Source organism: Neomonachus schauinslandi, chromosome 15 (assembly GCF_002201575.2).
Source record: "Neomonachus schauinslandi chromosome 15, ASM220157v2, whole genome shotgun sequence".
In the NCBI taxonomy this organism is placed as follows: domain Eukaryota; kingdom Metazoa; phylum Chordata; class Mammalia; order Carnivora; family Phocidae; genus Neomonachus; species Neomonachus schauinslandi.
The window spans coordinates 16,197,507-16,251,600 of record NC_058417.1 but is presented as its reverse complement, the minus strand read 5'-3'; the positions used below and the strand labels follow the sequence as shown (position 1 = coordinate 16,251,600).

At 41.9% G+C, this 54,094-nt stretch overlaps 1 protein-coding gene and 1 pseudogene across 1 annotated transcript; both read right to left on the bottom strand.

Annotated features, from left to right (window-relative positions):
• Positions 1–13,019: 13,019 nt before the first annotated feature.
• On the bottom strand, positions 13,020–23,955 carry TMIGD1 (transmembrane and immunoglobulin domain containing 1). The gene is made up of 5 exons (XM_021704479.1): positions 23,874–23,955; positions 21,559–21,837; positions 18,330–18,605; positions 14,086–14,189; positions 13,020–13,064 (listed from the first exon to the last, which is right to left on the bottom strand). The coding sequence occupies exons 1-5, from the start codon at positions 23,953–23,955 to the stop codon at positions 13,020–13,022; spliced, it is 786 nt and encodes a 261-aa protein (XP_021560154.1).
• A 20,306-nt stretch (positions 23,956–44,261) lies between these two features.
• Positions 44,262–44,737, bottom strand: LOC110593274 (annotated as a pseudogene).
• Between the last annotated feature and the right edge of the window lie 9,357 nt (positions 44,738–54,094).

Genomic DNA, 54,094 nt, shown 5'->3' with positions numbered 1-54,094 from the left:
CGGGACTAAGGAGTGTGTGCATTTTCACATTTGCTTGGTGTTGCCTCATTGCCCTATTTATGCTCCCACAACAATGCACGAGGGTGCCTATCTCCCTACACCCTCATGAGCACTGAGTATCCTCAAACTCTAAGAATTTGCCAGCCTGATGTGAAATTTTATTTTCATTTTCTAAATTAAGAATGAGGGTGTCCACCCTTTCATAAATGTATTGGCTGTTCATGTTTCTTTTCTGCGAAATGCCTGCTCATGTCCTTTACCCATTTCTCTATTGGGTTATTTACCTTTTTAAAATTGGTTTGGCTAGGGGCGCCTGGGTGGCTCAGTTGGTTAAGTGACTGACTCTTGGGGCACCTGGGTGGCTCAGTCGTTAAGCGTCTGCCTTCAGCTCAGGTCATGATCCCGGGGTCCTGGGATCGAGCCCCGCATCGGGCTCCCTGCTCCGCGGGAGGCCTGCTTCTCCCTCTCCCACTCCCCCTGCTTGTGTTCCCTCTCTCGCTGTGTCTCTCTCTGTCAAATAAGTAAATAAAATCTTAAAAAAAAAAAAAGTGACTGACTCTTGATTTCGGTTCAGGTCATGATCTCAGGGTTGTGAAATCGAGCCCCTCCCCGCCCCCCAAGCCCTGCGTGGAACCTCCTGTCAAGCCTCGAATGGAGCCCCATGTGGGGCTCCGTGCTGGGTGTGGAGCCTGCTTAAGATTCTCTCTCTCCCTCTCCCTCTGCTCCTCCCCCCACCCTCTCTCTTTCCCTCTCTTTAAAAAAAAAGACAAAATAGGCATTTCACAAAAAAAGAAGCATGACTAGCAAAGAAACAGTCATGATGGAAATGGAAAATAAAATTGTGATAAGATGCCACTTAATATGTAGACAGGTAAAAATTTTAAAGGCAGACATTAAAAATTACTGTTGATAATTCTTACATAGTGTTTGTGAAAGTATAAACTAATATTGCCACTTTGGAAGACATTTGTTGATATTTATAAAGTTGAAGTCACACGTACTCTATAACCCAGCAACTTTATTCTCGGGTGTATATTGTAATGCTACTCCATCCAGTATGGTAGCCACTAGCCACTTGTGGCTGTTTAATTTTAAGTTAACTACAATTAAATTAAATTTAAAATCTACTTTCTCAATTGTAGTAGTCACATTCCGAGTGGTCAGTAACTACACAAGCAATCATATTGGACAGTATAGATACAGGACATTTTCATCATCACAGTAAGTTGTATTGGACAGCCCTGCCCTGGAGAAATTCTTGCCTACATGCGCTAGAAGTCATAGTCAAGACCATTTATCTGAACATTGTTGGTGATTGCATAGCACCTGGAAGAATTCCAATCGTTCATCAACAGGAATTTGCACGAATTGTGACACATTCATAAAATGGAACACTGTGACACAGAAGTGAAAATCAACGTGGATGAATTTCAGAAACATAATGTTGAGTGCAAAAAGCAAATTGCAAAGCAAATGGCATGTAAATCTAAAGATTCAAAAACAAACAAATTTAAATAATGTATTGTTTAGAGATGCCTACATGGTAAAAACATTAAAAAACAAAACAAAACAAAGGAAGGGGCACCTGGCTGGCTCAGGTGGTAAAGCATGGGACTCTTTTTTTTTTTTTTAAGATTTATTTATCTATTTGACAGAGAGAGAGAGACACAGCGAGAGAGGGAACACAAGCAGAGAGAGTGGGAGAGGGAGAAGCAGGCTTCCCGCGGAGCAGGGAGCCGGATGCGGGGCTCGATGCGGGGCTCGATGCGGGGCTCGATGCGGGGCTCGATGCGGGGCTCGATCCCAGGACCCTGGGATCATGACCTGAGCCGAAGGCAGACGCTTAACGACTGAGCCACCCAGGCACCCCTAGCATGGGACTCTTGATCTTGGGGTTGTGAGTTTGTTGGGTGTAGAGATTACTTAAAATAAAATCTTTAAAAAAAAAAATGTAAAAACCCCAAGGGAAAATTAAACACCATATTCAGGATAGAGTTTACCTTTTGGAAAGAGACACAGTCTGCTTCAACGGTATAGGCAGTATTTTATTTCTTAACTGGTGGCTGCTCACTTTATTCGATATACTTAAGTTTATACATTAGCTTTATTTTTATATATATGAAATATTTCTTCTTAAAAAGATTATTCTAGATTATATATATATATATACATAATTTGCAATAATGTGGATGGAGCTAGAGTGTTTTATGTTAAGCAAAATAAGTCAGTCAGAGAAAGACAAATACCATATGATTTCTTTTTTTTTTTAAGTGATCTCCACACCCAATGTGGGGCTCAAACTCATGACCCTGAGATCAAGAGTCTCACACTCCACTGAGTCAGCCAGGTGCCCCCATATGATTTCACTCATGTGGAATTTAAAAAATAAAACAGGGGCGCTTGGGTGGCTCAGTCAGTTAAGCATCTGACTCTTGATCTCAGGGTTATGAGTTCAAGCCCCGTGTTGGGTGTGGAGCCTACTTAAAAAAAAAAAAAAAAAAGAAGCAAAACAGATGAACAAAGGGGGGAGAAAGAGAGAGAGAGGCAAACTGTAAAACAGACTCTTAACTGTAGAGAACAAACTGAGGGTTGCTGGAGGGAGGTGTGCAGAGGTGGGGTGGGGATATGTTAATGGGGATTAAGGAGGCCACTTGTGGTGATGGGTACTGGGTGTTCTATGTACATGATGAATCACTAAATTCTACTCCTGAAACCAATATTACACTGTATGTTAACTAACTAGAATTTAAATAAATACTTGAAACAAACAAAATTGATGTTAAAAAAATAATAAATACATAAATACCACTGAAGACCATAGATCCTTGTTTCCATTTAAGAATGTTGTTATGGGGCGCCTGGGTGGCTCAGTTGGTTAAGCGACTGCCTTCGGCTCAGGTCATGATCCTGGAGTCCCGGGATCGAGTCCCGCATCGGGCTCCCTGCTCGGCAGGGAGTCTGCTTCTCCCTCTGACCCTCCTCCCTCTCATGCTCTCTGTCTCTCATTCTCTCTCTCTCAAATAAATAAATAAAATCTTAAAAAAAAAAAAAAAGAATGTTGTTAGACTGGTTTCCCTTAAACCTGTGAAGAATAAAAAACCAGAGCTTTCTGTAATTCTTCTTTTGTTCGTGAACTGCATTCTTCACTGTCTGAAGGAAATACTGAAGTGTAACAATTATGGCATTTTTGGCCTCTTTTAAGAGGCCCTTCTTGAGATGCATAAAAAGCATCAAATGAAAAGCATTAAAAATCTCAGAAATAAAGTTAACATGTAGGAGTTGATGACCCAAAAGCACCCTTTCCAATGTGTATCCTTTATAATATTTTTTCATTCAATTTTCATTTTTGCACTTCATCTTTTTTTTCCATTTAATTTTCTTTCTTCCTTAAATCCAAGAAGAATAATTCATCAGATAAGAATAAAACTGAACACATTCACAGGGCAAATGAAAAGCTAAAAAAAGACAACATGCCTCTCACCCTGAAAGTGGGTGAAAAAAATTGGTCTCATTTTTAGGATTAAAAAAAATATATATTTCGGGATGCCTGGGTGGCTCAGTCGTTAAGCGTCTGCCTTCGGCTCAGGTCATGATCCCAGGGTCCTGGGATCGAATCCCACATCGGGCTCCTTGCTCGGCAGGAAGCCTGCTTCTCCCTCTCCCACTCCCCCTGCTTGTGTTCCTGCTCTCGCTATCTCTCTCTCTGTCAAAAAAATAAATAAAAATCTTAAAAAAAAAAAATTGTTGTGTGTTGTACGTCATTTTTCAATTTGTAACAAAGCAACCATTGTGGATATTCCATTTGTGGATGGTTTAGGTTTATGGGTGCTTTTATTCTAGGCTTTGACAGATGGGATATAATCAGGAAGTTTGTCTTAGGCACTTACATATGCAGCTGTTACGTTTTCACATTGGCCCATTTTAATTTGTCTGCTATAGGTAGAAAATCATGATAACCACACAAGACAAAAAAAGATCAATGACAGAAGCCTTAGTTAGATGATCTTTTTTTAAAGATTTTATTTATTTATTTGACAGAGACACAGTGAGAGAAGGAATACAAGCAGGGGGAGTGGGAGACGGAGAAGCAGGCTTCCCGCAGAGCAGGGAGCCTGACGCGGGGCTCGATCCCAGGACCCTGGGATCATGACCTGAGCCGAAGGCAGATGCTTAACGACTGAGCCACCCAGGCGCCCCTAGTTAGATGATTAATAGCATTGTGGAATCATAAAATGCATTATACCTGCATTTAGAGTAATCAAAAGAGATTGTACAGAAATCTTTAGCCGAAATCCGAACTTGTTAATAAATCAGTAAATATTTTCTTAAAAACAAATATGATACACAACTCAAATCGGGGCAAAGTCTTTTAGACTGGTGATTGCCAAGTGAGCCAAGTTTGTTATTAAACACTTTTATGAGTCCCATAACTATAAAATTCAGGATTCAAGGCTATGTTGCTTTAGCAGAAGCAAAGTTTATATCCTCTTTGGTGGAATGTTTTAAATTATGCCCTTGAGCAGCCTATAAAGCCTACAAGTGATAGCTAGAGTGAAAAATGACCTGTTTGGGGCTGAGAATCTGTTGCAAAAGAAACATACAGTTTGCAAAATGCCGTACAAAATGCCGTACAAGGCCATACAATAGTAAGGCCTCCCAAGAGGTGTTTCATTATCGGTCATTTTAATATGAGGACTCACAGGATCTTAAAGATTATCTTTTGGTCTAAAACCTCAGTTTGAAACCTCTGGAAGATTATGGGACATCCTGGAGCTGAGCAGCTCATTAGCGGCTGAGCCAAGAAGGGAGGCCTGTTTTCTGAAGGAAATGTTCATACATCTGGTAGCTTCATCTACATCTGGTGGCTCAAGCTTTCCCATGAGCAACGTTGAATATACACAGCAGAGTTGCATTACAAACTACAGGAATGCAATTACCTCCTTTAGCACCAATCAGGTTGGATGATACAAGTGGGTTGTGGCTTTAAGACTCACGGATTAAGGGGCGCCTGGGTGGCTCAGTTGGTTAAGCGACTGCCTTCGGCTCAGGTCATGATCCTGGAGTCCCGGGATCAAGTCCCACATAGGGCTCCCTGCTCGGCAGGGAGTCTGCTTCTCCCTCTGACCCTCCTCCCTCTCATGCTCTCTGTCTCTCATTCTCTCTCTCTCAAATAAATAAATAAAATCTTTAAAATGATTTTAAAAAAAAGAAAAGACGCACGGATTAAGTTCCAAAGTCATGCAGACATTGATTATAATCAACATCCTTGGAAATTCGCTGGGGAAGTGTTGCCTCAGAGACTCAAACAGCTCCTCTTAATAAGCACAGCAGAGCAGGCTTTCATTCCAGAATTGGGAAGAGATTGCTGTTTCTTTGGTTGAGAACCAAATTAAGTAGTTGGCTTGCATTTAGGAGCCACATTGTAAGAAAAGTGCACATCCTTGAACACTAGACTCATCCTCCGCTCATGAGATGCTCATGCTTTAAGAACCATAAGGGAACGAGCTGATTCTCCTCCTCATCTTCTGCTCTCATCAGGGCACGTGTTCTTTGAGTTGAATGGCCGTCCTCTCACAGTACTTTTACTTTGTTCTCTCTCCCTCTCTCCCATCCTCTCTCCCTTCTTCCTCACCCCTGCCCTTTTTTGCCCATTCTCCCCTCCCTCCCTAGCTCTCTGCATCTACCTTCAACTTGAATTCAAAGGTTAAGTGTGTCGCTAATAGGGATTAAATCAGTCTATAGATGTTTGTTCCTGCCATGTAGGAAGTACCGTGTAAGTCAGTTGTTAATGTAAAGGTAATTTTCCCTGGTGGTTAAAAACTCAGAAACCATACTCCCTGGGTCCAAATCTGGTTCAGCCCCTAATAAGCTGTGTGACTCAGGACACACATGACTTAAATTCTCTGAGTCCTGGTTTTCCTCTCCTATAAAATGGGTATGATAAAGATAGGATCCTTGTTGTGTGATTGTTGAGGACTCAGTGAATTGTAATATATTTCAGGTGCTTAAGCCAGAACAAGGCAAGTACTTATAGGAGCGCAACTATAGTTATGTGACGTCCCTGTCCTTCAGGTCGCTCAGAGAAGTCAATTCTGACAGTTCCGAATGATTGTGTGCGCTAGTTTAATTTCTCACCTTCTGTCTCCCTTCTTCCTGGCATATAATGATCACTTCTGAGGCAAAAGGGCTGCATGAGTGTCACTTACATAGAGCCCAAAGGCAGGGTGATAGGAGGGGTGACTCTTCTTACTAGCTGTGTGGCCTCGGACAGATCACTTCAACCTTCGGAACTTGAGTATTTCCGGTTGCAAATCGTACAGGAAGACAGCACCACCTGTGTCACGGGCTGGCTGTGAGGATCAAACAAGGTATACGTAAAAACGTTTCCTAAACTGTAAGGTAGCTGGAAAGTGTAAGAAATTGTTACTAATAACCATAATTTATTTAAGATTTTATTTATTTATTTGACAGAGAGACACAGCGAGAGAGGGAACACAAGCAGAGGGAGTGGGAGAGGGAGAAGCAGGCTTCCCGCCGAGCAGGGAGCCCGATGTGGGGCTCGATCCCAGGACCCTCGGACCATGACCTGAGCCGAAGGCAGAGGAGGCTTAACGACTGAGCCACCCAGGCGCCCCATAACCATAATTTAAACTGAAGCTATTGTTGTGGCTATCAAGAGCATCTGAAGAGACAAAGATAGGTATTTCCTGAGTTTCCACAGCAATACTTTACTGTAGGAATCTGTCGGTAAGGATGCCAGATTCCCGATTTTTTTCTTTACATGTGCACAGTTCTCTGAGAACTCAGGTTTTTGGGAATTTGCAATAGTGTCCTCCATGTTTTCCAGTATTCTGTCAGGGAAAGCTACCCATGCTCTAAGTTGTTTGCTCTAGAATAACCTTGGTGTTGCAGAGATAGGCTCTTGAGGAAAGATTACCTGAGTGTTAAAGAATTTGTGATTCATTATGGGTTTTGTTCTATAGTCATTGGCATGAGGTTAAATATTATTTGGATTTTTTAATGAGACAAGTTAATTTTTTTGTCTGGCTTGCACTACTGCTGCCCTATTTCTTTAAAGATGTGAGTTTACTCGAAGGGGAAAACGTGATTTTATTGCAGGTTTTTCAGCATTTAAAAATGACTCAGGATCCCTGGTGGGAGGGGATGGGGATTATGATGAATTTGTGCTTGAAATTAAGCCTCACTTCATTAAACTAGATTAAACCTTTTCCTGATTTCTTATTGTAATGAAATACCTGTATTAATCAGGATAGACTAAGTTATGCTGCAGTAGCAAATTAATCCTAAAATCCAGTGGTTTAGGGGCACCTGGGTGGCTCAGTCGTTAAGCATCTGCCTTCAGCTCAGGTCATGATTCCAGCGTCCTGGGATCGAGTCCCCGCATCGGGCTCCCTGCTCCGCGGGAAGCCTGCTTCTCGCTCTCCCACTCCCCCTGCTTGTGTTCCTGCTCTCACTGTGTCTCTCTCTGTCAAATAAATAAACAAAATCTTTAAAATAAATAAATAAATAAATAAAATCTTAAAAAAAAAAATCCGGTGGTTTAACACAAGGGTCTATTTCTCACTTACCTGCGAGCAGGTAGCTCTGTTCCACATTGTTACTCAGAATCCCAGGCTGACAGATGCTCTTAACATCGCTCCACAGTGGCCATATTGGGGGGGGGGGGAAGGGAGGAACCTAAAGAACATGCACCCATTCTGCTTTGCTTTGCCCAGAAGTGACACTGTTAATTCTATCCATCGCCCCTTGACTAGGACTAGTTACACGCACCATCTAATGGCAAAGGGGGCAGGGAAGTGTGAAGAGGACAAGGATATTCAGTTAACGCTAAATATCTCTGCCACAACCCCCAAGCCTCCAGTCAGTAAGATGCTGTCAGTCACATTCCAGTATCTTTACCTCTGTCCCCCTGCCCCAGGAGGGTGCAGTGTAGGGAAGGAGCATGGATTGTGAGGTCATGCGAGATCAGTGAATCCCAGCTCCACCCCATGCCAATTGTGGGAGTCGGAGCAAGTTATTTTGTTTCTCTAATCCTCAGTTTCCTCATCTATAAAATGAGGATTCCAACACCTACCTTTTAGGGTTGCTGCAATATTAAGAAATTATCTAGGCGAAGCCTTTGGCAAAGAGTAATACTTGTTGATTATGATCGTCAGAAGGACAAGCAAATATCTAGGACAGCAATTCTCAGCTCCCATACTGCAACATTGCAGGACATCTCGAATGATATCAGGGAGTGTTGTAACATCTTCAAAGATTGTTGTAAATCTTAGAGCACCCGTGCTCTAAGTTGTTTGCTCTGGAATAACCTTGATGTTGCAGAGATAGGCTCTTGAGGTAAGACTACCTGAGTGTTAAAGAATTTGTGATTCATTATGGGTTTTGTTCTATAGTCACTGGTATGAGGTTAAATATTATTTGGATTTTTTTAATGAGACAAGTTAATTTTTTTTATGATCTCAAAATAAATGATCTATAGGTCACTAAAGTAGGATTGGACATCTTTCTTGGCAATATATGAGAGAAGTGAAGTTTGTCTTTATTATTCAACCTTTGCCCCTTCTGTGATATCCTCTCCCCTGCTCCAGGCCCCAGGCTTTGGATCAGGCCAATATGAATCCCAGCTTAGTCACTCTCTATAAGTGAGTGAAGCATTCTGAGCCCAAGTGTCCCCATCATCAAAGTTGTGACAGTCATGAGTACTTCATAAGGGTTGTTGATAGGATTGAATAACACAGGTAAAGTCCTCAGCACAATATAACTGCCCTCTGACTTACTTCTTCATGATCATGCCTAAGCTTTGGAGGAGAGGAGGACAGGGGTGAAAATTACAAGAGCTGTTCATAAAAATCTCCACGAGATAATGAAAGCCCAAGACAATGCTGGGTTGTAACTTAACTAACAGATTAGCAGGTATTGGGGTGAGAGGATTCATCTACTTCTAGACATCAGGATTAAAAAATTTTTTTTTTAAGATTTTATTTATTTATTTAAGAGAGAGCGAGAGAGGGAGCAAGAGTGGGGAGGGAGCTGAGGGAGAGGGACAAGCAGACTACCCGCTGAGTGCAGAGCCAGACATGAGGCTTGATCCCACAACCATAAGATCATGACCTGAGCCAAAACCAAGAATCGGATGCTTAACTGACTGAGTCACCCAGGCGCCCCCCCCAAGTTTTTTTAATTAAGAAAATTACACATAAAAATTCAGAGTTCTGACTTCTCTTAAAGAATCAGAAGATCTGTCCCCAATGGCAGCTATTCACCCTCTTATAGACAAAGCTGTGTTCTCTATTTGCCTCTGTCCCCACCGCTCCCTATTGTTTAACAGCTTGCCTTTTTCACTGATCTGCTTGACCCCTGTAAGAATTTGACTTTATGACCCATGGCCAGTAGGTTCAGGTGATGGTGGTGATAACAGGGGTAAAATTGGTGAGCAAAGGAGTTTGTAAGCTATTTTCAGTGATTCAAAAAACCTAACAGCAGTGATTATATTGTTAACCTATAAAAGATTGCCCAGGTTAAGTAAAGCACCAGATTTCTTTGCTCTGAAATGGAATTTCATCAACTGGGTAATTGCACCATCATGAAAGAAGTTCAGATTGGCAAGTAGAAATCACTGATGTTTTATTTATTTATGTATTTATTTATTAATTTATTTTTGTTTAAGTAGGCTCCATACCCCATGTGGAGCCCAGTGCAGGAATTGAACTCACCACCCTGAGATCAAGACCTGAGCTGAGATTAAGAGTTGAATGCTTAACTCACTGAGCCACCCAGGTGCCCCAGTATCACTGATGTTTTGAAAATTGGGAAAGCAGATTATTATTACTTAATAAATACAGGTTTCTTGATAGACCAGAGTTTGTTTTTTTTGTTCAAAAAATGGGGCCCAAAAAGGAGAAAAATGATAATTACAAAAGGTGTTCCTATTGGTAGAAAGGTTGAGAAGATAGCAACTGGCTTTGTCTGTCACTTCTTCACTGGTATTTGCAGTCCAAAGTGTCAAAAACAGACTATTAATGTTGGAATTTCAAGTATCTCATAGTAGATAGAGAAGATATTTAGGGAAAGGCCATGGGGGCTTCTTTTAAGTTCTGGAATTTTGTCCTTGTAAGTCAGGTTCTAGGCTGAACTTCTAATTTTTAAATAAGAGACACTGTTTTGGAGAGATTGGGTGGCTCAGTCGGTTAAGCATCCAGCTCTTGATTTCGGCTCAGGTCATGATCTCAGGGTTGTAAGATCCAGTCCCACCTTGGGCTCTGTGCTGGTCATGGAGCCTGCTTAAGATTCTGTCTCTTCCTCTCCTTCTCCCTCTGCCCCTCCCCCCTAAAAAAAATAATAACAGACACAGTTTTTAATAAAGGCTCTGTTTTTTTTCCAAAACTAAGGCAAAATGAAATGCTGTGACCATTTGTGATATTGCTATGCTCTGTTAAAACTAATGTTCCTTGTCTGTGCTAATGTACAAGGTCACTGGAGTTTGTAAGGGTGAAGAAATTCCCTACTGATGACCCGTAATACTCAAGGATTGCTATATGTCCTAGAACAAAGCTGATTCATAATTCTGCTAGGTAGGGCAAAGGTATTAAGTGCTCAGTTTTTCTTGCCAACTCCTTCCAGCATTTAACTAAACTATTTGGGAATCTTTTGAGAACCACATGAGTTAACATGAAATTTAACATGAAAATTAGTTCTTCCTCCAATCCAACCTCGTCGTATTCCAAAGGCCCAAGAGAGCTTAAAGGACTTGCCCAAGGTAACACAGCCAAGACTGGAATTCGGGTCTCCCGATTCCAAGTCCAATTAGATAGGTAAGTTTTTCCCATTTTCCCTTCTACTTTAAACTATCCCAACCCCCCATTGCCTGAGGTGTGTGTGTTTTTTTCCATAGAGTCTCCAGGCTTCTCCTTCATTGTCTAAACTTCCAGATTTTCACAGTCCTCCTACCTTGTCCTTACACTGTTTCACAGGGCTTCCAAATTCTACTTTGAGAAATCCTGAATGAGGAACAAGATTTGAAGGCTTCCCCACACAATCCTGCTGGGGCCTCCAAGAAGACAAAGAAATCTGAAAATCACAGTCTTTAATGGTCTCTTTCTGCATTCCATGCAGAAGTTTCCAAGGAAGCAGAGAGAAGCCTCACAGGAGGATGTACCTGGGTCCCTTTTACACACAAGACCGTTGGGATTTCTTACAATCTGTTCGTTTCTTCTCTTTGCCTCCATTATCAGTAAGAAGCTTTGAACCACCAGGCTGATAGTCGATCTCTCTTTCTTGCTGTGACACCTTCAGCTACTGCAATATTAAGCCAAAAAATTGTTGTTGTTGTTGTTTTCTAAGAGGGTGAGCAGAGCAGAGACATCAAAGGTGATTCTGGCCAGGACGACCTCTCTCCCTAACCCATCCCACCTGTGTGGGGCAGCAAAGCAGAGACTCTCAGGGGAAAAAATGAAGAAAGAATTGAAGTGGGGAAAGGTCGATAAATCACAAGAGCCAAAATTTAAAATGAAGGTATATGAGAAGAGTACAGGCTGATTCATAATAAATGGAGAAGGGTGAAGGTTGCCTGTGAGCAGAGCCACTGGCTAGCCCGTGCCCCCTGCAGTTTTCATCTCCAACCCCACGTAAATCTCATAAAGTCTGCAACTGTGTCACCAAACCAGGATGAGATGAGAAAAATAAGGACATATGCTGACTTTTTCACAATGCTAAATTTATTCTGTTGAAAGGAATGCCTTATATTCTGAGATTATATCCGTCCTTTTTTTAGTCCAAAAACACTTCTTTTATGAGACAACAGTGAATATGGATGATAATTGACATTATTTATATGCTTCCTTGGCAACTTAGAAATTGATCACTCTAGGTTCAGCTCCCCTTTTCATTTTGGTATGGCACTGATTCGTGAAACCCAAATATCTGTTCATCTCCTACCTAGAAAAAGACTCAATGGTGAATCGTGACCAACCTTTTTGGAGCAAACCTCCATTAATTAACATACCCTTCAAGGAGAAGACTTAACAGAATCTTACTTTTCCTTCTTAATAGTGTTCTCCATAAAAATGTTCTGCAAGGATATCAAATTAGTCATAACAACTACTGTTCAGTGCTTAATGAAACACTTCTTCATAACCTCTGACAACTTGACAGGAGTGAATTTAATAATAGCAATAAATACAGATGGGACTACATAAATCAAGGAAGTCCTGATGCAAAACTCTTGGTGTGTGAGATGGCATCTCAGCTTGCTCATCTGAAATGAACCAAGAAATCAATTATAAGGACGATCATGGCAATAAGAAAAAAAAAATCAAAACAAAATTCACGCTCTTGGAAAGAACACCTTTGCTCTTTTTACCCACTGCTTACTTCTCTGAGGCTGGAGCCAACAGACTAAAGGAAGCTCCACAGAGAAGGCAGTGTTCAGAATGAGGGCTGGGGCTACAGACCCCATTGTGAAGGAGAAAGGAGAAGGCAACGTGGCTCCCCACCCCACCCCACCCCCCGGGGTAAGCCCTCTCAGCCATTTACGAATGTGGCAATACAATGCAGGCAATTTAGCATTTAGCCCAAAACTTCCTAAGTGGAGAGCAGGCTTAAGACCAACGATAGTGGGACGCCTGGGTGGTTCAGTCAGTTGAGCGTCTGCCTTTGGCTCAGGTCATGATCCCAGGGTCCTTGCTCCGCAGGGAGTCTCCTTCTCCCTCTGCCTGCCACTCCCCCCTGCTTGTGTGCACTCTCTCTCTCTCTGACAAATAAGTAAATAAAACCTTAAAAAAAAAAAAAACCAACGGTAGTATTCTCAGTCCTAGGCAACCTTCCAACCTAGCCTCACCTGTCTTCCTCTAAAGTGGAGGCAGATTCTCCGCCACCCTCCATTCTTGCCTGAACCTCTTCACCTCCCAGCACCTCCCACCTCAGGAGGAGTTTGCCCAGTATGACACACACCACAGCTACCCATCTGCTTCTGGGAAATCACTGGCCCCAGCCCGGAGTACTTACAAAGCTGTGTCTCTTTGAGGATCTTCATCCTTTATGCACAGCTAAAAGCAAACACAAGGGCAATGAGTTTGCCTGCTTTTCTAAGGCTGTAGATAAACATTTTGAATGCACCAATGTGGCTCAAGGGATAGGAAACCCAAATGTCTGTTAATCTCCTACCGAGAAAAATACTCATCAATACAGAGGTGGCTGGAAATACAGACACTTCTGCGCTAGTGTCTGTCTTTGGCCATATTAATTATTTCTATTGAACCTACAGAGATATAATTCTTAAATCAAAATGCTTCCAGGATTCTTAGGTAGTTGAATATTTCTTTTTACTTTCCTTTTCTTTCTTTCTTCCTTTTTTTTCCCCAGGCAAAAATTTGCTTTGGGTTGGCACTAGGGGGTGGGTGAATTTCTTCTTGGGAGACGTTGTTGCCCTGAATCATACCCAGGTACCATATGTTTCAAGAAGATGCCTCTTGCTGCATAAATAACAAGCCTAGACCATACTGGCCTTTTCTTAGAGGCTTCCTGCCACATTTGCCTCCCTTTGGCACTGGAATAACCGGCGAAGCCAAATGCATGGCATTAACAGAGGCACACACACTCTGCACCAAGCTAACCACCAAGGTGAGCCATTCAACAGTTCAAACTCCAGCCCACGGCTACCAGGGCCTGGGGCTGTACTCACAAGGTGAGCAGCAAGGGCCACTTTTTTTTCATGCAGATCTCTGAACCCATAGCAGATGTTTCTCTGTATATTTATTTATTGTCCCGAAGGTACCATAGCAACAATAAAGGGCAATTTAAAAGGAAGAAAAATCAGCCCCCAATCCCCTACTCCTAACACCACAGCTATTTTCACCCAGGTTTTGTCCCGATGCCTTCCCAGTCTTTGTTAAAGGGGTACTCATAGTATTTGTACGATTTTTATTTCTTTGAGCAACTTCCATTTTAGATCTTTAGAGAGACCAGAGTGTCCAAGTGTGGTTCCCAACTCCAGAGTCACTTAGACAGCCAGTTCTCTGCCTGTATTTAGGTGACTTTTTACCTAAATAGCTTAGAATACTTAGATACCTTCATTATTCTTTTTCTTCTAGCAATCAGGCCAAAGCACACCGTCAGAAAGACCACAATACACGCAGCAATAATGGGTTCTATTGGTAGAGCCACAGTTCTATCTGTTGGAAATGCAAACACAAGGAGCAAGAGCTAACATTTATACGAGTCTTGTTTATATACTTCTACTAGATCATTCTCTTAATTAAAGCCCCCAAACAACCCAAGAAGATAGGAATTATTCCCTCATTTTACAGGTGAGGAACCACTGATCCAAAGTCACAGAACTAGTAACTAGCAGAGCTAGGCTTTGGATCCATTCCTTTGTGGAAGGATAATTTATTGTAATATGAATAACTCTCCCAAAGCAGGTAGTCAGACCATTTTGTGCTTTCTCCATCCAAAATTTTTGCCACACAGAAAGCAGAAATAGGCTGAAATCAATGTTTTTTTTCTGCACTTTGAAAAGCCCCAAAGATATTCGGAGGTATCTCCAAGGGAGAAAAAAGAGGAAGGACTTAAAGGCAAGAAGAAAAAAATTAGGGGTGTCTGGCTGGCTCAGTCGGAAGAGCATGCAACTCTCGATCTCAGGGTTGTGAGTTCGAGCCCCACGTTGGGTATAGAGACTGCTTAAAAATAAAATCTTAAAAAAAAAAAAAAAGAAGAAGAAGAGAAAAGTGGAAGAGCCTGCTGGACTAAGGGGAGAGAGGCCTCTGGGCCCGAGGAGTAGCACTGTGATAGTGCCCCAAGCAGGTGACAAGACATTATACAAGGTGGCTGTGTGGTCCCCCTAGGGAAGCAGGACAAAGCACCAGCCTTCCCAACCTTGGCAAAGATGTTCATACCTTTCTAAATGACATGGAAGAACAAGGTCTACTTCTAATTTGGGCTAGAAAGAGATCAGCAGGGGTGCCTGGGTGGCTCAGTCGTTTTAAGCGTCTGCCTTCGGCTCAGGTCATGATCCCAGGGTCCTGGGATCGAGCCCCGCATCGGGCTCCCTGCTCCCTGGGAAGCCTGTTTCTCCCTCTCCCACTCCCCCTGCTTGTGTTCCCTCTCTTGCTGTGTGTCTCTCTCTCTCAAATAAATAAATAAAATCTTTAAAAAAATATATATATATAGGTTCCAAAATATGAAAATAAAGTGGCAAAATTAATAAATGTTCAAACATCTATAAAATGTAACTTTGTGTCAACTGTAACCCAACTGTTACATAATAATAATAATATTTAAACTTTAAGAACCAAATTAATAACTTATTTATAATAAAAATCCAAAATGTATGCAAGTTACAAACATCCTTTCAAAATTTTTACAGCAAAAAAGTATACTTAATGTGCTTCATTTTAATGTTTGATATGATATGGGATGAAACTTTTTTTAAAAACATTTTATTTGTTTATTCATGAGAGACAGAGAGAGAGAGGCAGAGGCAGAGGGAGAAGCAGACTCCCCGCTGAGCAGGGAGCCCGATGCAGGACTCGATCCCAGGACCCTGGGATCATGACCTGAGCCGAAGGCAGACGCCTAACCAAATGAGCCACCCAGGTGCCCGGGATGAAACTTTCAAAAGTAAGAGTGCTTAATTAAGATCAACAAAGACATTTAAATGACCCAGTGTAAGCCCCTGAATTCAGCCTAGAAAAGGGGCAGGGCTCCAATCTTGGATAAGATAATATTTAAGGAATTTATAGGAAATAAAAAGTGTGCTGCATCTCTCCTGCTGTCCTGTTTTACTCTCTTATTTGTAACCAGACTTGGTTATTTTTTCCCCTCCGTATTTATTAGGCAAGATAATCCCAACACACAGGCTATACTCTTGTGTGCTCAAGATCCATGCTTTCACTTCTAGCTTTGCATGGCCTCATTTAGAAACTACCCCACTGAGGGGCGAAGCCGGGAGAGACTCACGGCAAACATATTTAGCCTGAGCACCAGCAGCAGAGCACTTAATGCTGTGAAGGCAGCCCACAGCCAAGGAAATAATAGAGCAGGAAGAAATCAGAAAAACAAGTTGGTTTGGAAGAGCTCCACCCAAAACAGGATCCTGCCCACCTAAGAGCCAAGTTGCCAAGCTAGCATTCTGCTTGCCACACGAGTTGTATGTTTTATTTTGTTTTGTTTTGTCTTTTTTATGGCACAGAGCACTCGTGATTCCTTCTTAACCAACAGGGATGATATAATTCCCTAATCTCTGCGCATAATTTTCACAGCCGATTGTAATGGCGTGGCTGGAGGTCCCCACCACCCATGCTTCGGAGAGGAGGTAAATAGGCAGGGCTTCAATAGGGTGCCTCCTCCACCACTTCTAGATCCCATGAGTACTTGGATTATTTGTGGGTTTGGTTTTGAAAGCAAGCAGCCCCGGGCGCCTGGGTGGCTCAGTCGTTAAGCGTCTGCCTTCGGCTCAGTTCATGATCCCGGAGTCCCAGGATCGAGTCCCACATCGGGCTCCCTGCTCGGCGGGAAGCCTGCTTCTCCCTCTCCCACTCCCCCTGCTTGTGTTCCTGCTCTCGCTATCTCTCTCTCTGTCAAATAAATAAAATTTAAAAAAAAGAAAAAAAAAAAAGAAAGCAAGCAGCCCCTGGGCATACCGTCACTGCTCTGTAGGACAAATTACTGAACACGCCAGTAATCACAGTAATCACAGTAATGGGCCTTCAACTGGGTTGGTATCCCAGACCTCTCCTCGAGGGCGAGGAAATAAGCCCTGTGGTCACATCATCCAACACTTCTGGCAGGGGTTCCTGGCTTCCCAGGAACTAGCAAGAAAGGCAATGTGTGGGCACAGGGAAGCAAATGATGAAGTGAATAATGTTCTAACAAGAAATAGGAGCCTCAGCTTGTTTGGCTGTTCTTAGAGTATTGGCCTCAGACCAGGAAATGTGTGCATGAGCATCTTCTGCATCTGCTACCCCAGGTATCTTGCTTTTCTTTTTCTTTCTTTCTTTTTTTTTTTTCAGAAAACTTAAATTTTATTTCAATGGATCCACATTATCCAATTAGAAAGAGAAGGGACTTATTAAAATGTACCCAAACTAAGGCTTTCCAACCAGAACATTAACTTAGCTTGCCCAAGTTTGCAGATGACATGATCTGATATGTCTCTCAACTTCATAAATGCAGTTTTAACATGAAAGCAAACTTCAAAGATTTTTTTAGTATGTTTTTCCTGTATATTCAGCAACTAAGATTGACAATTAAGGGTCTTAATAAATGGTTGTTTCAAATTAAAGAGATGTTATCTAAGAAAACTATGTTAACCAAACTTTCGGAATCTGTTATCAGAAAGGAAGTTATTTTTGAACTTGGATTCAGTTAATAGCAGCAAAGAATGATTGACAGGTTTGATTGCTGCCAATTTCCATCTCATACTGTCCTGCTTCAACATCCAAAAATTTCCAGGGCTTGGGCATTGTCTACAGAAGCCCTCAAGACTCAACATCCTCTACAGGTCTTTTCTGCTGTGCTTAGACGGTGGCTTTCTTTATCCTGCTACCAAGATCATTCCTATTCCAGTTATCACAGTTGTGTTCTTAAAAATTTCTTTTTGTGCTGCTCACCTCAAGGTCAGTTTTTGCCACAATCACCCGTGGTAAGTGGAGGTGTGGAAATATTGGTCTGCATTCCATTCGTTCCCTGACCTCATTTCTTTCTACTGTCTTCCTTGCTTTCTCTGCTCAGGTCCCCATTCTCTTCTTGTATGAATGAGAAGTATGAGGGAAGAACACTTGGAACTTCGTTTGTTCCCTGTTATTTACTGCAGGGATGAAAAATCTGGGTAGGTGAAGCATGAAGCCAAGAGAAAGACCTTTTTGCACCATCTACCCCCTCTCTCACTACTGCTTAGCCTATAGATTACAATTTCAGAGTTAGGAATGATTTAAGAGACTCATTTTCTTATCTATCTTTCTTTCTCTCTGTGTTTCTGACTTCTTTTTCTGTTTGTCATTAGGGCTGTAAACTCAGAAGTCCAGCTCCTATGAACCTTGTTGCCCAAGAGGATTCATGAAAGATACTCCTTCCTAAAAGCCACCCGGAATTGTCTTCTACCCCTTGGTTCTAAAAAGGACCTTTGCCCAAAAAGCAGTGTTTTATATGGAGTGGGATCCTAAATGGAAGAATTGAAATTCCTTGGATAGGGATGACTCTCCAAAGAAAATCATAGCCACTAATCATAACTGTCATCATCATTTGTTGCCACAGAAATATTTAGGAAAACCTATTCTGACCTTTTGCTTACTATTACTTAAGAAGAGAGTTACCTTTGACGATGAGATGAAAGTCCTTGGTCTCCACTTGCAGAGATGAATTTGCAACACAGCTGTAGGTTCCATTGTCAGATTTCTTGACTTTGGTGATTGACAGTTGAAGAGACTCACTTGTCTGATGGACTTGGTAAGTTTTCTCTAAATTCAGGATGTTGCTGTTTCTGTACCACATCATTTGAGCCTGGGGGTTGGATTTCACACTGCAAACCAACTTCACATCACTGCCTTCCTCAACTGCTTGGAAGTCATCTCCACTTAGAATAGGGGGGACTGCAAGACTCAAGCATTTAGGTTGAATTAGCTGATAAGCAGTAGTTTACTGTCAACGTTCAAGGTCTTCCTTCAGTCTATCTCATGTAGTCATCCATTCATTTGACAAAAATTTATTGAGTATCTACTATGCCAAGCACTGGACTAGGACTCAGGGATCCAATTGTAAATAACATATATCCAGTTCCAAACCTCATAGAACTTCTATGTGGTAGAGAAGATGAACCGTGAAACAAACGTATATAATAACGAATCTGGGGCGCCTCGGTGGATCAGTCATTTAAGCGACCAGCTCTTGGTTTCGGCTCAGGTCGTGATCTCATGGGTCGTGGGATCAAACCCCACATCTGACTCCACACTCAGGGAGGAGCTTCTGCTTGAAGATTCTCTCCCTCTGCCCCTCCCCCACTTGCAGGTATGAGCACTCTCTCTCTCAAATAAATAAATCTTAAAAAAAAATAATGGGGGGCACCTGGGTGGCTCAGTTGGTTAAATGTCTGCCTTTGGCTCAGGTCATGATCGCAGGGTCCTGGGATTGAGTCCCACATGGGGCTCCTTATGCAGTGGGGAGTCTGCTTCTCCCTCTCCCTCTGCCTCTCCCCCTGCTTGTACTCTCTCTCTCTCAAATAAATAAATAAATAAATAAATAAATAAAATCTTAAAAAGAGAAATCAGAAGCAACTATATGAAAAAAGAAATAATTAAAAATAATAAATAATAATGAATCGGGGTGCCTGGGTGGCTCAGTCAGTTAAGCGTCTGCCTTCGGCTCAGGTCGTGATCCCAGGGTCTTGGGATCGAGCCCCACATCGGGCTCCCTGCTCAGCGGGGAGTCTGCTTCTCCCTCTGCCTGCCGTTCCCCCTGCTTGGGCTCTCTCTTTCTGTCAAATAAATAAAATCTTTTTTAAAAATTTTAAGAATAAATAAAATAATGAATCTGTATTGTGGAAGATTTATAACACTACATAAGAACATAAGCCTTGAGTCTTTGCTCTCTGAAACCAATCTGCACTAATATGTTGGAGAAAACAGTATAATAGGAAGAAAGCAGGAATTGCAGTTGTCCCTAATTCCATCTACACCACTTACTGTGACCTTGAGAAAGTTACTTAACTGCTAAGTAACCGCTCAATTTCCTCATCTAAAAAGTGGGATGATACCTTTCCCTGCTGTAGACATTAAATGAGATAACGCCTGTATAGCATTTACCACGGTGCTAGTTACTATCATTGTGGTGGCGGCGGCCATGGTGGTTTTGAGGTGTCCTTACATCCTCTATTTTTGCATGTTATCGAACCACATTTGCCCTGGCCACATCTACAGTGCCTACTTGCATTTCCTCAGTGATCCTCTAGAAATAATGTCCTCCTCCCAGAAGGTGTTCCAATCATGGCAACTCTGACATCGATGGAAGGTATGACCTTCTGAGTCTCCCTCATCCCTCTGTGTGAGCAAGTCCTTACTCCCTCCATGATAAGGGCAGTCATAGAGACATAGATACTTGAACACATTTATCTTCACCAAATAATTCCAACTCACCCCCACCTGGGGTAGGAGGAGAAATGGCTGAGCTGACTCTTTTTCTTCTCCATGCCCCTTGTGTTTTAAGGTCAAGGTGCAGAAGTGTAATAAAGTGCTTGAAAAGTGGGCAGTAGGAAAGAGATAGAGGTGGAGAAGAGGAAAAAAGGAGCTTGTATAATCTGCACACTGAATAATTAGACCCTGAGTAGGCTGTGCTATTAATAACTCAGAAAAGTGACATTTTGTTGCTCTTTGGAATGAGCTTGAAATTCTGTATCCATATCCAACGAGGATGTTATATGGTATTCAGATATGTAGTAAGCTGCGAGAATAGATAACATAATTACCATATATACCATAGGGCCTGTGGACATGTCCTATTAGTTGTTACTTTTTATTTAACTATTTAAAGTTAATTATGAAGCTGTGAAGCCTGTCAGCTATACATAAATATTCCCTTTTGCAAAAATTAGTACATTTCGGATAAAGTTAAGATCCTCTTTGACTCCATCTTGTTCACTTCCCGGCTCCCCAAAGATGCTCACTGCTATGAGTTTGATGTAAATCCTTGCAGATCTTTTTTTAAAAAAAACAGTTTTTTATATACATATAATGTACCAATAGGAAATACATTGTATTGTTTTAGGAGGCTTATATAAAAGACTCTATTCTCTCAATAGCTTGCATGTTTTTGAGAGATATATCCACATTGAACCACAGAGATCTAGCTCATTGTTTTAGAGTGATACCATGTAATATAGGACTTTTTAATCATTTTACTTGATGGGCATTCTTTTCTTCCTTCCTTCCTTCCTTCCTTCCTTCCTTCTCTTCTTCTTCCTCTTCTTCTTTTAGAGAGAGAGAGTGTGTGTGGGTGTAGGGCCAGAGGGAGAGGGAGAGAGAGAATCTTAAGCAGGCTCCAGACCCATCACAGAGCTCCACATGGGGTTCCACGCAGGGCTCGTCGGGGTGGGGGGGGTTCAATCTCACAACCCTGAGATCATGACCTGAGCCAAAATCAAGAGTCAGTCACTTAACCAACTGAGCCACCCAGGCACCCCTAGCCAAACCAATTTTAAAAAGGCAAATAACCCAATAGAGAAATGGGTAAAGGACATGAGCAGGCATTTCGCAGAAAAGAAACATGAACAGCCAATACATTTATGAAAGGGTGGACACCCTCATTCTTAATTTAGAAAATGAAAATAAAATTCCACATCAGGCCAGCAAATTCTTAGAGTTTGAGGATACTCAGTGCGCATGAGGGTGTAAGGAAATAGGCACCCTCGTGCATTGTTGTGGGAGCATAAATAGGGCAATGAGGCAACACCAAGCAAATGTGAAAATGCACACACTCTTTAGTCCCAGGTTTCAAGTACCAGTTAATATAGTGCAGACAACACAGACTAGCAGTTTCTTCCCCCTCACTCACAAATGACATTCAGCACCACCGAGACGGACACCGACTGGTCGCTCTGCAGCTTGCAGGTAAAGGTGACTCCGTTGTCATTTTCACTGATGGAAGAGACACAGACAGAGCTGGAGTTGATTTTGTTTCCAGATTTCAAGTCCACTGTCCCCTCTTCTCGGTACCAGAGAAGTTCTTCCTCCCTGGTGTGGTTTTGAACGGCACATTTCAGAGATTCTTGGGAGCCAAGCCAAGTGTCCAGAATATAGTTCTCAGTTCTATCATTCACAGTTAAAACAGAACCTGGGAGGGCAGGAAGAAACTATTAACCTAAAGTGAATTATCTAAATGGTATAATCAGGAGATAGGTTAAACAAATCACATTACACAAGTGCAATGAAATACTCTGTAATAATTAAACATAGTCATATTGATCTATATGATTTTACAAGGGAAAAGTTCCATAATGTAACTAAAAGAAGCAAAATGTTAAAATGATGGTTACCAGATTTTGCTACACATTGGACTCACCTGGGGATCTTTAAAAACACTGATGCTTGCTCCCACCCCCAGACATTCTGATTAATTGATATGAGTGCAATCTGGGCATTGCATTTGCAAAAAGCCTTCAGGCGATTCTAATGTGCAGTGAAGTTTGAGAACTACTATGCACAGAATTACCCCATTTACACACAAACACACACACGCACACACACATGCACGCACACATGCATTTAAGAGGAAAAGTCTTGGGAAAAATCTCAGTGTGTATACTGAATAGGGTTGATAAAAAATAGAGAAAAAAATAGAGAAATGCTTTCCAGACTTAAACTGTTTACTTCAAGGGGTTGAAAGTAGCAAAGGAAGGGGGTGGAATTGGGGAAATACAAACGAAAAAGGACAATAGCAAAATTGAAAAATACTTAAGACACATTAGGTGAATAGGCAGAATGTAAATTACATCTCTAGTAATTACTGTAAGTATATAAAAATTGAATATGCAATTGAGTATGGACAAAAGCTGATTTGAAAAGATTTCTGATTAGGTGATGGGATTATGGAAAATTTGGCCTTGCATTTCTGATGTTTGAACAATAATTGATGTTTAAACAGCTGTGGTTTGTAGCATAGATGAGTTGTTGTAGAGTAGATGATTAGAATATATAGCAGTTGGTCTTCATCTCTGATTTTCAGAAATCCATTCACTGTAACATACCTGAATTACAGTTCTTACTTCCCTGGTTCAGAAGCAAATAACAGAAGCTAAAATTGCCTTTAGCTGCCACAGACTTGCCCCCGACATAACATTTGTTAATATAGTCTGTAAACATATGAACTTTTCCTTTAAAATGCATAAACTAGGGGCGCCTAGGTGGCTCAGTCATTAAGCGTCTGCCTTCGGCTCAGGTCATGATCTCAGGATCCTGGGATCGAGTCCTGTGTGGGGCTCCCTGCTCAGCGGGGAGTCTGCTTCTCCCTCTCCCACTGCCCCTGCTTGTGTTCCCTCTCTCGCTGTGTCTCTCTGTCAAATAAATAAATAAAATCTTTTAAAAAATTTTTTAAAATGCATAAACTACTGGTGAAAACAATGTGATTGCTGCCTAGTATTTTTTTAGAAATCTGGAAGAACATATAACAAAATGTTGTTGAGTGGTTTTCTCTGGATGATGGAATTTAGTTTTCTTTATTCTTTTTTTTATTAAATATTTTATTTATTTTGGGGGGGGACAGAGGGAGAGAGAGAGAGAAGACGCTCACACGTGAGCAGGGTAGGGAAGGGCAGAGAGAGAGGGAGAGAGGGAATCCCGAGCAGACTTCCCGATGAGCCTGAGCCTGACACAGGCCGATCCCACAAAATCAAGAGGCAGATGCTCAACTGACTGAGCCACCCAGGCATGCCTTCTTTATCCTTTTATATATTTCCTAATTTTGTTTTTTTACAAGGACTATGTATTACTTTTAAAATTGGGGTTTGTGGGGTAGGGGATCTACTTCCAGGTTGGGGGAGAGAACAAATGCAGGCAAGATTTTCCTGTAACTGGTATGCTCACATAAACAGAAGAGCTTATTTTGGATGTCATTACTAATGAAATGTGTTAAAATGTAGAAAAACTCCGGCTGTGGCTCTGGAGAGAATAGAATATTTACTCTGTCTTATAATATCAGAACCATAAAAATATTTTTCCATTTAATGTCTTATCATGTTGTCTGACTCCTCTACTCTGAGCCATACCAACTGTGTATTTGGAGATTTGGATTTTGGATTTTCCCAATGCCCACGGATCGTGTTTTAATCGGAAATGTTTATTTACAAAGAGACCAAAGGAATATCAACTTACTTGTCACCTCACAGGGCGGAAACAAAATCACTAAGAGAAGAAATCTGCACATTCTCATTAGGCCACTGATGTTCCACGCCATCTTTAACAAATTTATGTCTGATCTGCTGGGGGAGAAAGGGTGTAGTTGGTTCTGTACTTTGGTCTGTACTGAGTTTATGAACCCTCCTCTTGTCTATTATGCATTTAAAATAAAATCCCAGATGAGTCATCCCAACTGTAACAGTACTTTTCCTAGTTTTTAATTAAACAATCTTGTTCTGATTGTTGAGTTCAAAGTACTTTTAGTATTAAGGATTTTTTTTTTTTAAGGCAAGAAAAAGAAAACCACAAGGAAATAGGCTATAAGATATAGGGAAGCTATAGGGCAGCCCTGGGGAAAGTGGAGCCAGTCTTCCCTGGAGAAATTGATAGAATGTCATTTTAACAGAAAGAGAGAAGAAACTTGCTTCATTCACAGACAGTCTCTACTGAGCTGTAGTAATTCTGATTTTGAAAGCCTCTCTCGGGCAATTTTTGTAAAAGTTGCTCTCTGCTAAAGAGAGTTTTTGAGACTGCTCCAAATTCCATAGACTCAAATGGTTCATACCCTAGAAGAGACTCAACTGCAACATGGTCTCTGGTCTGAAATCATGTTAATCTCTCTGCTTTCCCCCCTACCCCACCACCACCCTCCCCCTTGGAATACACATTCTGCATAACCCAGTATAGATTAAAAATAATGGATAATAAAGTCCTCCTTTTTTTTCCTTCTATGCTTTTGCTGCTGCTATCCCTCTCCCTAGATTCTTTCCATTTTATCTGGAAAAAACATGTATGTATTACCTCCTTTCAAGAGTACCACATGAATACAGTAGAAACACATGTTGAATGCTTTCTATGCAACAGGCACTGTGCTAAACACTCTACATATTTATTTCAATCTCAGTGAAGTCCCTAACAACCCTCTTGAGGTCATTTCTAAAGGTTTGGAGAGATTATATAATTTGCCCAAGATCCTGGAGACAGGAAATGTCAGGGCTAGGATTCGAACTCTGGACTCCCAAGGCCAGACTCTTAAGCACCCTACTGCATAGACTGATATTTTCCTCCTTTAAGAAGCTGCCATTAATCCCTTCTGAGCCCTCTCCACAGACATTAGGGACTTGAAGTTTTGTCCCCTTAATACAAATATTAACCTTCAAGAGCTGGACTATAATTCAAATATTAACCTGCCTAGGACTTCTGTAGGCAGGCTCTGCTCCTCCCCATCCCAGGCCGGTCCTGACAGGAGCAAGCTTCATTCCTGCCAGACTCACCCTTTCTGACTGGCAACCCTACGTCAATATTTCAATAAGATACATTTAGTACTAACATCAATTCTTCTGGGAAGCCTCAGTGGCTCACTTGGTTAAGCATCTGCCTTTGGCTCAGGTCATGATCTCAGGGCCCTGGGATTGAGCCCCGCATCGGGCTCCCTGCTCAGTGGGGAGCCTGCTTCTCCCTCTCCCACTCCCCCTGTTTGTGTTCCCTCTCTCGCTATCTCTGTCTCTGTCTCTCTCTCTCAAATAAATAAATAAAATCTTTTTTAAAAAAATCAATTCTTTTGTAATTTTAAAACCTTGCCAAACAGATTTCTATCTTAACACTATAACAAGGATGATTTCAGAATTTGGTCATTAATAGAGTTTTCTCAAGCACTGTCCACTGTAGGTGCCTAATAAGAACTGAGAGTGTGAGCTCCTTGGCAGACCCTACCCGGCCCTATTAATTAAGGAGGAGGATTAATGTTTCCCCTTCCCTTCCACCATACCAGACAGCATCCTTTCAAAATGAATTTCCTTTACTTGACTTGTTTTTAACTTTCTATACAAGACAAAGTTTTACTGCTTACCTGCTGAGCTCTGAAAAGTTGACTTCCTTGGCCAATTGTTCCTTCATCTGGAACCCTGAATCCTTCCCTATAAACTTCCCTATAAAGTTACCATCTTTATACTACTTGAATTTAAACACTTTATGACAGTAAAATCAAGTCAGCAAAATAAATTGGGTTCAAAGTCTGTTTCTTTTTATGGATTTGTAGAGAAGACACTAACTAGGAAAGACATCTTCAGATCTAAGTTTTCATGTGTCCCTAAATTACTAGGTGGGGCCACATATTGCTAACAGGGATGTAATTATTCCAGGAAAACCTGACCTTATGCAAAAATGTGTAACATATTTCACTGAACATTGCCATGTTCAAGTTAGATAATGCACCGGGCTTGGGTTACCAGTGGCAAGTAATACTTTTCCAGCATTATTTAAGTTGTGGAATCTTCCAATATTTCGGCTGCTGTGAAAACCAACCCTCTCCTCAGACTTACCCCCTTACCATTCTCAGGCTGTCAGATTATCAAAGTTATCTAACTTGAATATGGCGGCCAAAATATTGGAAGATTCCATAACTTAAATCATGCTGGAAAAATATTGTTTGCCACTGGTAACTCATGCTTGGTACATAAGCTGTACTAAGCCAAGCATGACAGGGAAAAGTTTTTTTGTTTTTGGGGGGTTTTTGTGGGGTTTTTTGTACAACACCTAGAAATGATTTATTTCCGGTGACTTTAGAGCACAGTTCAGAGCCCTGCAAGGACAAAAAGAACTAAAAAGACATTTTAAATTTCATTCAGTCATTTTCTTGGTAATATTATTATTGGTTTTATTATTTGAAATTATTTTCCTTATAGTGAAGGATAAACACATTTTTGAGTTAATAACATTAAGAATCAAGAATTTTAGGGGCACCTGGGTGGCTCAGTTGGTTAAGCATCTGCCTTCGGCTCAGGTCGTGATCCCAGGGTCCTGGGATCCAGCCCCGCATCGGAGTCCCTGCTCAGCAGGGGGGTGGGGGGGAGTCTGCTTCTCCCTCTCCCTCTACCCCTCCCCCTGGTTTGTGCTCTCTCTCACTCACTCTCTCTCTCTCAAACAAATAAATAAATAAATCTTAAAAAAAGATCAAGAATTTCAGTATAAGAGAGAAAAAAAGACCTAATCAGAAAATCAAAGAACAAAGTAAAACACTGTAATGGTAAACAGAATTGAAAACGATTTTTTTAAAATTTTTTTTAAGAAAACGATTTTTAAAAATGCAGTCTTTTTCTAGGTATACAGCTTGGAATGGCTGGAAACACTGCCAATCCAGTAGAAAAGAACTCCTAGTACCTAGAATCTGGGCTTTAATATCATTCCTCACTACAATGAACTAGGACTCCTTGAAGAAACAGCTGATATCAGGTCTGGGGCAGGAGAAGTACAAGGTGAACCAGGGAGATCACAAGCCAGAAAGGAAGGAAATTTTTGAAGATTAATGAGATCCTATAAGGCAGGGAAAAGTTTTATCCCTTTGAGACCCTCACATGTTTAGGGAATCCTTGTGTTACACTCTCAAGAATCAGCAACTGAAGAGAACTCTTTTTTTTTTTTTTTTAAGATTTTATTTATTTATTTTGACAGAGAGAGACACAGCAAGAGAGGGAACACAAGCAGGGGGAGTGGGAGAGGGAGAAGCAGGCTTTCCGCTGAGCAGGGAGCCTGATGCGGGGCTCGATCCCAGGATCCTGAGATCATGACCTGAGCCGAAGGCAGGCGCTTAACGACTGAGCCACCCAGGCGCCCCTGAAGAGAACTCTTTTATTGGTTAAAAACCATGTACGTTTATGGTGCTGTTACACTGTGCTATATAGTGTTATCTGGCCGGCACTACTGTTCTTATTTATATAAGAATAGAATAAAAGAAGATTTATGGTTATCTGCACATTTTAACACAGTGGTGAAGCAGACCAGAGATCTGCCTCTTGCTAGTCGTGTGACTTCAACAAGTTATTTAACCTCCAGGAGCCTCAAGTTCTTCGTTAATAATATAATAATAATGCCTTCCCTACAAAGTCACTGTGAGGAGTAGGTGAAGTAAAGTATGTGAAGCACCCACACAGTAAGCTCATAATTAGCAGTAGCTATCATTATATTACTAATACAGCCTGGACAGGACATAATAAACACAGCCTCAGCATATAACATTGTTCCAGTAAGAATCGTAACTAAGAGTGGCTTCCGTGGCTGAGTTGCAAGCACCATCTAAGCAGGTTTGGAGTTTGCTTCTCTGTGGATCTAAGAACAGTGTGTTTTACTATCATCATTTGTAAGTGAATTTCGCAATGAAGCAATGTCTTGGTTCTGGGTCCCTCCAGAGCAGACTCTAAGACAGAAGCTTCGGCTGCAAGTAGTTATTTAAAGGTGATCTCAGGAAGCACAGTAAGGAAGTGAGGTAGGGAAGGAAGGACAACCAACAAAGGGTGTGTTAATGAGCAGGGTTAGTGCTGTGGGCGACCATCACTGTAGACACTTTGACGCCCTCTGTGGAGCACAACTCAGAGTCAACTCATGAGAGGAAGGAAGCTCGGGTGTTTACCCACCAACTTCTTTCCATCACTGGTCAAGGAACACTGTTGGGGTACTGACTCCCCAGCATCTCTAGCCCAGCGTATGAATGTGGAGTGCACTGTTTTGATCCAACCATGAAGGTTCAGGCGGAGACACTCAGGAAGTCACCTGTTTGCTATACGGGAACTGTTGGCAGGTGACCTCTAGGCAGGCCAAGGGCATGTGGGCAGGGCACCAACACCAACTTCTGTTTCTAAATGATTTTAGGAAATAATGGTTAATTATTCTGAGGTGTGATGATAGAATTGCAGTTATGTAGGAGAATGTCCTAATTCTTAGGAGATACCTGCTGAAATATTTATGGGTTAAGTGTCATGAGGATTACAATTAACTTTCAAATGATTCGGCAAACACACACACACACACACAAAGCAAATAATAGCTAATATTCACACCTACTGAATCTAGAATCTAGATAGGGTTAAATAGTAACCCAGTTTCAATTTTTCTGTATATTTGACATTTTCATAACTAAAATCTGAGGGAAAGTATTTAGCAGATATTCACCCCCTATGTGCTGAGTACTCTAAACATGGGGAGGGCCAGTGCCATCCAAGCCAATATGATGTCTTTATCATGCATAAATAAAAGACTTGGCTTCTCAAGTCATCTCCTGACATCTGTGGAAAATTGCTTTATTAACTACACAAATCTATGATGTCTACAAGATGAACGGTGCTCCCTGAATTCCACAAAATTAAGTGGGTACCCCGAGACATACAAAGATTTGCAAAACAAAGCTCCTCGTCTTGAAGGGCCTTACATTCTAGAAGGGAAAGTTAATAATGAGTAGGAGCCAGGTAGAGTGCACTCAGTGCTGGAGAGGAAGTTCAGATTTTTCAAAAATGATATCATGGCGCCCCTTCTGGAGAGTCAAAGAAGTGGTGAGTTTTGTCCAAGGTCGTAAAAGTCATTCCTGGAACATTTCTCTTTCCTAAAACTGAAAGGGGAAACAATTCTGCCATAAATAGTGAAGCCTAGTAGTTAACCATTAAGCCTGAGTAGTCTAGGACTTGACATCTCCCCCAAGTAGGTCAGGCCCAGAGGGAGAGGAGAGAGGCAGCCTCAAATTTGGAAATTCCTGGGAGTGGAAACCAATCTGCTCCTCATCCGGCCCCGTGCACTTCTGGACAGAGAAGGGGGTCCAAGAACTGGCAGCCAGAGCCTGCTGATTTTGGTGAGCATAAGAAACACCTGGGGAGGGGCGCCTGGGTGGCTTAGTCAGTTAAACCTCTGCCTTCAGCTCAGGTCATGATCCCAGGGTCCTGGGATAGAGCCCCGTGTTGGGCTCCCTGCTCACAGGGAGTCTGCTTCTCCCTCTCCCTTTGCCCCTCCCCCTGCTCGTGTTCTCTCTTTCTCTCTCTGTCAAATAAAAAAATCTTAAAAAAAAAAAAAAGAAAAGAAACACCTGGGGAGTCTCTGGGCACCTTTCCTTCACCAGTTCTGATGAGACTCAGGATTTTCATCTTTAACAACCTACCAGGCGACGGACACGGTGTTCAGGATTCTCATTTTGGGAACCACAGACTATAGACCAAGTGCTGGTGAGAGTGATGGAGATGGAAGCTCCTCAGCTAAGGCGAACGTGCGTAGAGCCTACTGCATGACAGGTGCTCCAGAAACATCAGCAAAAGGAGGGGAGGGAGGGAGGGAGGAACGGAGGGAAGAGAAAGGAAGGGAGAAAGAGATGAGGAGGATACCCACTTGGAGATAAATTCGGGGTGCAAGCTGGGTGCTCCCCTGGAAGAGAATGTGTACACAGGGCCGTCTGTGGGAGATGGACTCTGCAGGTGCACGGGCCCCTTCATTCCCTGTGGAACGGGAATGAAGAACAGGAGAGGGAACCAAGCAACCAGCATGTAGGAAAGGCCTGAGAGGCACAGGTTTTAAGCCATTTTTTAACCAGGGCCATTCCCGAAGGTCTTCAAGCCATAGCCTTCACATCTGCTGTCACCAAGCTTTATGCAACAGAGGCAGCAGCTTGGCAAATGGCTGGAGGGTTGCAAGCCAGGAGGATCATCTAGCTGGTCACTGGGAATGCATTGAGGGTTTTAAAGTGACAGAAAAGCTGGAAATCTGGTAGTCACAGCCTAGCGACAATAGAGTGGTTCTTTGAGCAATGCAGGGACCCAGTGTGGTGACTTTTCCATCCAGAATCCAACACGGTGTCCACTCAACTGCTTAAGCTCAGGGGTGCCTGGCTGGCTCAGTCAGAAGAACATGTGAATCTTGATCTTGGGGTGGTGGGTTCAAGCCCCACGTTGGGTGTAGAGATTACTAAAAAAAAAAAAAAAAAGTAATAACCTTTTAAAAATAAAAAATAAATAAACTGCTTACACTCAGTCATGGGACTTCAGAATTTCTAGCTTAAACAATGATTAATGATCCTCTAACTTCCCAGTCTCCTTTAGGATTCTTTCATCACTTAGACCTTAAATCAAGACCTCAGAGGCCACCTGTCTAGGGTTGCCAGATTTAGCAAATAAAAATATAGGACCCCTGTTAAGTTTTAAATCCAGGTAAACAATGAACACTTTTTTAGTCTAAGTATGTCCTGTGCAACTACTATCTGTTAATTCATAACAAAGCCAATATTTGGGATATAGTTGTACTAAAAAAAAAATCTGTATTTATTTGAAATTCAGATTTAACTAAGTATCCTGTCTTTTATCTGGAAATCCTACATCTATCTACCCTTCCTCTTTTTAATGGATGAGGAAATGAAGCTCAGAGAGGTAAGGAGACTTGTCCAAAGCGACACAGGGGTTAGAATCCATTCAAGATTCCTGGATGCTCACTGCATTCTTATCCAAATGCCATATTTCAGAGTTTGACTTGGCTTCTTGAACCACCATGGATGTGCCTTAGAGTATCAGTGAAATCCCTGAATTTCAGGCAAAAATGTATGTGCGGACGGTTATTTTTCTGAGGAGATGGTTTCTGGCTTTTAATTAACTTCTCAAAGGAGTCAAGATTTTAAAAAAAGAGATTAAAACCCACTCTTTCACAGTAGTATGCCCCACCTTCAAAATGCAAAACATCTATTACTCTCGGCTGAGGTCCCATTTCTGCTTCCTCTCTATCTCTTCACTCCCTGGCACAACACTGGGCCCGGTGTCCCTCGGAGATGAGTAGATTTTGTCAGCAAACATCCACTCCGTCATCTACACAACATACGGAGACGTCATCCGACCCGCCACAACCTACCTATATCAAAACCAAAAATCCTTCTGATCTAGTCTACATTTTCCTCGTTCTACCTCTTGGAACGGACACCCCAGGGTTGACAGACCGGAACACCTTTCAGAGACGAGGGAGAAGGTGGCAGGGACGTGACCTTTGCGATTGACCACTAGAGGTCCTTCTCATCTGCAGTGGTTTTGAAGTTAGACTGCTAGGGGTTTGAGAAGATGCTTCCCTGGGCCACTGGGGAAGGTCGCCGCCTGTTACAGGCCTACTGTTGTATTCCGTGCCAAGCAGGGGGTGGGGGGAGCAGCCACGTGATTCAGCAAGAGTGACGCAGCATAAAATGGCTTCCTTGGACGTTGGATGATGGCTCAAAGGCAGAGTTTTTAAGCAGCACGGGTTTGGAGCTTCCTTCTCCTCCACAAAGAAAAAAAAAACCACACACACACACACGACATTTCCCCGCTCACCGTCACCAGGCAAACGTCCAGCTCTCTTTGGAACATAGTCTGGCTACAGAGGCGCATTTACCGGAAGCGAGTGAAGCTTCCACTGGAGACTCTCATTTGCCCCTTCTAAAGGCCCTGACCCTAGTAGCTTTATATTTATAAGGTTGGATTCTTTTCTTTAAAGAAGGTGATCCCCCAAGTCTATAAACACCAGTCCTCCTAGGGCCTATACCAGATTTCAGAGAGGAAAGGGGCCAGGGTCAAAGGGAGGCCGCCCTTGAGACTAATGAGGGAGAGTTTCCTGTGGAGTGAGGAAGAGGTTCATACATGTGTCAGACAACGAGGCAGCCACTTAAGTGCCAAAGAACCATAACTGTGGGGGCACCAGAAGCGAGGGAGCGCCCTCTTGCCTGCCTGGAGCTCTCCGTGGCCATCGGGAGCTTGCCAAACCTTGAGGGGCAGGGTGGTTCCCTGACCAGCCTGGAGCATCCTGTTGGCTGCTTTCTGAGTAAACAAGTGGTCTTGCCAACCATTGTGTAGATTTAGGGTGGGGGGAAATACTTCAGTCCCAGAATTCCTACGAGCTGTGACAGGCCATGAACTTTACAAAAGAGTAAATAATTAATCAGGGTTGGATGAACAATGCTGTTTGGGAGGTATAGATGGATTCTGGAATCCAAACTAAATCAAGATCCACAACTTTGGAAGCAGATGAGTGTAAGGAGCTGGGAGTTTTTTCTGAAAGAGAACAGTGCTGGAAACCTGCAGCCCGCAATATGTTGGAACTGACTGGTACCCGCGGGTAGGAGCTGACTCTGCACATTTCTTCTCCATTCTGCATTCAGCTATTGCAACCCGGTAGCTTGAAATCAGCCACGCTGGGAGTATTTACACCACTGAAATTGGCAACTGCTACAACTCAGGGCTCTCCCCACCAGGACTGGTTGTTAGATATTTCCCAGCACATCACTGCCGTTACTTTACCCTTAAAACCATCCCTCACGGGGCGCCTGGGTGGCTCAGTTGGTTAAGCGACTGCCTTCGGCTCAGGTCATGATCCTGGAGTCCCGGGATCGAGTCCCGCATCGGGCTCCCTGCTCAGCAGGGAGTCTGCTTCTCCCTCTGACCCTCCCCCATCTTGTACTCTCTCTCATTCTCTCTCTCTCAAATAAATAAATTAAAAAAAAAATCTTTAAAAAAAAAAAAAACCATCCCTCACTGCCCCCCCTTCCCCCCACTGACAGACCGCAGAACCTGAAAGCGTGCCACCCTGTGCGTGTGTATTTGTGTATGGGTAAACACACAAAGGATCACATTTGTACACTTCCCCTTTGTAGCCAGCTTGGATGTCAGCAATCTTCCTGGTTCTGTGTTGACATTTTTAGTGTTTTTCTACTACTTACATCCTGATCCCAGACAGTGATCTCTCTCTCTCTCTCTCTCTCTCTCTCTCTCGAATTCACAGTTGTTCTCTCCCTTATATCATGAAGCCTTCATTACCTCAGGGATTAAGGAGCCAATTGTGAAAGCTTCTGAGGCCATAATATAGTCAGGACAGCAAATCACCTGAGCTGTCCGTAAGTGAGAAGTACAGACCTTATCAGCAACTCGCATAGTATTGTCCAAGTGGAAATCATGTTAATATTTGGTCAGTGTTCTTTCAAGATGCAAGTTCTCACCAATGTACATCCTGTTCCCCTAGCCCTTGGAGAAATTGGAGATGAGCATCTTTGTGTCAGATAGACAGAACCCAGGAACGTTAGGTCACTTCTCAGCCTGAAAGTCTTGAACTGCAAAATATTACATGGGAGACATAAGGAGGGGACTGACATCTTCGTGTCTACTTTAGGCAGATATTCCTGTAACAAATAGTCTTTGAGGAGATCATTATTATCCCCAATTTCCAGACAAAAGAATGGAGGCCCAGGGAATTTAAGTCATGTATTCAAGGATATATAGCTAATAGGTAGTATAATTTTTTAGTAGTAACTTAACATATCTAATATATACATAATATGGCAGAACTTGCAGGAAAATCAATCCCTTGTCCTATTTCTCTCCACGCACAGCCTCTCCTAAATCTGCTCCCCAAGGCAATGCTTTTTGTTTTTTTTTTTTAAAGATTTTATTTATATATTTGAGAGAGAGAGTGAGTGAATGAGAGAGAACAAAGTGGGGAGGGGCAAAGGGAGAGGGAGAGGCAGACTCCCCGCTGAGCGGGGTGCCTGACATGGGGCTCCATCCCAGGACCCCGGGATCATGACCTGAGCTGAAGGCAGACACACTTAATCAACTGACTGAGCCACCCAGGTGCCCCAAGGCAACTCTTTTTAGACTTCTACTATTCCTTCTTAATATCTCTATCTTTAACCAATAGGCTTATAAGTAGAATGAGTGTAGTGACTTTGTTTAGTTTGTTTTATGTCTGTATCCTCATTGCTTTAGGACCTCATAAAAATTTGTTGAAAAAATACCATCATTTGATGTAACAGTTGGTTTCCTGCTATGTAAGATAAGGATCTGGGGTGCTAAAAACACTTCCCTTTCACCTCCCCCACTGCTTCCCATTAAGTCTTTATCAATATGTTTATTTCCCCAGCTAGTAACCTTTGTAACTCCAAGTCATGCACATACTCCTTTATTTCTTATTCCACAACTATAAATACTACCTTTGGACTCCAGCGTGAGGGTCCTGGTTTCACGGCGGGTCTGTCTGACTTGAGGACGCACAGCTTTTCCATCCCGCTGACCAATTCTGGGCCAGTGAGTGTCCCTCTGCCTCATTTTGGAAAATATATTTAAAAAATAATAGGCACTGGGTAATGGATTTTGAGCTAGAGGTATTCTTGGGCCAGCGTCTACCAACAGAGAACGGTCTGAAGATACTAGAGTGAAGTTTATGAAGCTAAAGATAAGTGTAGTTCAGAAGCATTAAAAAATATGCACAGTCCAGAATTCTGATAGCAGGTTTGCTGAAATTCTCCTATTGCCTAAGGTGAATTCCTGCCCTTCCTACAAAACAGGACTTGCATTTTACATTAGGGAGGTGAGGGACCCAAGAAACTGGTAGATACTCTGGGGTCTATCATCAGCACAAAATACCCCAGAAATGCCTGCCCCCCCATGTGTGCCTGGAGCCAAGTTATTTCCCCGGCATGCGGTGAGAAAGAGAGTGGGAGCTGAGCATAGCCCTGGCATAAGCCTGGGTGTGGGTTCCATTAGAGAAAGTAACTGACACCGAGAAGCAGAGGCCATGAAAGGAAAACAGACATGGCCTTTGTTTCCCAGGGCCCTCTGGCTGACATTACACACACAACGCAAACACTGTCCACGTTGGTGCTTGATACGGACTTTTTGTTTGTGCCCAGTCCCTGCCTTCTTCCAGAATACAGCTTTACTTGTCTTTTGTATGTACTTCCTTGTCCCTGGCAAGTCCCACTCCTTGTTCTTAAAGGTACCTGCTGGCTCCGCATAGCTGAGGGCTTGACCTACACATCTGGAACCTGCGCTTGGGCAACACCCAGGACAGATGGCAGGAGAGCTCAGTTCCGAGCCCCACAGGCACCTGCTGGTCCTGCTATCTAAAGAGAACCCAAGGACCAGCCCCTGCCCTAACCTAGCCTCATCCCTACAGTTCAGCAGGAATGTCCCCCTCTCTGCAGATTGTGGAGTTGCCAGTGGGAACCTGGCAATGTTTGCTTCAACTCTTTGCCCTATATTTAGAGACAATACCTACCTACTAGAAGAATATCATAGGAAGTAGTGGGGGAGCGCAGGTCATGGCAAGACTAGATTTGAGTTGTATACGCCGAGGGTCTGGACTTGAACAAAGCCACATCATCGGGACTAGAATCAGTTAGGAGTAACAGAAAAATCTAGAAATGACTTAAAAATGCAAATCTATTTCTCTTTCATATTTTAAGAAGTCCAGAGATAGTCATCCCAGGATTGGTAAGGTATGCCATGGTATCCTTCTTGCATATTGCTTTAGCCTGCTTGGCTTCTAATCCCGAGATTATCTCAACATGGCTGCTAGACTTCTAGTCATGGCGTCCACATTATAGCCAACACAAAGGAAGAAAGGCAAAGTGGGGCTTTGCTTTCTTAAGGCTATTGCCTGGAAATAGCTCACACCAACTACTTATATTGCTCATACCAACTACTGCTTATATGTCATTGGCCAGAGCCTGGTCATGTGACCACATCTCACTGCAAAAAGACCGATCATTGTTGTTTTCACTCCAGGCAGTCATGTGCCCAGCTAATAATCTGGGATTTTGTTACTAAGTACAAAGGAAAATGGAGATTGAAGGACAACCAGTTGTCTCTAATCCTTGATGGAGCAGATCAATAAGAGATCTGCTTATTTGGGGTTGACTGGCCTAAACAAACATTACACATGTTGGAGAGCCAACTCCCAAGGACAAAGATGAAACATCCTCTCAGGTCACACCCACTCCACTGACCTCTCAGGTCAGGTCAGACCAACTCCATTTGAGGAATTGGGATAATTAGTATCCCAATGTATCCTGGCTAAGAAGGCATGCTATCTAAAGATAACCTTTGTCCCTGCCACAGGAAAAAAGAGCAATAGGCTTAGACCTGTCCCAACACACAACTGAAGGAAGCAGGGGGAAACATCTCTAATAGATGTGTACCCAAGGGCATTGGACTCCAAATTAGGGTTTGATTTAGACCTTGCACCTATCTTCAATGACTAACATGGTTGGTCAAGGTATGCCTCCTGGACCACAGAGCACTGAGAATTCAGGCCATGCCAGATGGAGGAGTAGAGAGAGAGCTTCACTGACCAAGACCTGGTCAATCATGTCAATCATGGGGCACCCCTGATCCAGGTAAAGCCACACCCATGGAAGTATATGGATACTGTGGCAGGCAGTCTCTGAGAGGACCTCAATGATCCCTCCTTCCTGTTATCCATACCTGTGTGTAGTCGCTTCTCCTTGTGTGTGGGCAGGACTCACTGCCTCATTTCTAACAAAGAAAATATGGCAGAAACTGTGGGATGTCACTGCTGAGAATAGGTTACAAAAAGACTCTGGCTTCTGTCTTGCTCTCTGTTTGAGCACTCACTGAGGGAATCCAGTTGCCCTTGTGGGATGCCCTTGGGGAGGTCCATATGGCAATGAACTGCTGTCTCCAGCCGACAGCCAGGGATGATCTGAGGCCTGCCAACAGCCACCTGAGTAAGCTTGGAAATGGATCCTTCTCCAGTCAAGCCTTGAGATGACTGTAGCTCCCACCAGTAGCTTGACCACAATTTTGTGAGGAACCCTGAACCAGAGTCACCCAGCTAAGCTGCACCCAGATTCTTGCCCCGCAGAAACTGTGAGAGCATGTCTGTTGTTGCAAACTGCGGAGTCTTGGGGTAATTATTTAGGCAGCAGTAAATAACGAATATAGGTTGTTTAAATCTTAGAAATTCTGTGAATTTATTCCCATTCTCAACTTTTAAAACCTGTTGCTATTTCAGCCTTGAAGTGCCAGGTTCAGGCCATGCAAGAATGTGATCACAGAGCTGAGATAATCCCCTTGAAATTAGAGAAATATCTCTGCAAGCAGTGTGAGTGTCACGAAGAAATACTATAAATCACTTTCTTTATTTAAAAAAATGTGTGGGAGCGCCTTTCCGCAGCAGACGACATGCCTCTGCTTAGAGAAGCAGAGTCTTGTTTCTTCTCACAACATGCTGAAAAGGCATTCACTCATTGGTCGCATTGCATATTTGCAATCTCCTCTCCTTCCTTCATCCCTGAGTCAAGGTCAGGGCACCTGTTGTTTGTTTTGTTCTCTATGAGTGAAGCATTGTGTGGATTGGCATTCCGGTGCAACCTTTTATTCCTAGAATAACGCTCTTCTTTGCTAAGCATATAGCCAGGTTTCCATCAGTATCGACTCCAACATCTATTTTTTCACAAAATAATTATTATAGATGAAAACTCTCTTCTCCCGTAGCATGAATCTGCAGCGATGAATAGAATAAAATGTCATGGAGCACTTTTCCCTCCTATATTTAGCGCACATATGCCAAGGGCTGTTTTGTACATAGAACATCAGCCTTTTCCTTCCTATGTGAAGGGAAGTATCTTTTAGTATGCACACACATAGTAATTGCTTTTTTACATTGTATGCTGTTGAATTTTTGCAACAGCCTAGAACATCACTAGATAAACAACTTTTGTTTGCTTTCTCTTCAAGGATAAAATGTGTCATTAGCTCTGTAATTGGATTTAGACCTTTTTGGCAATAGAATGATTTATAGCCTTGTTTTACTGCGGAAGTGTAGATTTCAATAATGTTGCTATAGTTATGATATTTTCTGTCTGCCTTTAGAAACAAAATTCATCAGTTTGGAAAGCATTATTTGTTCTTATTCTAGAAAAAATTTTATTTCTTTATTGAGAGGTCACCATCTTTTGTTTGAAAAAGACAATAAAAAGTCCTGGGTGGCTTTTTGTTCATATCTGAACAAGTTCATAATAATCAATACACTGAGGAATAGAGATGAATAAATTGCCAGCCCAGGAATATCTAATTTTCAGATACCCACTATCCCTTTTACTATTTGCACTATTATTTTTTGCCTACTTGTGCAAAATAATTACATTTTCAGATGTCTATCCTATAACACACAGATCATGCTCTATATTTTCACTAGAGTCCTATTCACTAACTTTATAATGCTATTTTGATCTGTGGTATTCATGTTACTGTATTCGTGATTTTTATTTTATTTATTTTATTTTTATTTTTAGAGAGGGAGGGGGAGGGGGAGAGGGAGAGGGAGAGAGAGAATCTTAAGCCATCTCCACGCCCAGCATGGAGCCTGACGTGGGGCTCGATCTCACAATGGTGAGATCACGACCTGAGTCGAAATCAAGAGTTGGACGCTTAATCGACTGAGCCACCCAGGCACCCCTATTCGTGATTTTTAAAAAAAGCTTTAATAACAGGTTGATTGAGATATAATTCACATAAAATTTGCCCTTTGAAAGTGTGCAACTCAGTGGTTTTCAGAATATTGGTAGAGTTGTGCAACCATCACTGTTATCAAATTTTAGAACATTTTCATCACCCCAAAAATAAACCCTCTCCCCCCATTAATAGTCACTCCCTATTCCCCCCTTCCCTCCAGACCCTGAAAACCACTAATCTGCTTTCTGTCTCCACAGGTTTGCTTATTCTGGACATTTCCAATAAATGTAATCACGCAACATGTGGTCTTTTATGTCTGACTTCTTTCACTTCTTAGCATGTTGTTTTCAAGATTCATCCATGCTGTGGCATCTATCATTATTTCATTCCTTTTTATGGCCAAGTATTTTTCCATTATATAGATATGACACATTTTGCTTATTTCTTCATCAGTTCATGGACAATTAGACTGTTTCCTCTTTTAGCTATCACGAATAATACTGCTACAGACATGCATGTACAGGTTTTTGTGTGGACGTGTGTTTTCATTTCTCTCATGTATATACATAAGAGAGGAGTTGCTGGGTCTTATGATAACTCTATGTCTAACGTTTTGAGAAATTTCTAAACTGGCTGCACCATTTTACAATCCCCCTAGCAATCTATGAGGGTTGCAATTTTTCTGCATATTCATCATCATTTGTTATTGTCTGTCTTTTCTATTTTAGCCATCCTAATAAGCTTAAAGTGGCAGCTCACTGTGAATTTTTTGATTAACAGCTTTATTGAGATACAATTCACCTCCATACAATTCATCCACTTAAAGAGTACAACCCAGGGGCACCGGACTGGCTCAGCCGGTGGAGCATGTGACTCTTGATCTCGGGGTGGTGGGTTGAAGCCCCACATTGGATGTAGAGATTACTTAAAAATAAGATTTTTTTTTTAAAGCGTACCATCCAGTGGTTTTTCATACATTCACAGTTGCGCAATCATCACCACAATCTGTTTTAGAACACTTTCATCATCCTCAAAAGAAACTCCATGCCCTTTAGCAATCTCATTGTGGTTTTCATTTGCATTTCCTTTGTGAGTAATAATATTGAACATCTTTTCATGTGCTTATCGGACATTTGTACATCGTCTTTGGAAAAATGTCTGCTCAAATCTTTTGCCCATTTTTGTTTTTTTAAAGATTTTTTTATTTGAGAGAGAAAGAGAGAGAGAGAGAGAGAGCATGGGGGGGGGGCAGAGGGAGAGAATCTTCAAGCAGACTCCCTGCTGAGCTCAGAGCCCAACATGGGGCGTGGGGCTCGATCCCACGACTCTGAGATCATGACATCAGTCGAAACCAAGAGTCAGACACTCAACGGACTGAATCACCCAGGCACCCCTTGCCCATTTTCAATTGAGTTATTTTTCTTTCTATTGTTGAGTTATAAGAGTCTTTATATATTCTAAATACAAATCCCTTATCAGGCATCTGGTTTGCACCTAGTTTCTCCCATTCTGTGGGTTGTCCTTCTACTTCCTTGATAGTGTCCTTTGAAGCACAAATGTTTTTAATTTTGAAGAAGTATAATTTACCTATTTTTTTCTGTCACTTATGTTTCTGATGTCATATCTAAGACAACATTGTCTAATCCAAGATCACAAAAATTTACTCCTATGTTTTCCTCTAAGAGTTTTATAGTTTTAGCTCTAACATTTAGGTCGAAGATCCATTCTGAGTTAATTTTTTACATATGGTATGAGATAGGAGTCCACATTCATTCGTTTGTGTATGGATATCTAGTTGCCTGGGCAGCATTTGTTGAAAAGACTAATTTTTCTTCATTGAATTATCTTGGTACCCTTGCCAAAAATCAATTGACTCAAAATAGGAAGGTTTATTTCTGAATATTCAATTCCATTCCATTGATCTATATGTGTCTATACTTATGTTATTACCACACTGTTTTGATTACTTTTTTTTTTAAAGATTTTATTTATTGGGACGCGTGGGTCAGTTAAGTGTCTGCCTTTGGCTCAGGTCATGATCCCGGGGTCCTGGGATAGAGTCCCGTGTCGGGCTCCTTGCTCAGCGGGGAGCCTGCTTCTCCCTCGGCCTGCCGCTCCCCCTTCTTGTATTCCCTCTGACAAATGAATAAATAAAATCTTTTTTTAAAAAGGTGGAGAGAATAAGAGAGAGTGAGCACAAGCTGGGGGAGGGGCAGAAGGAGAGGGAGAAGCAGACTTCCCGCTGAGCAAAAGGCCCCATGTGGGGCTCAATGCCAGGACCCTACGATCACGACCCCAGATCATGACCCTAGATCATGACCCCAGCCAAAGGCAGATACTCAACCGACTGAGCCACCCAGGAGCCCCTGTTTTGATTACTTTTTACTAGGTTTTGAAATTAGGAAGTCTGAGTCCTTCAACTTTGTTCTTCTTTTTCAAGATGGTTTTGTCTATTCCAAGTCCCTTTCATTTTCATATGAACATTAGGATCAACTTATCAATTTCTGCAGAAGAGAACACTGGTATTTTGATAGGAATTTCACTGAATCTGTGTAACAATTTGGAGTGTCATCATCTTAACAAAATCAAGTCTTTTGATTCATAAGCATGGGATGTTTTTCCAGTTATTTAGATATGCTTTAATGTCTTTCAACAATGTTTTGTAGTTTTTGGTGTACAAGTCTTACACTCATTTTGTTAAATTGATTCCTAAGTATTTTAACTTTTTTGATGCCGTTGTAAGTGAAATTGTTTTTTCTTTTTTTTTAAAGATTTTATTTATTTGAGAGAGAGCATGAAAGAGAGAGAGAAAGAGAGAGAGAGACAGAGGATGAGTAGGCAGAGGGGGTGGGACAAGCAGACTCCCTGCTGAACAGGGCGCCCGATGCAGGGCTCAATCCCAGGACCCCGAGATCATGACCTGAGCTGAAGGCAGCAGCTTAACTGACCAAGCCACCCAGGTGCCCCTGAAATTGTTTTCTTAATTTCATTTTCAAATTGTTCATTACTAGTGTATAGAAATGCAGTTGACTTTTCCATGCTGATCATGTGTCCTACAACCTTGCTGAACTTGTTTATTAGTTCTAATAGTTATTAGTCTCCATTAAGGATATTCTGTATATAAGATCAAATTAAATCACCTAAAAATATAGTTTTACTTCTTCCTTTCCTATCTGAATACCTTTTATTTGTTTTTTCTTGTCTAATTGCCCCAAATGGAACATCCAGTGTAATGTTGAATAGAAGTGGTGAAAGCAGACATCCTTGGCTTATTCCTGTTTTTAAGGAAAAGTTTTCAGTCTTTTACCATTAAGTATAATAGTAGATGGGTGTTGTATTCATATTTTAATGAACTACTTTTGAGCTGCTAGTTCTTTTTTTTATATAGTTTAGTATATTTTAATAGCAAACTTACAGGAATAGCACAGAAGACAGACAATGTTAAAAACATGTACTTGCAGGTAGGACAAGTCAGTTAGAAAAGTATAGTGAATGGATGGAATCTACTACTTATAAAAATGCTATAAACACCAGTTAGTTGCTGTCAATAAGAAATTTACTTGTTTATTATGCTAAGTGAAATAAGTCAATCAGAGGAAGACAATTATCATATGATGTCACTGATATGTGGAATTTGAGAAACATGGCAGAGGATCATAGGGGAAGGGAGGAAAAAATGAAACAAGATGAAACCAGAGAGGGAGACAAACCATGAGATTCGTAATCTCAGGAAACAAACTGAGGGTTGCTAGAGTGGTGGAGGGGTTGGGAGGGATGGGTGGCTGGGTGATGGACATTGGGGAGAGTATGTGCTATGGTGAGCACTGTGAATTGTGTAAGACTCATGAATCACAGACCTGTACCCCTGAAACAAATAATACATTATATGTTAATAAAAATAAAAAGAAGAAATTTACTTGTTTTGGGTGCCTGGGTGGTTCAGTTGGTTTAGTGTCTGCCTTTGGCTCAGGTCATGATCTCAGGGTCCTGGGATCCAGCCCTGTGTCAGGCTTCCTGCTCAGCGGGGAGTTTACTTCTTCCTCTCCCTCTGCTGCACCCCCGGCTTATACTCTCACTCTCTCCTCTCTGTCAAATAAATAAATAAAATCTTTTTAAAAAAAGAAATTTACTTGCTTTTAAAAAAAATCCAAAATCCAAATACTGGCATTGTCCAGAAAAATTTAACAGGTTTATTTGTGTGTGTGTTTTTTTTTAAGATTTTATTTATTTATTTTTTAGAGAGAGAGAGAGAGAGCATGAGCAAGGGGAAGGTGAGGAGAGAGAGGGAGAAGCAGGCTCCCCACTGAGCAAGGAGACTGAATCAGGGCTCAATCCCGGGACCCCGGGACCACAACCCGAGCAGAAGGCAAACATTCAACCGACTGAGCCACCCAGCCACTGCTTAACAGGTTTATTTGTAATTGTTATAAAGTTGAACTGCTGAAACATGTTCACTGAAACATTCTGACTTGAGTTAATGCTTTATGTCCCTGCCTTTCTATTAAAAATTCACACACACACACACACACACACACACACACACACACAAATGGAAAAACTGCCAATACCTGATTTCTGCTCCCTACTTTTCCACTTGCAGTCATATACTTAGGTGCCTTTTAATCCCATGGGAAAAAAATATCTAACATTCAGAATTACCAATAACAGGAAGAAGAGAATTTTTTTTTTTTAAAGAATGAAATGTTTTCCATCATAGTGGATTCTTTTTTTTTTTTAGATTTATTTATTTATTTATTTGAGAGAGAGAGAGCATGCAGGGAGGGGCAGAGGGAGAGAAGCTTCAAGCAGACTCCCCAACAAGCAACTGGAGCCTCACACCAGGCTCTATCCCACAACCCATGAGATCATGACCCCAGCTGAAGCCAAGAGTAGGAAGCTTAATTGACTGAGCCACCCAGGTGCCCCCATCATAGTAGTTTCTTTTTTTTTTTAAGATTTTATTTATTTGTTTGAGAGAGAGGGAGCACAAGTGGGGGGAGGAGCAGAGGGGGAGGGACAAGCAGACTCTGTGCTGAGAGCAGAGCCCGACGTGGGGCTTGATCCCACGACCCTGAAATCATGATCTGAGCTGAAATCAAGAGTAAGACGCTTGGGCGCCTGGGTGGCTCAGTTGGTTAAGCCACTGCCTTCAGCTCAGGTCATGATCCTGGAGTCCCGCATCGGGCTCCCTGCTCGGCAGGGAGTCTGCTTCTCCCTCTGACCTTCCTCCCTCTCGTGCTCTCTGTCTCTCATTCTCTCTCTCTCAAATAAATAAATAAAATCTTTAAAAAAAAAAAAAAAGAGTAAGACGCTTAACTGACTGAGCCACCCGGTTGCCCCCCATCATAGTGGATTCTTAAGCACGTTCTCCACATAGGCCAGGTGCTAGCTGGATGTCTTTTGGCATAATTGTTATATGTTTGGCATGGATAGCACACAGGCTGGTGTCTCCAAAGAGGCCCATCAGATAGGCCTCGCTTGCCTCCTGCAAAGCACCAATAGCTACAATCTGGAAGTGCAGATCTGTTTTGAAGTCCTGAGCAATTTCTCACACCAGATTCTGGAAAGGAAGTTTGTGGATCAGAAGTTCAGTGGATTTATTTTTTTTAATTAACATATAATGTATTATTTATTTCAGGGGTACAGGTCTGTAGTTTGATGGACTTCTAATAACATCTAATTTCAGAGTGCCATGGGACCAGGCCTGTAACGATGAGGTTTCTTCACCCGTCCAGTAGAGGGCGCACTCTTGCGAGCGGCTTTTGTAGCCACTGGCTTCCTCTGTGCTTTACCACAGGTCCATTTGCAGGCAGTCTGCTTTGTACCAGCCATGGTACAAAGACCTCTTTAATTACCCCCCTTCTCCTTGGGCTGGGCTTGGCAAGCTAGAGGCGGCCCTGGCGTTAGTGAGTGACGAGTGACGGTGGCGAGGAGGCCTGAGCTACTAGTTCTTCTTAAAATCTTTTGGAAATATGGTGCCCTGGGATAGTGGCAATGAAAATGCAAATTTAATCATTGGCGCCACCAGCCACCACAACCAGTTCCTGATTCTCCGTGTCACTTGTCCACAGTCCAAAGTTGGAGAAAGGACGGTGCAAGATCACGTCTACCCTTGTGTCTCAGACCCGTTGACGCTTCCCAGCCCGCCTTTGGAATAAGACTGGGGCAGCTCAAGGGTGCAGCAATTTGGTTGGAAGGAGGTCTTGTGTTGAAATTGCATTTGCAGCATTAACAAATTGTGTTTCCTTAGACTGTGTATTTATTTAGGGTGGCTTTGGGCATATAATGGAAACTAGGGAGAGGCTGGTGATGGTAGAACTCTTCCACAACAAGTCACCCTTTGGCATATGTAATTCAGACATACCTAGGTTTAACTCCTAGCTGAACCACTTAATTTAGTTAGGAGCTTAGGAAAATTATGTGAGTTTTCTGAGTCTTCTTTCTTTCTTTTTTTTTTTTAAATAGATATTTTGTGGGTTTTTTTTTTTTTTTTAGAGATTTTATTTATTTCAGAGAGAGAGAAAGAGGGCACAGAGGGAGAGGGAGAAGCAGGCTCCTCACTGAGCAAGGAGCCCAACGCAGGACTCGATCCCAGAACTCCGGGATCATGACCTGAGCCGAAGCAGATGCTTAACCGACTGAGCCACCCAGGCGCCCTGAGCCTCGTTTTCTTTGTCTAGAAAATGAAAACATAATAGTACCTTTTTTACAGGGTCCTTGTGGGAGTCAGAGGAGCAATGAACATAAAAGTGAATAAGACAGTGTTTGAACACAGAAACGTTAAGAACTGGTGGCTGTTGTTTATATTCTTGGGTCAGTCTGTTTCTTGGCTACCAGGTCTTTTTTCTTGGAGTCAGCAACAGCCCGTTTTTCACTCTAGCTTTTGAACCATCTCTGGCTCCTAGACTTTTGTATTCCAGCTCCCAACCAAAGCCAGTGTTTCTGAACTTGAGTATCTGACCTACTCAGAAGCAGCACTGCCTCATATTGAACTTGGTATTGGACGTGTAGTCCTGGCCATGTTATCGGCAGAAAGCTGTCGGGCTTAGAAATGCCTCTCCACCCCTTCCACAATTAGCCAGGCACACTGGCAAGAGACCGAGCAGAGAAATCAGGTGTTGTAAGCACAGGCTCTGGAGTTAGACTGCATAGACTTGAACCCACCCGTCTCCATCACTTATTAGGTATTAACTTTGGAGAAGTTATGTCATCTCTCTGTTTCCTCTTCTGTAAAATGGGGGTAATGGTATTATTATTTCATGGAGTTATGATGATTAAATAAATATATTTTTTAGAACAGTACTAGGCCAGGAGGAAGCTCTGTAGTACTTGCTTTTATTTTATTTTATTATTTTATTTTATTTTTTAAGTCTGAGACTCAAACCGAAGCACTGAAGAATGAGGACACAAGGCAGGAAAATTATAACTGGCAACTAAGATGCTAAGGTCAGATTGTGCCCAGCAGAAAGACTGGCTCAGGCCAAACAGTGAATTGCTGGTGTTGGCCTACTGGCAGAAGAACGATAGAATCAGAGCCATGCTTTGCAACAGGGGTCTCCAGAGGGGGTATGTGTGCTCATTCCTGGGGCTATATTAGATGCTACCTGGGATACAGAAAAAAATATTACAATTTCTATTTATTTTTCTTTAAAAAAATGAAACTTTTCTGAAATCTACTGTATGGATTGATGCTGGCAGCCACACTTATCATACATGAGAGAAGTCTCCTGAAAGGAACGCGTGTGCCCTAGGGTATCGTTGTTAAGGCCATTTTTATGAAAACAAAACCAAAAAACCCAAGACTTTTAAGTAGTAGAACCTTGGTTGTTGTTGTTGTTGCTTAGTAAATTCTGTGCCCGAGGTGGGGCTCAAACTCACAACCCCAAGATCAAGAGTCGCATGCTCTACAGACTGAGCCAGCCAGGCGCCCCTAAGTAGTAGAATCTTTGTAATATTGTATAATGAGCTAGGGAGAGACTGTAAAAATCAATTGTATCAAACAGGCTCATAGGTCACTTTGGGGTAGAGGACTTAAAAGAATTGCCAATTTAAAGATAAATTATAGGGGTGCCTGGGTGGCTCAGTCAGTTAAGATCTGGGGTCCTGGGATGGAACCCCACATCGGGCTCCCTGCTCAGCGGGGAGTCTGCTTCTCCCTCTGCCTCTCCCCCTGCTCATGCTCACTCTATCTCTCAAACAGATAATTAAAATCTTTTTAAAAAAGTAAACACTATGCTACCTAGCAGATATTAAAATAATAAATACATTTAGACAGTATCTTTAAAGAAAAGGTGGTGCAATGTAAAAGTAACTGCTTTTGCAAAGAAACTCTTTATTGAGAGACCATTTTGAAAATGGATGCCTGGAGGGGCGCCTGGGTGGCTCAGTGGTTAAGTGTCTGCCTTCGCTCAGGTCATGATCCCAGGGTCCTGGGATCGAGCCCCGCGTCGGGCTCCCTGCTCCGCGGGAAGCCTGCTTCTCCCTCTCCCGCTCCCCCTGCTTGTGTTCCCTCTCTCCCTGTGTCTCTCTCTGTCAAATAAATAAATAAAATCTTAAAAAAAAAAAAAAGAAAGAAAATGGATGCCTGGAAATGTTTCCATTGTTATTTTATCCCTGAAATTGATATAACTGTATTATCACCTAGGAAACATTTGAATCTTCATGCTTAAAAAATTTTGGAAACAAAGTCCTCTGATCTATTCATATTCCAGACATAGGTTTACAATACCTTTCAATTGGCTTGCAAGAGTAACTCTTTGACAGTACATTTATTGGCTGAATTTTGATAAAACTGCATAATTGGTGGATGGAAATGAGTATTAGGACCTAGTAATGCATTTTTGGTGCATTTTAATACTACATTACTTTGTGAGACTCTTTTTTCAGCTATGGTGATGAATAAAACCTTTTTTCAAAATAAACCGAAGTTAGAAACATGTTTGTGAATCTCTGAGTCACAAATTATTAAACCAACATTAAAACAAAAACAGTGAAATTTATTCAGGTATAGAGAGAACAAAAATGTTTTGTATCTCTGAGATGTCAAATAAAAATTTAAAAATACTCATTTCCTCTCTATTTCCTTTTAATTTATATTCTTCTGCACATTTTACAGTGTTCATCTATGTTTAGTCGTATGCGTACATTACTTAGAAATAAAGAAATATACTAGAGATTCATGCTCAAGCATTTTTATTGAGAGGGAAGTCTGAGCCTGTGTAGGAGATAAAGGAAGAGAGAGGCAAAAAGATGTTAGGACCCAGACCAGTCAAGCACCTCCGCCTCGCAACATCCCAGGTCAGTGGTAATAAGAGAATGAGTTAGGGTGGTGACATTTTGAATGGAAAGGGACAGTTTCAGGAAAATGAGGTGATGAGAAGACAGCAAAACGGTTTGGTTACTAATGGCATTTAGAAAGCAAGGAGAGGGGCACCTGGGTGTCTCAGTTGGTTAAGCGTCTGCCTTCAGCTCAGGTCATGATCCCGGGGTCCTGGGATCGAGACCCACGCCGGTCTCCCTGCTCAGCGGGGTGTCCGCTTCTCCCTCTGCCCCTCCTCCTGCTCCTGCTCTCTCTCTTAAATAAATAAAGTCTTTTTTAAAAAATCCACCATTTAAAAAAAATAGAGAGCAAGGGGAAGGAGGTATCAATAACTGAACTGAGGACAAAAAGGTTGGGCCGTAAAACAATGAATTTCATTTTAAACATGTTGAACTTGAGTGCCTTTTGGGACCTTAAGAGAGAAGATCAAAGGAGCAGTTGAAAAAAAGAGAGTGGGAGACAGTGGCTAAAATCGACTTTCCAGTCCATATGTTTTACAGTTCTAACATATTGCTGTAAAGATAATATACATTCATGGGAGGCAACGGATTTGACTTCTTAAAATATGAGTACCCTTTAGAGGCACACATATCTCTCTTTCTCCTTTAAGGACTTCCCACTGTAGCAGAAGATGGGTGAGAGAGGGAATCCGGAGGCTTAAGGTGGAGACACTGCTCTGGGAAACTCAAATTCCAAACCCACTCTACCACTCACTGGTAAGGCAACTCTGGAGACTTACTTAATCCTCCTAAGACTTAGTCCCGCCATTATTAAATGATGGCCTAATAATAATTATTTTATAATGTTATTGTGCTAATTGAATGAGCCACATAAAGTACTTATATCCTCGCCTTATACCGTTTTTAAGCATTATTTAAGCATTAAATAAAAATTGGTTCTAATTATCGTCTGGTCTCTGTAGTTCTTGGCAAACAAATTGGCTGCTGTGGTATCTTTTATCTCAGCCTACTATATCAGAGACTACACATTCACATACTTATAAAACCTGGACCTTGTGTTATATCTGTCCCCAAATAAGTGTTGTTTTCTCCCCTTTAATATTTCTATAAACAGTGGCACCATGCAGCGCGTTTGGGTTTTTTCTAATGTTTCATATAAAAACTATATACTCACATTCACACGCGCACGCACACACACACACACACACACACTCACACACATACTAAAGACTATCCACAAAGTTTTGAGACCTGAGCTGAGAAAGAACATTAAAATTCCCATATTTGTGGGGGTTTTTTTAAAGATTTTTTATTTTTTATTTGTCAGAGACAGAGTACAAGCAGGGGGAGCAGCAGGCAGAGGGAGAGGGAGAAGCAGGCTCCCTGCTCAGCAGGGAGCCCCATGTGGGGCTCGATCCCAGGATCCCAGGATCATGACCTGAGCCGAAGGCAGACACTCAACCGTCTGAGCCACCCAGGTGCCCCAAAATTCCCATATTTGGATCATACCTATAATAATGATGATTATCCTTATGTTATAGACTGGATGTTTGTATCTCCCCAAAATTCATATGTTGAAATCCTAACCCTCAACGTGATGGCATTAGGAGGTGGGGCCTTTGGGAGGTGATAAGGTCATGAGGACAGAGACCTCTTTTATAAAAGAGACCCCACAGAGTTCTCTTGCCCCTTCTGTCATGTGAGGACAGTGAGAAGACATTTATGAACCAGGAAGTGGACTTTCATCAGACACCGAATCTGCTGGCACCTTGATCTTGGACTTCCTAGCTTCCAGAACTAAGAGAAATAATTTTCTATTTGTAAGCCACCCAGTCCATGGTATTTTTGCTACAGCAGCTCAAACTTAGACATTTTACATCTATGTAGAATTTTGCAGTCACAGAAATGATACACATTGAGAAAAGACAACAGAAATCCACCATGTATATACGTGGTGTCCCTGAAGTAGAGAGCTGAACAAATTGAGAATAAAAATATTCAAAGAGAGGGCACCTGGGTGGCTCAGACGGTTAAGCGTCTGCCTTCAGCTGAGGTCATGATCCCAGGGTCCTGGGATCGAGTCCCACATCGGGCTCCCTGCTCCTTGGGAGCCTGCTTCTCTCTCTGCTTCTCTCTCTCTCTCTCTGTCTCTCATGAATAAATAAAATCTTTAAAAAAAATATTCGAAGAGAAAAGTAGTTCCCTGAAATGAAGAACAGAATCTACAAATTTAAATCATACACTGTGTTGTAGGAAAAATTAATATAAGAGGCATAAAAACATGACATAGTCACATGAAATGACTAAACTTCATGAACGAGTGAATAATCCTACATACATCTAGGCAAAAAACACAAGTCACTTGTAATAGGAAGAGGTAAAGCTGGATTCAAACTTATTTACAGCAATGGTCCATGCCAGAACATGACAGAGCAATGTAAGGAGAAATTAGTGTGACCCAGGAATTTTATACCCAGCGCAGTATCTACCTGTGTATGAAGGCAACCAACAAAGAGTCTGACACGTGGTTAGGCTTAGCTCAGGTAAGGCAATATAGAAATACTTTTTGTAAAAGCTACCTAATGATGAAATCCAGGCAATTAAGACATTTCAGAAGAAAAAACTAGGGAATGGGGGAAATGTGATATAACAGGACTAGTCATCTATGTAAATATAGAAATAAAGCAACACAATTACAGATCGTTACAAAATAGGTCCTCCATGTTTGAACAAAGAAGAGCCAGCGTGCTAAGTGAGGAGGACATCGAAGTGGTGGTGTGGTCCATCACAGGATGTCAGAGCCTGAGTGGAGCAAGGAGGGCATCCATGCAGAGGAGCAGCCCCACACAGGGTAGGTGTCAGAGTCCATGCAAAGTACTGGTGTTGGAGGGCTTCTTGAGTACACGACGTTGGAGCCTGTGAGGGTGAGAAGGGTATCCACATTGGGTGCCGATGGCGGTGGCTGAGGCAGGGTGTGAGAGTCTGAGCCAGATGGCGGAAGTGTCCATGCATGGAGGTGACCTGGCAAGGGTGTCAGAGCCCAAGCAGGGTGAGGAGGGCCTCTCTGTGGGAGGACAAACTGGTATAGAGTATGAGAGCTTGAGCATGGTAAAAGGGAATCTCCATTGTAGGGCATGAAAAAGTGTCTTGTCCTTATTTGTGATTTTTCTGACCGTGTGTGACTGTTTTTTAAAATGTGCTTTAACATAGACTTTTTTTCTGACATTGCAGCTACTTACACGGGAGGAAACAACACAGAAAATGGTTTTAAAGTCTTATTTGGGGCGCCTGGGTGGCTCAGTCGTTAAGCGTCTGCCTTCAGCTCAGGTCATGATCCCAGGGTCCTGGGATCGAGCCCCACATCGGGCTCCTTGCTCGGCAAGAAGCCTGCTTCTCCCTCTCCCACTCCCCCTGCTTGTGTTCCCTCTCTCGCTGTGGGTCTCTGTCTGTAAAATAAATAAATAAAATCTTTAAAAAATAAAAATAAAAAAATAAAGTCTTATTTGATATGTATGTATACAAATGCTAGGAGTATCATATTAATCACATGGCATGGATTCCTTTCAACTGTGTCTTGCTTTTCTAATACATAAATCCTTTTGTCTATATCATTAAGGAATTTTGGTATGCTAATTTAAAAAGTATTTTAATGCCACTCAAAGAATACGAAGTGGGTAGACTGTAGACCCTGAGACTTCCTAGACCACCTCACTTTGCAGTGCCCATTCGCTTCTTTCCTTGGCAGGTGCATGAAGCTTACTTAGTGTTCAGGCTCCCAGGATTTTCTGAGATTCTGCTGTAGAGGCTGAACCTCGAAACCAACTATGCATTTCCTTGTGGTTTCACACTTGTTATATATTTTTTCTCACCTTACCACCACCCAGACAAGCTCAGCCTCCCTAGCTACATCAACTTTGGGTTGATTCACTTCCTGGCTTCTGGGAAACCACAGCTGCCGGAGCTTTTGCTGGCTAAGCAGTGCCCCCGTTAAAAGCACGCAAATTAGAACGTAGGTGTAGGAGAATCACCAGTGTGGTATCCGATGGCGTCAGGGGGAGGAGAGCCCAGTTTCCCCAGCTGTCTTCACTGTCATCCTCTGGTCAAGAGGTCTCTCTGGTCTTCAGTCTTTCAGTAGCTGTCTCTGGGCCATTTTTGCATTAAATTCTTCCATATGAAAGAAAGTGTGCTTTCAGGACACTAGAAATGTCATATTGGCTCAGAATAATGGTTTGGTGGGCTCAGGATTTCTACTGCTGGTGCTGCCATCAATCCCTACTTGGTAGTATCTACCGGTCTCTGGTCTCCCAATTGGTGCTAATCTGGGAAGTTTTTTTTTTTTTTTTTTAATTCACCAGTAATGAAATAAAAAGAGTAAGAATAATATGGGAGAACATACCCAAATGTCATTTTGGGGAAAGAACTGTTTTTTTATCCTGAGGCTATGTCCTTCTTACATTTCTTAACTTCAAAAACATACCTCCTTTTATGAAATGCATAATGCATATGAGATGGCAAGTTATAGTTCTTCAGGATGCTTACTTGGCAAAGCAAAAGGTAGACAACTTCATGTCAATTCGTGGGCAGCCTTTTCTCAACACACTTTTTTTTAATTTGTGGTAAAATACATATAATTTAAAATTTATCATCTTAACAATTTTAAGTATACAGTTCAGTGATGTTAAATACATTCACACTGTTGTGCAGCCTTCACCACCGTACATCTTCAGAACTCCTTTTGTTTTGCAAACTGAAATTCTGTCCCCATTAAAGAATAACTCCCCATTCTCTCCTCCCCTCACCCTCGGTAACCATCATTCTACTTCCTGTCTCGATGAATTTGACTCTAGGTACCTCATCTAAGTAGAATCATATAGTGTTTGTCCTTTTGTGACTGGCTTATTTCACTCAGCATGATGTCCTCAAGGTTCGTCCATGTTGTGGCATATGTCAGAATTTCCTTCCCTTATAGGGCTAGATAATCTTCCATTTTATGTATATACCATATTTTATTTATCCATTCTTCTGTCAATGGACACTTGGATGGCTTTTACCTTTTGGCTACTGTGAATAATGCTACTGTGAACAAAGGTATACAAACATTCTTTTAAAAAATCGAGATACCATTTACATATAGCAAAATGCACAGATTTGAAGTGAACTGTTTGATGAGCTTTGAAAAATATATTGATTAATGTAACTGCCACCCTAATCAAAATATAGAATATCTCTGTTACCTCAGAAAGTTTCCTTGTGCCTCCTTTTCAATCTCTTCTCCCCAACAAACACTGTTCTGACTTGTATCACCATAGGTTCATTTTGTCTATTCTAGAACTTAAAATAACTGAAATTATACAGTATGTACTCCTTTGTGTCTGGCTTCTTTTGCTCAGTATAATGTTTTTGAGATTTAGCCATGTTGTAATTCATTCCCCTCTATTGCTAAGTGTTAGGTCATTGTATGAGCATATGCATTTTGTTTTCATTCTTTTTTGGGTTGTTTCCAATTGGGGGCTCTCATAAAGTTGCTATGAAAAATCTTGTATATCTTTTTTGTGGACATATATTTTCCATTTCTCTTGGATAAATGCCTAGAAGTGGATTTGCTCTCATCAGAGAAGTGTATGTGTAACTTTATTAGAAAATGCCTAACAGCTTTCCAAAGTGTTTTATTTTTACCATTTTACCTTGTACTCCCCGGCAATGTATGAGAGTCCCAGTTTTTCCACAATTTTGCCTTTGGTATTGTCAGTTTAAAAAACTTTTTTTTTTTTTTAAAGATTTTTATTTATTTATCAGAGAGAGAGAGACAGAGGCAGGTAGAGGGAGAAGCAGGCTTCTTGCTCAGCAAGGAGCCCGATGCGGGACTCGATCCCAGGACCCTGGGATCATGACCTGAGCCGAAGGCAGTCG

What these genes read in the sequence shown, in the direction of transcription:
- TMIGD1 (XM_021704479.1), bottom strand. Translation starts at nt 23,955, where the DNA reads ATGGCGTGGAACATCAGTGGCCTAATGAGAATGTGCAGATTTCTTCTC. An exon ending in TCCGCCCTGTGAGGTGACAA is followed by an intron (nt 21,838 to 23,873) that starts GTAAGTTGATAT and finishes CTGCCCTCCCAG; the next exon opens with GTTCTGTTTTAACTGTGAAT. An exon ending in GAAGAAAAAGAATAATGAAG is followed by an intron (nt 13,065 to 14,085) that starts GTATCTAAGTAT and finishes GTTTGCTTTTAG; the next exon opens with CTGTGCATAAAGGATGAAGA.